This window comes from Alnus glutinosa, chromosome 5 (genome assembly GCF_958979055.1).
Source record: "Alnus glutinosa chromosome 5, dhAlnGlut1.1, whole genome shotgun sequence".
NCBI classification, from domain to species: domain Eukaryota; kingdom Viridiplantae; phylum Streptophyta; class Magnoliopsida; order Fagales; family Betulaceae; genus Alnus; species Alnus glutinosa.
In genome coordinates, this window is record NC_084890.1 from 13,596,979 (window position 1) to 13,668,884 (window position 71,906).

The 71,906-nt window shown below is 34.9% G+C and overlaps 6 protein-coding genes across 15 annotated transcripts; 5 read left to right on the plus strand and 1 right to left on the minus strand.

Annotated features, from left to right (window-relative positions):
- Positions 1-11,906: 11,906 nt before the first annotated feature.
- LOC133868492 (cysteine-rich repeat secretory protein 38-like) lies at positions 11,907-12,897 on the plus strand. Its single transcript, XM_062305395.1, has one exon. The coding sequence runs from the start codon at positions 11,952-11,954 to the stop codon at positions 12,684-12,686; it is 735 nt and encodes a 244-aa protein (XP_062161379.1). The 5' UTR covers positions 11,907-11,951; the 3' UTR covers positions 12,687-12,897.
- A 5,525-nt stretch (positions 12,898-18,422) lies between these two features.
- Positions 18,423-19,142, plus strand: LOC133868994 (cysteine-rich repeat secretory protein 38-like). The gene has a single exon (XM_062305983.1). The coding sequence runs from the start codon at positions 18,423-18,425 to the stop codon at positions 19,140-19,142; it is 720 nt and encodes a 239-aa protein (XP_062161967.1).
- Positions 19,143-29,350: 10,208 nt separating this feature from the next.
- LOC133867977 (UDP-N-acetylglucosamine diphosphorylase 2-like) lies at positions 29,351-40,626 on the plus strand. 2 transcript variants are annotated; one of them, XM_062304757.1, is made up of 15 exons: positions 29,351-29,692; positions 30,107-30,161; positions 30,322-30,473; positions 32,426-32,465; positions 33,572-33,664; positions 33,797-33,894; positions 33,997-34,071; positions 36,422-36,461; positions 36,584-36,666; positions 36,757-36,834; positions 37,764-37,907; positions 38,665-38,732; positions 39,471-39,585; positions 39,704-39,860; positions 40,305-40,626. In XM_062304757.1, exons 1-15 carry the CDS (start codon positions 29,531-29,533, stop codon positions 40,400-40,402), a joined length of 1,458 nt encoding a protein of 485 aa, XP_062160741.1. In that variant the 5' UTR covers positions 29,351-29,530; the 3' UTR covers positions 40,403-40,626. The 2 variants fall into 2 exon arrangements, with proteins under 2 accessions (XP_062160741.1, XP_062160740.1); XM_062304756.1 differs by having other exon boundaries at positions 29,353-29,692; positions 33,782-33,894.
- Positions 40,627-41,125: 499 nt separating this feature from the next.
- On the minus strand, positions 41,126-48,357 carry LOC133867978 (urease accessory protein D). 9 transcript variants are annotated; one of them, XR_009900255.1, is made up of 10 exons: positions 48,187-48,357; positions 47,996-48,061; positions 47,817-47,891; positions 47,575-47,619; positions 46,687-46,920; positions 44,955-45,037; positions 44,627-44,795; positions 43,463-43,620; positions 42,350-42,391; positions 41,126-41,947 (listed from the first exon to the last, which is right to left on the minus strand). XR_009900255.1 is itself a non-coding variant. In XM_062304758.1 (9 exons), exons 1-8 carry the CDS (start codon positions 48,286-48,288, stop codon positions 43,507-43,509), a joined length of 888 nt encoding a protein of 295 aa, XP_062160742.1. In that variant the 5' UTR covers positions 48,289-48,357; the 3' UTR covers positions 42,184-42,391; positions 43,464-43,506. The 9 variants fall into 9 exon arrangements, 5 of the variants coding, with proteins under 5 accessions (XP_062160742.1, XP_062160745.1, XP_062160743.1 ...); XR_009900256.1 differs by lacking the exon at positions 41,126-41,947 and having other exon boundaries at positions 42,184-42,391; positions 43,464-43,620; positions 44,728-44,795; XM_062304758.1 differs by lacking the exon at positions 41,126-41,947 and having other exon boundaries at positions 42,184-42,391; positions 43,464-43,620.
- Positions 48,358-48,534: 177 nt separating this feature from the next.
- On the plus strand, positions 48,535-51,558 carry LOC133868507 (uncharacterized). Its single transcript, XM_062305418.1, has 2 exons — positions 48,535-48,686; positions 50,637-51,558. The coding sequence occupies exon 2, from the start codon at positions 50,708-50,710 to the stop codon at positions 51,335-51,337; it is 630 nt and encodes a 209-aa protein (XP_062161402.1). The 5' UTR covers positions 48,535-48,686; positions 50,637-50,707; the 3' UTR covers positions 51,338-51,558.
- An 18,581-nt stretch (positions 51,559-70,139) lies between these two features.
- On the plus strand, positions 70,140-71,178 carry LOC133868606 (germin-like protein subfamily 1 member 17). The gene is made up of 2 exons (XM_062305539.1): positions 70,140-70,281; positions 70,492-71,178. Exons 1-2 carry the CDS (start codon positions 70,152-70,154, stop codon positions 71,025-71,027), a joined length of 666 nt encoding a protein of 221 aa, XP_062161523.1. The 5' UTR covers positions 70,140-70,151; the 3' UTR covers positions 71,028-71,178.
- The last annotated feature ends 728 nt before the right edge of the window (positions 71,179-71,906 follow it).

The window sequence follows — 71,906 nt, forward strand, 5'->3', positions numbered from 1 at the left end:
TGCATGGGGAATCACTTGTCCCTTCCATTGATAACGAGACAACATATGAAGCTCCCAGGACGGTTCAAGTGGATAGCATTCCACTACATGGGGGGTCCAGTGGGATGCAAGACATGCTTAATGACATTTTCGTGATGCACGTTGTTTGTGTAGAAGCCAGTGGCTCTCAAGTGGGAGTTGAAGCCAAAGCCGAATTTGTGGATGTTGAAATTGAAGACTCTAACAGGGGGGTGAATAAGTTTGAAGAATCGCTAAAGGATGCCGATACGCCACTCCTTGAAAATACAAAACATAGCAAATTAGGAGCTATTGTGCATTTATATAGTATTAAGTGTATGGGCGGTTGGAGCAATACATCATTCTCCATGTTGCTTGAATTCATCAATGAGCTGATGCATCAGGATGCAAGTAAAGACACATACGAGGCCAAAAAGTACTTGAGGGATTTGGGCCTTGAGTATGAGAAGATATCGGCTTGTCGCAACAGTTGTATGTTGTTTTGGAGAGAAAATGAAAAGTTGGACAAATGTACATTCTGCAATGAGTCTAGGTGGAAGGATGACTTAACTAATGAAGATGGGACGACAAAAAGTTCGAAAAAAAAAAGTCAGTCAAAGTGTTGCGCTGGTTTCCTCTTATAGCAAGGCTGCAGAGGTTGTTTATGTCACATCATACATTGCCACATATGAAGTGGCACGCTCAAGGCTGTACAAGAGACGATGTGTTGAGGCATCCGACCGATGGGGAAGCATGGACGTTACCCAGATTTCGCATCAGACCCGCAAAATGTGAGGTTAGGTTTAGGGTCAAATGGCTTCAATCCTTTTGGGAACATGTCCTCTAGTCACAGTACTTGGCCAGTAATATTAGTACCCTACAATTTACCTCCTTGGTTGTGCATGAAACAACCGTATTTTATGTTAAGCTTGATTATCCCTGGTCCGAGTGCACCCAGACAGAATATAGATGTGTACCTAACGCCACTTGTAAGTGAGTTGAAGGAACTACAGGAAATAGAGGTACAAACTTTTGATGTAACCTCAAAAAAAAATTTCAGAATGCGTTCGGCCTTGATGTGGACGATAAATGACTTTCCTGCATATGGTGATTTGTCAGGTTGGAGTACACATGGACGAAAAGCATGTCCTTGTTGTAGGCATGAAACGCAATCAACGTGGCTAGCATATGGTAGAAAATTGTGCTTTATGGGGCATAGGCGATGGTTGCTTCCAAATCATCCATGGAGAAGAAACAAGAGATGATTCAACGATGCGCAGGGTGGTCCTCCCGAAGTGCCGAATGGCGATGAGATCATGAGACAATTAGACGGTGTTATGAATCGGGCAAAGACCAGACAGAAGCTGCCCCATGGGGAAGTTGATTGGAAGAGGCGAAGTGTATTATACGATTTGCCTTATTGGAAAGATCAATTGCTACGCCATAACATTGATGTGATACACACAGAAAAAAATGTCGTTGATAACATACTTGGCATGCTATTGAACATGAATGGTAAAACCAAAGACAACCTCGAAGCACGTCAAGACTTGCGTAAGATGAATTTGAGACCAGAACCTCATCCATTTACCGCGGAAAACGGCAAAACACTTTTGCCAGCAGCTTGTTTCACAATGACGAAAAAAGAGAATACTGACTTCCTGCAAGTGTTACATGATGTTAGAGTGCCAGATGAATATTCTTCAAATGTGTCACGTTGTGTCAAGCTCAAGGAATGTACTATTGAGGGTTTGAAAAGTCATGGCAATCACATAATCATGCAACAACTTAAGCCAACTGCACTTCGAGGAACCTTATCGGATGATATTGTGAGGCCTTTAATCGAGCTATGTGGGTTCTTTAGAGACATTTGTTCAAAAACACTACGGGTGGAAGATCTGGATTGTCTAGAGAATCAGATACCCATAATCTTGTGCAAATTGGAACGAATATTCCTTTCGGGTTTTTTTACATCCATGGTGCACATTATCATACATTTAGTATGTGAATGTAAATTGGGCGGACCGGTACACTATAGGTGGATGTATCCCGTTGAGAGGTAATGTTAAAATTATGTTCACTTATTATATATTCAATCGAATGACCTATTACTATATATCAAATCTATGTTACGGTCTCATGATTTAGCTTTAATGTAGGTGCCTTGGTAGATATAAACGTACCATTCGTGATAAGGTTGCACCAGAAAGGTCTATTGCAGAGGGTAACTTTGCGGATGAATTGATGACGTTTTGCTCGCGCTATTTAGTCAACGCGCCAACAGTCCACAATAAGGCTCCAAGACACCAAGATGAATTGAGAGGGGCGAGGAATTGGATAAAACTTGATAAGATCATGTTTGAGCAAGCACACCGATATATTTTATTCAACTCTGACGATTTCCTCCAATTTCCCACGTGAGTTACATTATTAAATGCGTATTGTACGCATCTAAATACATTCGAAAGTAACCGAATACATGTTCTGTTTACATATAGGATGCACATGGAGTCGCTAATGGAATCAAACAACAGGGAACGTACATCGTATCAACAATTGGTGAAGCAACACAGGGACCAATTCTGTAGTTGGTACAAGTCACACGTAAGAAAAATGTTGGTTTGAACTTTTATTTGCCTATAAAAGACACATGGAATTATTTTTTAAAATAAGGTGTCCAAATCATAGGTTGATAAGTTGGACAAGGCAGATAGAGTGGAATTGGGAGAGAAACTTGTAAGTCATGCCAAAGGCCCAATGTTCGATGCTGTAGAATATAAGTGATATGTGGTTAATGGCGTTTTGTACAGCACCTTGGATGTTGACGAAGAAAAAAAAAGTCAAAACAGTGGAGTGTGTGTCACCACTGAAAATGGTCCCACCTACTACGGTAAGCTAACTCGAATAATCGAGGTTACATACTACGACTTGACGTGGTATGTGCTTTTCCAGTGCGATTGGGCCGACATTCAACTGAATAAGGGATACAAAAAGGACGAATATGGATTCGATCTTGTAAATTTCAAGAACCTAATACACACGGGTGCGCGAATCACCGATGATCCGTTCATACTACCAAATCAAGTATCGCAGGTGTATTATGTCGAGGATCCCAAAAATCCAAATTGGGCTGTTGCTGTAAGGACAAAACCAAGAAATGTGTACAATGTTGGCAGTGGTGAAAGTGAGGATTATGCCGACGCTAACAGTTATCATGAGCACGAGCCTTTCAACATCAACGTGACGGGAGACGTCAGTTTTGACATTGATTATGCACGTACTAATGTACCGACCACCATAGCAACATAATAATTGTATGTAGAAACATGGTTAAACTATTAAAGACTATCCAAATATATGGTGTTTAGAATGATTTACTTATAGTCGTCCCACTTTGTATTTTTTAAAAATGTCATTTCTGTAAATGCATATTGTATATTTAATTTACAATTAAATCTAAACGAAAGACGTCGCAACTGATAAAGGATTTTTGGACGCCTGTAGACTGCACACTGGTTGAGTGACCAGTTGGAGGGTCAGACGATACGACACAGGACCCTAATGAGACACAAGGGGGCGTAGATTCTCAGCATGTACTACATGAGCCACCGGTTGTGGTCAGATGATACGACACAGGACCCTAACGAGACACAAGGGGGCGTAGATCCTCAGCATGTACTACATGAGCCACTAGTTGTAGGGTCAGACGATATGACATAAGACCCTAACGAGACACAAGATGGTGTAGATTCTTAGCAATGTGTAGGCCCTGATATGGAGTTTGGATCATCAGTACAATCAGGGCCTAAGACTTCATATCATAGCGGTACTTCCTGGGTGCCGCGTATGTTACAGGGTGGAAAAGATCACACAATAGGTATGAATTATTTTATACTTGATGATAGTCAGTTACTTTGATAATCATCTACTAATTTAGTAACAATCAACTGTAACGTAATCCATTCTTGAGTTGCAGATGAGCAAGGTAGAAGGAATGTTAGGACTATTGGTAGTCCTAAGGACATATGGCACATACCTGATGGGGAAAGGATAGTGATCCAATTCAATGCCGCATACCAACCAACCGGTGCGGGTAGCGAGAAATTTAGAAGAATCTGTAGGAAGATCATAAGAAATGGTCGTTTTATCAAGTTGCATGGTAACTGGAGGAAGTTACCACCAAAAGGGAAGGAGGACATGTGGCTCGCCCTAACGGTAAGAAAAAATTCTATGAGATTTATTTTGGATTGCGAAAAAATATATGGAACTCTCAACCATACCAAAACAATATTTCTGTCATCATCAACCATATTTATTACAATTCAAAATTAGCCAATGTATTTATAGTTTTGTAGTCTTACATTTCCAATTAAGTTATACCCTCTCATTTTTGTGTTTAGAAAAAATTCTATATGGAGCCTGTTCACAACATTGCGAACATAAAAAGGCTAACGTTGATGAACCTCGCAAGCAAAAGAAGGCAGTTCAGGCACGAGGTCAAAAAGAGTATGAATTTGAAAGAAACAGATACCGTAGAATCTATGGTCAGTAGGGCGGTGACAGCGCAAATTTTTGATTCAGAAGACTTTGAAATGGAAGTTGATAGGTGGTTGTCTTCGGCTGATAAGGTATTTTTATATATTGCCTTATTTATTTTTGTTAAGAATCCCCATATTAACATTACAATTTTTATAGGCGAATTCATTGAAGGCCAAGATGAGTCATAGCTACAATGCATTTCTTCACACTCTGGGATCGAAGAGCATTGCACTGGTTGCACGAGAAATGGTACGTACAAATTTAAAATGCTCACGGCTCGTAAGCACTATAATAAGATAATAAGCTTATAATTGATAATATTAATGATATTGCAGGAGGAAGACACAGGTGAAACCCCGAACCGAGACGATATGTTCATTGTCTCGCATACCAAGAAAGATGGGAACCCTGTGAATGCAACGGCTGGGGAAGCTATGGAAAGTACGTGATAAATACGTAAAAATTATTTGTAGGTTCAAGGTTTTTTTTTTTATGATTTTTTTTTTTTTTTTTAACCTTTTGTCCACTTGAGAAAAGATTCAAGTTTTCATTTGTATGTTTTGTGCAGGCGAAGATAAGGGCAATTATCAAACATCAGTCGCCTTCAAAACGAGAAAGTTCACAGGGGTCGGTATATTGGTCGCACAACGATGCGTGCGCACAAGTACTAGGGAGGGAACATTTTGGCTGTGTACATGGGGTGGGGCTAGGGCCGACTCCCGGTAAATCCTCCTCTTATTCATTCGAACAAGGAACAATATCTAGTGCACCTACTCCCAGGGAAATAGAGATGGCTGCTGAGGTGGACTATTTGAGGAATTTGTGCGAAGAGCAAAACACCAAATATGTAGCGCAACAGGAAGAGTTGGAAAGTGTCAAACGTATGGTAGCCATGATTATGGCGGTAAAACTACCATCAATGGAAAACAACCAAGAAGGTGATGTCTAGTTGTCATTGTCAGATTTTAGGTATCAAATATTTTGGGTTTTAATTGGGCATTTGGACTTGAATTCTGTTGTCCTTGTAATTGAATTTAATTTATGATATGTAAGCTAGTACATAGACTGTTGTTGTGAAAATTTGAATTTGGATTTGCACGATTTGTTGTTGGTACCATTTAATTTGGATTTGGATGTTGGATTTGGATATGGATGATGCTGGATTTTGGTTTTGGATGATGTTGGATGTTTGATTTAACTTTGGAAATGAATTTGGATTTAGATGATGTTGTAGGATTTTGTATTAATTAAATTCATATTTTGAAAAAAAAATAAAAATTCTGCCCAAACCGTCCAGAAAATTTTATTTTTTTTTCCAGATAATTTCTAGACGGTTTGGGCTCAAACCATCCAAAACCAGTTGCAGATGGTTTGGGTCCAAATCGTCTGGAATTTATTACTGATGGTTTAACCAAACCGTCAAGAAACGGTTCTGGATAGTTTGGGCCAAACCGTCCCAAACCCTACTTAGCGACGTATTTTCCTGGACGATTTTAAACCGTCCAGAAAAAACCGTCTGGAATTGATTCCAGATGGTTTTTCTATTGTCCAGAATTTGTGTTTTTTTTGTAGTGCTAACTTAACAAAACACAACATCCAACTTATAATAACCAACACAAAAGCTTAAACTATTAACATAAACACAAAATAAGGCTGCAAAGCCAATAACAGAAGGCAAACACAAGGAAACATGCTAGGGCAGTAGAGGCAAGATTATGGTAAGGTATTACCTCTCTTGAGAGGAACCTCATGATTTCCCTTTCTCTCTCTCTCTCTCTCTCTCCCCTAGGGTATCTGGACTGGAAGGAGTGAAAATGGTGGCTGATCGATGTAATGCCCTTCTTACAGGCAGGCCAAATTGATTAGAAAGTGTTGAGGTGTCTCACATGCTTAAAAAAAATCTCTTGGCAACTTCGAATCCGACTTCGATTGTTCCCCCTCGATCGTTCAAATCCAACTTCAATCGTTCACCAACAATCATTCGAGTCGTTCGAGGGAAACATCAAAATGTTCACTCTGCAAGAAATTCCAATTGTACATCTAAAAGGTAATTTATGTTCAATGTGAACTTTAGTTGCTAGGGTTCAACACATATACTTCCGGTATTCATATTTTAATTGAAAGTAAATCATATTTTACTCAAAAAGAGCGTGGAAATACTTGTATGATATTGGAGTTTAATGGAAAACTTGGCATTGGAAATTATATAATTAAAGCCAACTTTTTAATTTTTTTTTAAAACATTATTAGTGTCGACTTATAGTCGCCTCTAATAAAGTTTTTCTTTCTTTCTTTTTTTTTTTAAAAAAAAAAAAAAAACAAAAACAAAATAATTGAGGCATCAGTGTCAACTCTAAGTCAACGCTAATGACCAGTTATTAGAGCGTGTTGACCTATTAGAGTTGACACTGATAATATGGAATCTGGGTCGACCCTTAGTTGATGGTGATATTTATCGACAATGATTTTGTTATTTTGTTAAAAAAAATATATATTAAGCAAGTCATGAGCTAATGACCTATTACCAGCGTCGAATTTGGTAACACGTCATTTTTGGGTTCTAAACCCATTAGCTTTGACTATAAATATTCTTAGTCGCTGATATGTAATTATTAGCTTCAACCCAAATGTCAACACAATTGATCATCCTTAGCGTCGACGCGTTACCTCTAAAGACCAATAGCGACAACATTTGAAATTTTAGCGTCAACTTTTTGTCAATACTAATAATCAAATTTTTTGTAGTTTTCCAGTCTGAAACTTGAAGGTCATAGTAGTAATGGGACTGCTTTGGTTGGGCAAGTTTGGTAACCATTTCTTCATTTTTTTTTTTCTAAAAATGTCAACCTTATTTCTTCAGTTTTCTCTCACAAAAATTACAAAACTCTTTTTTACTTTATATCACATCAAAGAATGCATTCCTTCTTTGTCCTCTCAAATTTTTTTGTCAAACAAATCCAAGCAACTTTTACAGTTATACACCAAAAAGCCTAAGAATTAACCATTCTTTCTTTTTTTTACCTCTTTTTGTTTCTTTGAATAAGTAATAATGAAATAAAGAAAATAAACTTTCTTCACATTACTATTAAAAGAAAAGAGCATAAATTACGTATAGACGATTAGAAGGTTAATTTTTTTAGTTTATTTAATCAGAAGACAACTTTCTTGTTTGGTATCACTATGAAGATTACCATCGGGCCGGGTAATTCATATCAATTTTTTGTCAACAAAAAATAGAGTATCAATGCTAGATACTATACTTTTGTCTTGCAATTGTTCAACAACGTTGACATGTCACTCTCAACTAATATTTGGATTAGTCTTTGTTAAATAATAATCAAAAAAAAAAAGATTCAATGGTTTATTAGGAGTGCCACGTCAACATTGTTAGTCAATTTTTGGATTAAAATATGGGCCCTGCTATTTAGTATACTTGAGGTCCTTCTTCCATTCTCTCATTTTGAAAATCAACCATTGAATCAAAAGAACCCATGCAGGACCCACGTTTAGGTCCTACAGATCCAATGGTTGATTTTTAAAATAGGAGGATAGCGAATGGATGTGTGAATACAAGAAAGCATTTCTCTAAAAATCTATATAAGAGAAATACTATTTTGCATTCTCCAAGCATACGCAACTGAAGCGGCATCCACAATCTACCTTTAGATCAATCTTAATTAAAAACAAAAAAATAAAAAGTAAATAAATTAAGGGTAGATTATGATGCATGCCACATTAGCTAAGTATGCTGGGAAAATGCAAAATAACATTTCTCAAAATATAATATCTAACATTACTCTCTCTTTTTTATTAATTTTTTAATCTTAGTTGGAACAATAATTTTCTCTTAATTACTTGCACATGCCTAACTGGGAAGTTGTACTCAAATTAATTGGCATCACATGATAATTACAATTATATCTATTAATGGATCTCTTAACGAGTGACTGACTAATCATTAGTATACATTCTCTAAAACGATTTGATGAAATATTTGACTTGAATGACTCCAAACGCTCAAATCGGTCTTCCAAAACAGCATACAACCATTGTGACATGTCGGGATCTTCTTGTATCTCAACCCCGGCCATCTCCCTCATGTATTTTTTAGCCTGATATGTGTCTTTAGGCAGCTTCGCATCTTTTGGAACAATACCTTTAAGAAACCCGAGCAATTTTGAGAACAATGTGTTACTGCATCCACTTTCATTCTTCAAATTGAATAGCCCAACATTAACACAAAATATACTGTGGTCAGTGCATCCTGACCACAGTGGCTCCTTTGATTCTTTCAACAAATTGAATAACTTTTTAGCTTCATTAGTTCACTCTTCATCATGTTGGTATACATTATCGGCTTCCACACCCATTTGAGACACACCTTCATCTACCCAAATATCGTGCATGGGGAAAATATCTTGCAACAAGGATTGCATGCCACTGTTGCCTTCACGAATTTGGTCCATATTGACAGGAGCGTTAGTCACCTAATCAGTAACGGTTGATAGTTGATGCATGAACCATGTTGTGTAACTCTGCATAAATTCTCCTTTTTCCAATATCAAACTGTTGTATACATCACTAGAAGGTAGTGTCTTCTGAAGATAACACTTATTGCATGGGCAAATTAATCTCCCAGGTGTTTTTTGTGTTTTCATGTGCAAACTCGATCAATAAAGCCTAAACATCATTCCTATACTTGGGATCGAACCTAAGCATTGTGATCTAACTCTTGTTCATCACTTGACTACATTAGAAATGACAAAAAAAAAGAAAAAAGAAAAAAGAAAAAGAAAGTATGAATTTTCAATAATGATTAAATATAGATGTCAAATTATAACAAAAGGATGACTAATTTCATACATTCGGTTAACATGCAATTGCTTAGGAAAATGGCATTGTGTTACCAAACCCAATATTAGAGGTATTTTTAATAACTGTTATGACTTACAATATAGACAGATCTTTGTGCGTAAAAATATATAAAGAAAGGCTAATTAGAACTACTGAGTGTTTTGGAAGTAATGTCTCCAATAATGTTATATTTTTCTAAAAAAGGCCTGACAAACAATGACTATGCTACAACACATGATAAAACTTTCCATAAAGTTAACAACTTGGTGTATTACCAACCGAACAGTATAATTATTGAAGGAAATGAACGCACATATATCAACATCACATAGGCCAAGCATTATTTTTCAGAATTATTTTTTTTGACCTCGAGCATTGTCTATTAGGATAGTGCAGTTATTAAGATTGCAACTTGCTTAATTTGTAGCATGACATTTGTTCTACTCCTTAGTCCTCTTATGAGGAAATATATTGTATATATTTATATACAAATAAAAAATAAATTATTTCTACTTTATTTCTCTAGAGCCTCGCTTTCTTAATCTTTTCTTGTCAATTCGCATCCATATATGATGCCTTTCGCCAGAGTGTGAGATGTAATACCCGGAAAATATCATACTTAGGTCAATAATGCTTAGGATAATAATATTTACATGTGTGTACATAGGTATAAGATCCAATTAATGTTAGTTAAAGATTAAATAGAATTGTGTATATGTACATGTATAGAAATCGGATAAGGAAAGATATTATTAATCAAAGTCGATCGAGTGACTTTGGAAGCACTGACGATCGATCGAATATTAAATCGATCGAGCGACTTTATAGTTGATCGAGTGATTTTGGGTCGAAGTCGATTAAGCGACTGAATAAAAATTTGCATTCTCCCCGCATACACAACTGATGTGGCATCCTCAATCCACCCTTAGATCAATCTTAATTAAAAAGGAAAAAAAAAAAAATAAATAAATAAGGATAGATTATGCATGCCACGTTAGCTGAGTATGCTAGCAGAATGCGAAATAACATTTTTCAAAATATAATATCTAGCATTACACTTTTTTTTTTATTAATTTTTTAATCTAAGTTGGAACAACTATTAATATTCTCTTAGTTGCACATGCCTAACTGGGAACTTGTAATCAAATTAAGTGACATCACATGATAATTACAATTATTTAAAGAGATAAAATATATATTGCTCTGACTTTGAATTATATCTATTGGATCTCTTAAAAGCAACTGACTAATAATTGGTATACATTATCTAAAACGATCGATTCCATGAAATATTTGACTTGAATGATCATTCCAAACACTCAGATCGGTCTTTTAGAAATAACAATTTATTAACTCATTTCCCTATTTTTTGTTCGCACTTTGAAGTGCGCCTCCAAGCTAGGCACGTGCAGCCGGCTGATATGTTTCTTCTAGATGCATGTTCATCAATTTCTACGCCTGTGCTTGGAGAGAAAAAGTAAACGCGAAACCCTATTAACAAAACCGGGCTGAGGTAGTTGGATTGTAGAGCTTTCAGCCAACAATATTTTATATATTTTCAATATTCCGTAGTATTTTTCTGGTAAAAGAAGAGAACCTCTCTATTTTTCTCCAGAAATATTTACTTATGCTCCATTTGTTTGGGCGTTTTATATATTTTTCGGTATTTGAAACAATCGAAAATGATGATCAATGAAAATTATTTTCAGTTTGACCGTAAAAGCCTCTTTAATTTTTGTAAAACGATTCATGATTTTAAAAACCGCAAATCGTTTTATGAATTTAAATTCTTCATTTTTGGCCAAGCCAAATTATGGTAAAACTGGCATAAATCTCGTAAAAGTGGCCGGAATCTTGTTGTCCGGTAATGAAATTTCGTCACCGATAATTTTTTATCGTTGGCAATTTTTTCTTACGAGCCAAAGACCAAAAAAAATTTTTTAAAAAAAAAATTTATAAAAAAAAAATTTAAAAATAAAAAATATTTTAGATCGAAAAAAACAAAACATCATAAGATATATCATGAGGCCGCCACCCACTGATCGATACTTAATAAACAAAACAAAAAAAGATCATCTATTTTTCTTATCTAGAACATGCGCGCATGTAACCTAAAGAGTCAATTAAGTTGGCGATTGTGATTATTCATAAATAGGTCGGCTATGCAGAATCGCCAAAAACTTTGCTGCACAGCACTACAAAAGATAATACGGCGACAAACCCTTTGGTCAACCGTCAGCCCTTTCTATATTTTCGGCTTAATTGACTGGCCGCTTTTCCGTTGAACTAATCATCAGAAAATCCTCTCTTTTTTTTTTTGTTTTTTTTTTTTGTTTAGGATGAGTTGTTGAAGTGCATTTTTAGCTTACCCATTTTTGACTTTTCCAAAGAACGCAGCTTATGTTGACAATTTCTTGTCAACTTGAATAGTATGTAAGGGAACAGCCAAATTCTTCAACTCTTCCGCTAATTAATTAGTGCTGTAGCGTGAAGCTGAGGTCTACTATAAATAAGTGCTGCGTAGTACTTCACCATAGCTTCATCCGAAGAACATTATTCTCATGCATTTCCTACCAAAAATGTCTTCCTTCTCGATCTATATGCTAACATTTGCTCTCCTTCTCCAAACCATTTATGGAGCCAGCCCTCTCTTCCATTTCTGTTCAAGCTCTGAGAACTTCACCACCAATGACCCTTATGATTCAAACCTCAGAAAGCTCTTGGGCAATCTTTACTACCAAACCCCTCCCCAGGGCTTTGCTCTTGGTTCAGTCGGTCAGGATCCCTACAAAACTTACGGGCTTGCTCTTTGTCGTGGTGACGTTGAAGCCACAGACTGCAGGACTTGCGTTAATGAGGCCACCGCCGAGATTCACAAACGCTGCCCGTATAATAAAGGTGCGATTATATGGTACGATAATTGTCTTTTGAAGTACGTCAACACTGATTTCCTTGGCAAAATTGATAACAAGAACAAGTTCTATATGTGGAACTTGAGAAATGTTAGCGAGCCCACAAGCTTTAACCAAAAGACAAGGGAGTTGTTGAGCCTACTAGCCAAAGATGCATCTGCGACTCCAAAACTGTATGCAGTTGGAGAGCTAGAGCTCGAAGAATCAAAGAAGCTCTATGGTTTGGCCCAATGCACAAGGGACCTTTCTACAAGTGACTGTTTCAAGTGTCTTGATGGTATAATTGGTGAACTTCCTCGTTGCTGTGATGGGAAAGAAGGAGGAAGAGTTGTTGGTGGGAGTTGCAACATAAGATATGAGATTTACCCCTTCGTCACTGCTTAGATTCTAAATGTTCTGCAGTTTCGTCTTTTGATGAATAAGTGTTCTAGAGTTTAGAATCGTCTATACATTATAAACAAATATAAAGTCTTTGTAAGAACACGTCTATAATCATTCTCACTTTTGGAAGGATGCAGTATATCTTCCTTTCTATATGTTGCATGTTTTCATCATCAACATCTGTTGTGGAATAAAATTTTCTTTCGTTTCTTAATAGGATTTACTATACTGGGAATACATTCCTTAGTTTTGGGTTCTTAATAGAATTTACTGTTATGATACGAATTGAAAATAAATATAGATTTCTAAGTAACTTCAACCAAACAGTTAACCAAATATGTAAAGCAGTTAAAGTAAATAGTACAGATATTTGCTTACGAAGTGGAAACTCTTTACACCAAAGAAAAAAATTGCTCCGGGACACCCAAACCCAAGAAATCAATTATCAAAAGAAATAGCTAATTACAAAAAGTTCGTACTCACAACCCTTTGCAGTAGTCACTCTCTTCAATTCTATTAAGCGCCTACTTATCTGCCTCTGTCCCTGACCCGTCTGGAGAGTTCTTCTATTGATCCCTTAACTGGGGCTCCTTTCTAGCTAAACTTCAATGATTGAACGGTTAAACAACAAAATACATGAAACACTGTAATAGAGATACATATAAATGTTTATGTCTAATAAACCTTATCTTAGCACAATGGAATTCTCCACAAAAATTCTTAAAGAACATTGTCTAGAAGCTCATTTTAATAAGCTCTGGAAACCCTAAAACAAATTAGGAACGGATTTCTAGGCTGTGGTATCCAAAAATGTGAGAGAACATAAACTTGCTGTCAATCGTGTCCGGCGTCTGGATGTCTAGACATCTTGAACGAAAGAGCTGAATAAGAAGATATTGTAGAATATCTATCAAGAAAAGGAAAGAGCTGCGATTTAGATTTTGCATAATTATTTGTTCCTAAATTTTTGGATTTTCTTTAAGATGTCCGGACATCCAGACGTCGTGTCCGGACACGATTGATAGTAAGTTTATGTTCTCTCACCTATCCAAACACGCAATGGCTTGTTCGGACACCGCCCCCTAGAGACCGTTCCTGACTTGTTTTAAGGTTTTCAAAGTCTATTTAAAGAAGCTTCTAGGCAGTTTTTTTTTTTTTTTTTTTTTTTTTTTTTTTTTTTTTTTCCAGAATTCCTGTAGAAAATTCCATTGTGGTAAGAGAAAGTTTATTAGGCATAAACGTTTATATGTATCTCTCTTAGAGTATTTCATGTATTTTGTTGTTCAACCATTGAAGTCTAACTAGAGAGGAGATCCACTTATTGGATCAATAGAAGAACTCTCCAGACGGGTCTGGGAAAGAAGCAGGCAAGTAGGCACTTGTTAGAATTCAAAAGAGTGACTACTGCAAAGGGTTGTGAGTACAAACTTCTTATAATTAGCTATTTCTTTTGATAATTGATTTTCTAGGTTTGGTTGCTCCGAAGTGATTTTTCTCTTTGATGCAAAAAGTTCCCACTTCGTTACCAAATATCTGTATTATTTACTTTAACTACTTTACATATTTGGTTAACTGTTTAATTGAAGTTACTTTAGGAGTCCAAATATATTTTCAATTACTTTAACCCATTATTGAGAGATTATGTTTAGGCCTTTATTCTTGTCACATCATATATATGTATATATATATATATATACACACACACAAAGTGGATAATACACCCACACTACAAAAAAAATTGTTTTTTGCCACTTCCAGTTCGCCACGTGTACGGTCACTGTACACGTGGCGAACTGTTGGCCACGTGCAAGTGGCCACGTAAATACACGTGGTGGATCCGGGTGACACTAATTGCACAGTTGGCCGCGTGTATTAAAATACACGTGGCTAACAATTGGCCGCGTGTATTTTAATACACGCGGCTACTTGGCCACGTGTATTAAAATACACATGGCTAACAATTGGCCACGTGTATTTTAATACACGCGGCTACTTGGCCACGTGTATTAAAATACACATGGCTAAATGTATTTTTTTTTTTTTTTTTTTAAAAAAAATTATATTTTTTTTGGACACGTATACTTAATTAATGCACGTTGCCAACAATTATATTATCTTTTTTTTTTTCTTTTTTTTTTTTCCTTCCTAATATATTGGAGTGTACGTATACGTTAACGTACACTCCGTCCAACTCTCCTCTATACGCCACTAGCCGGCCATACCGGTAGAGAAACAGAGAGTGAGATAGACAGAGAGAGAGGTATTAGAGAAAGAGAGTGAGAGGGTACTGACGGAGAGAGAGAGAGAGACGTCGACGTCGGGAAGGCCAGCCACGCGGTGGACGGGGAGCTGGCCGGTGGTGCACGTCTGACGGAGAGAGAGAGAGAGAGAGAGAGAGGGAGAGAGAGAGAACACTGAGAGAGAGAGAGAGAGCAAGAGAGAGCGAGAGAGAGCGAGAGAGAGCGAGCGAGAGGGAGAGAGAGAGAACACTGAGAGAGAGAGAGAGAGAGAGAGAACACTGAGAGCCTAATTTATATATGTATAAATTATATATACATATATATTCAAAAAAAAATTATAAAAAAATAAATAAATATTTTAGCCACGCGTATTTATTACACGTGGCTAATTGGCTACGTGTAATTAATATATGTGGCCAATTGCAAATATAAATATAAAAAATTATAAAAAAAATATAAATATTTTAGCCACGCGTATTTATTACACGTGGCCAATTAGCCACGTGTATTAATTACACGTGGCCAATTAGCCACGTGTAATAAATACACGTGGCTACTTGGCCACGCATATTAATACACGTGGCTAATTGGCCACGTGTAATTAATACATGTGGCCAATTACAAATATAAATATAAAAAAATATAAATATTTTAGCCACCCGTATTAATTACACGTGGCCAATTAGCCACATGTAATGGCTAATTGGCCACGTGTAATTAATACGCGTTGCTAATTGGCCACGTGGCTACAATAACGGTTATTGTAGCCACGTGGCTAATTGCATATTTTTTTGTAGTGCCACCTCGGCCACTAAACTTACACATAATTCACTCAGACTCCCAAATTACCATTTGTCATATTTGACCTCCTAATTAAACTATCATTTTGTTTCAAAATGGCTCGTCCACTAGTTGTTAACATTAAATTGAACAAAGATAGCGCACCTGTCATACATATATATGGACTTGAAATGTTGAGATTTTCATAACCTATCATTTTCAAATTCAATAAACAAAGAGAGTCATTGCACATTATTCAATTGTACATTCTGGTTCATCCTGTTTGCAAATCTACCGTTGGATTTATGACGTACACTTACATGTGAGTCCTACAATTTCAATTATAAATTTGTACATCCATTATACAGAATATTTTCTATCGTTTTTCATTTATAAATATGCATTTGCGACTTCCACCTATACATAGAGAAGGGCCATTTCCATACTTTTTTTCTTTTCTTTTCTTTTCTTTTCTTTTCTTTTTGTATAATTCTTTTATGTTAAATGTGATCTTTATCTATAATACCTCATCTAGTTACCCATATATATGGAGTTTAATTTAGAACTAGAGATGCATACTCCGAAAACATGTAAATCATATTGAGAAATACTTAACATCCCAACATTTTTTTTCCAAATTTGGTTCCAACCTGATGTGTCACAATCTTATGAGATTGTGGTACATTTTTCAAAATGATAGATCTTATTGGATTGTAACACATCAGATTGAAACCAAATTCTAGAAAAAAAAAATGTTTGGATGTTTAGCATTCCTCAATCATATTTTTCTATAAAAAATGATGGATCATCTAAAAACAACAATTAAAGTATAGGCAAATGTATGTGACCCTTCTTTATGTATTCGCCGATGTAAGAGCCATAGAAATAAGCGCCAAATGGGATTGATCCAGCCAAATCTATAGGATTTCGTGGGTTCTCAATTTCAACATTTCCTCTAAAAATTTAGCTTCTCAAGAGCATGCGGTGTTTTATGCATCATTTTATTGGTGATGTAGAGACTAAATTGTTATTTTGGCACACCCCAAGAACTTTTAAATTATTTTTAGGGTTAAATACCTTTTTAGTCCTTGAGTTTTCACAATTTTATTTTTTAGTCCCTGAGTTTCAATTTACATCATAGATAATACCTCAATTTTGGAAAAATATCAAATTGGTACATCGGTTAAGTTTTTCGTCCAAAAACTATCGGTTCGCACGTGGCACTATATAAAAAATTAAAAATTAAAAATCTTTAAAAATTAATAAAAAATTAAAAAAAATTAAAAAAAATTAAAAAAAAAAAAAAAGTGAAAAAAAAAGGGTGGCTCCTTGGTCACCATGGGGGTGGCCGGTCTTGGGTAGCCGAACCACTCCCGTGGCCTATGGGGGTGGTTATGCCACCCCCAATGGCAAAACGGAAAAAACAAAATTTGGAGGTTTTGACCCTTAGGGGTGGTTCGGCCACCCCCAAGGGCAAAACCGATCTCGCCATTTTTTTTTTTTTTTTTTTTCTGTTCAGGTGGAGGCTGAACCACCCAATGGGGGTGGTTCGGCCATCCCAGACCGGACAAGGGGGTGGCCAAGGAGCCACCTCCTTTTTTTTTCAAATTTTTATTTTATTTTATTTATTTTTTAATTAATTTTTTAGATAGTACCACGTGTCAACATCAGAGGTTGACACGTGGCGAACTATTAGTTTTTGGACGGAAAACTTAACCGAGATACCAATTCGGTCTTTTTCCAAAATTTAGGTATCATCTGTGATGCAAATTGAAACTCAGTGACTAAAAAATAAAGTTGTGAAAAATCAGGGACCATATAAGTATTTAACCCTTATTTTTAAACTGCAACGAGGGATTTGTAATTTAGGTCAACTACATAGACTGATTTTGTATTTATCCTTATAATTTTTTTTATAAAAATAAAAAATTGTTTTTCGTCTTTTTTTTTTTTTTTAAAAAAAATAGTAATTTTCTACTAACTAATAAATAAAAAGGGTTCTTTTGGTTTTCTAATGGTCAAAACAAGGGTATTTTTGAAAGATTTTGGTTAAATTGGATTTTCCGTCTAACATAACGGTCAAATCTGACAGATGGGGCTAAGGTGCAACAAAATAGTAATTTGATAGACGTAAGTGTCATACTTGTTAATTAGTTCATGTGCGTGTGGTTAAATAAATAAAAAACTGTTGTTAATTAAGGGGTTAAAGTATATTTATCCCTTAAAATCATCAAAATTCTCCGTTAGGAACTTCATACTTCATAAATAAATATAATATTATTCCATCATAATGTCTTAATTAGAACATTCTCATCTTCCAAGTTTTGGTAAACTCAGATACTAGGGTTGACAATGCACAACTTTTCTTTTCTCGGTTTTTTTTTTTTTTTCTTTCTTTCTTTTTTTGGATGAATGTTGACTTTTCCAAGTTAAGAACGTAGAAGAAACAGACAACCTCTTTAGACCTACGGCTTAGGGCTGAGGATGAGAAATTACTATAAATAAATGAGAAATGCTTGGTTATCATCTTCTGCTCATTTTTTGTCCATCTCTATACAAGAAATTGAAAAATTTACCATTAAAAATATGGAAACAAACGTGTGGTCTCATAAATTCAATAATGAATTTACAAAAAAATGTGGATAAAAAATAAGCAAGAGATAGATGGATGTGTATAAATAAATCAGTCAACGTCTCCTATCATCATTTCCTACCAAAAATGTCTTCGTCACGGTTCACCTTCTCTGTCACCCTACTAACATCTTCTCTCCTTCTCCATACCACTTTTGGATCAGGCCCTCTCTTCCATTTTTGTTCAAGCTCTGGGAACTTCACCGCCAACGACCCTTATGAATCAAACCTAAGAAAGCTCATGGGCAATCTTTATACCCAAACACCTCCCCATGGTTTTGGCCTTGAGTCAGTGGGTCAGGATCCGTACAGAACTTATGGGCTTGCTCTTTGTCGTGGTGACGTTGAAGGCAGAGACTGCAGGAACTGCTTTCATGACGCAAGCAACGAAATTCTAAAAAGCTGCCCAAACAGTAAGGGTGCAATAATATGGTATGATAATTGTCTTCTCAAGTACAACAATAGAGATTTCCATGGCCAAATTGATAATCAAAACAAGTTCTACATGTGGAACACGCGAAATGTTAGAGATCCCACAAACTTCAACCAAAAAACAAAGGAGTTGTTGAGCCTACTCGCCAAAAAGGCATCTGCGACTCCGAAACTGTATGCAGTTGGACAGCTAGAGCTCGGAAAATCGAGGAAGCTCTATGGCTTGGCCCAATGCACAAGGGACCTTTCTGGAAGTGACTGTTTCAAGTGTCTTGATGGTATAACTGGTGAACTTCCTCGCTGCTGTGATGGGAAGGAAGGTGGAAGAGTTGTCGGAGGGAGTTGCAACATAAGATATGAGATTTATCCGCTGTAAATACAGTATCACTTCTTAATTTTGTACTTGGTGCATATTTCGACAACATACGTTAATTGTTGATCATAAAAATTCCTTTTTTTTTTAGAGAGAATATATAAACATTCGTTTTGTTTGTTCATAGGATGTTATGTACGTGGGAATACATTCATTCTAGCTCTAGGGAGCATACCCCTTTTTCTTGAATTCGTGAAATTCTGATTTTGAGGGTCTTCTTTAAACACGTTTGTATGATTAAATATGGGATTTAGTTGAAAAGGGGAATATCATCAACTTAATTGTCGCCGCTCAAGTAAGTAAACACGCTGTCTAAAAACACCTGATACAGATGGAAAATACATTTTCTAAATTACTTGCTTTGAGATAAGGTTGGGGAATCTTATAACTTGTTTATATTTTCATGTTTAAAACATTATATATGCTTACTCCTTCCTTCCATATTTGCCTTCATGCATGTTCTTTTTAAAGACACATGCTACGATTATTGAAGGAATGCCGTCAAAATGATTTCCATTATCCATGAAATTGCACATGCCATGATTATGAACTCAATAAATGCTCAAATTTATGGTATGTTAGGAAATTTGCATGTGCACGTACCATTATTAATAAGTTTAACCCCACGTACGGCACCATTATGACATGACATGGTCGGTATCGGATCACATGACATATGATTTACAAATAGAATAGCAAACCACACATCACAGTGTAGGCTAGGCTATCGATCGGATGGCCTCCTCCTAGGGCAGATCCCACTACAGGCAGCTCTCATGAGACCATATGATTGAGCCCACGAGGTTCTTCAGGGCATGCCAACTTGTCCCGCTCAAGGTTCAAGAAATACAGAAAATGATTTTAAGCCTTTAAGGGGTAAAATAAATCATTAACATATTATTTTGAAAAATGGAATGAAGTTTCAAAATCATTTATATATGCTCTGATTATTCTCAATGTTCTTGCTTTATGATTTGATTTCTACCCATGTTATTATCTTACAAATTGTTCAAGATTGCTTTTGAAGAGATACTTATGACATGAGTATTTGTGACACAGATTTTCCTTCGGTCTAATATTTTATCATGTGATTTTGCCTTATGCCTTGTGTTTACTAACTGAATTGTGAAGCTCACCTTTTCATCTGTAAACCAGCTTGTATACAGACACTGACTGACTCTCTATACATCATTCTCATCATGACTACCGTTCCCTTGATGCCTTGGTGGCCGTTCTTGTTGACAAATTAGTTATTCAATGATGATGCCTAGGCATATTGTTGCCTAGCGCTACAAAAAAATAAAAAAATAATAATTTAAATAAAAAATAAATAAATAAATAAAAAAAAAAACACTTTTCTTGGTGTTTATTTTGTGTCAATAAGTTGGTATTTAATAAAAGTCAAGATCAACCCTTCCTGACCATTAATTCTTTACCTAAGACTTAAATCGCAGCACTCTTAATCGAAAAAAAATGTGTTTTCAAGCACATAACTTAAGTGCCAGAAAACTTTCCTGACACATAAGTTATGTGTTAGGAAATTTTGTTTTCTAACACTTAAGTTATGTGCCAGAAACCTTGGTTTTCATTGGTTTTTTGGCACATAATTTGCCAGGAAACCCATTTTCCAATTTAAAAAATTTGATTATATTGGAATTATTATAGTATAATCAAATTGTTTAAAACCTGGCCTGTTAATATATACATAATTGAAATTGACAAATAACCAGGAGAAAACATATTATATGTTTAATAAATATAACAAAATAAAACATCAAACAATCCCAACTATTAATTAAAAAAATTCAAGTATTATACTAGCTGTTACAAAAAATTAATATGATCAATCTCATAGTCAGCAACAAGCTACAAAAGTATAATCCCAAAGAAGAAAAAAAATGTATTTAGTTAGATTTTTGATCAATTTAGACTGTGTCTCCCCATTCTTGAAGGTGTATATACCAACTTCCTGCATTTTGTCTGCAAAATATTCCCCAGCCCGTGTCCCCATTCCTGCATTTTCATATGAAGCACATTAGCACATTAATGTGAGAAAGTGTAAAATACATTTATACAGGTGAACTCAGCCTCAACATGTAAAATACATTTATGTAGTTCCAGGGCTGTGAAGAGTAACCCAGAATGGTATTTGGGTCTTCTTGAGTTGATTGGAAGCTATTTGATCACTGACCGTTTTGGGTTTCATGCAGTACAATGGATTATAGAAAAGGAATCAAAGCAAAAACAGGTCTGATAATTTACGAAAAAATTGCTGGAAGTTAAAAGAAAAAGGAAGAAGAAGAAAATATTCTCTAAACCTTGCACATAAAGATCCAAAGCATCACACTTCAAAGTTTCTTCGACATCACACCTTAGAAAAGGATTGCATCACACAAACCTCAAGAGCATAATTGCTACAAAAATTTTGTAATCTCTCTGTCTCTCTCTCTATTATTCTTTTGCTAGAACTAATAAGCCCATACTAATTAATAACTAATAAAAACCAGGAACAAAATCCCAAAATGAGACTTAATAGACCAAAAAGTACAGCCCATGTCTAACAATATATATATATATTAAAAAAAAAAAAAAAAAAAAACCCTCGACCCTTAAAAGTAAATTATAATAAAAACCAGCTTCCCGTTGCCTGCATCACAAGAACTTCACATCTTTTAAGGCGAGAATTAATAAGAAAAAAATGCCAAGAAAGGCACTTTTTTTTTCTTTTTTTTTTTTTTTAGGTCTTGTAGGCTAGAATAGAGTAGTGGCTGGGAATCCTTTTTGAGACATGTAAAATTATTTATAGCAATTGTAAAGCAGGGACCGAGAATCGGAATGGCAACAACCTCCCTTGTGGAGAAGCATTGTTCCTTTGCATAAGGCCCCAATATGCATGTATGTTTTTGCTACTTTTATTATAAGAATTAGAACGGCCTTTATGACCCTAATTCGGAAAGCTATTTTCGGCATGCATGTCGACGTTGCCACCAGCTATGCTCAGTGAGCACCGTTTTCAGGCCCAAAAATTCACCTTTCTTTAATTTCCTCCGATCACTATTTTAAGTTATTTTCTTGTCATTTTAGAAAATATTTATTTTCTTGATTTAGTAGCGATTCTAATATATGTCGGACTTCACTAGGTTTTTGGCGGAATCTTGATCTAGATCTATTTCATTACGCAGTTTGATTCCATTATGCAATATTTGCACTTTTTGTTATTTTGACAATTTCAATAACATTTTCAGTAATATTCAAATTATTCTCTGGTTTCTTTGACATGGCTAGGGTTTTTTCTTCCCCACTCGTGACTATTTCTCCCCTGCTATTTTTTTTTTCTTACCTTAAATGATCATAAGTTCCTACCTATTATCATTATGCTGTCAAACCATCTCTAGTTCTACATGGCATCAAAATACATACTTCTTTTATTATTTTATTTCATTATCTTAAAATTATTAATTTTTTTAGTCTTTAATGTCCCGAGTGTTACACTACCAATTTTTTCCTACATTATTGATCACAATTGAATGTAATTAACGAATTTAAGTAAAACTGGTTGTAATATATATAAAAAATTGAAAATATCGTAGAGTAATTAATTACTTTTGAAAAATGGAAGTGGAGCACAAAAATTGAGTCATTTGGACCTGAAATCGAGACAGGAGTAGTGGCCCAAAAGCTATGAGGTTAAGCCCATAATGGTTTTCCATCACCCAAATGCGTTCTCATTATGTGGCCTCCAACACACAACAAACTGGCTATTAGCGTACGTAGATAGTTGTAGTGATCAACGCCAAGGATCATTAAACAAATGAATTAATACTTAAAAGGTCATGAAATATTTATATGTATAGGCTCCTTATAATTATTTTAAAATTTGAATGGCCTAATATTCATGTAAATTTTCTACTTTATAACTAAACAAATAGAGAAATGTTATTTTGTATTTAAAAAATCTTACAGCACGCAATAGCTTTAAATGAACTACACATATTAAAGGGGAAACTTCATTTAACCCCCTTAAACTTTTATTACATTTACAATTACCTACTTAAACTTAAAAAAAAACTCTCAATTTGATGTATCCATCTTTTAATTTTCTTTAATTTCACTAATTCATTAGGATTTTTCGTTAAATCCTAAAAGATTGGTGTTAAAATTCTCAAAATAACTATTTATTTTTTTAGGGAAACAAAAAAATTGCAAGGATTTAGGCATTGCTCAAGATTTAACAAAATTAGCAAAAATACCCACTCTTGAATCATTGAATTTTTTTTATTAAAAAAAATATGAGTATTTTGAACATTTTGACATGATTTAATAGAAAATTCTAACATATGGATGAAATTGAAAAAAATCGAAAAATTGATACAATAAATTGAGAATTTCTTAAGTTTAGGGAGTAATTGTAAAAGCGACGACAATTCGGATTAAGTGAAGTTTCTCCAATATTAAAATAGATCGAGCACCATTAATATAAAAACTATATATCCATGACGTACTCCAACCTCTTTGGAGGTTTGCTGAGAGTTAAAGTAATGATTGATCTTGTGAATTCATGGTAAACTGAATAAATTGTTTGGATAGTACGTAGTATAAACGTTAAATTGTTTGTATAAGATTCGATTGCATATATATCTGTCAAATTAATAACCTAATTAACAGCAACGAAATTTCAAAACAATTAAACTACAATGCTTATAAAACTTCAATTGATATGTGTTCTCCTCAACTTGAGTTTTGTTACAAGATTATGAATATAGATTGTTTATAATATATATATTCTCATTGATTCTTATTCAAATTAACTATAATTTATAGATGAAAAAAAAAAAAAAAAAAAACCAACAAGTTAAGTGCAACACTAATTTCTTCTTCTTCTTTTTCTTGCATTAATTACCACTCAAGGGAACAAATGTACGTTAATTGGAAAAGTTTATGATTCTATGCTGTCATTACTAATCCAATTCAATTAATAAAAAAGATTTATATCATGATTCTCCCAAACGAACTTTCTTCCCTAGAGTCCAAGTGGAGAGAATCATTTTCTATTGAGAATAATGTCTTTTCAAATTAAGCGAAGAAAGATTATTTCATGATCCGGATTAAATTTTATAAACCTAATGGTTAGCATGTTGTCTTAAGTGATGGGGCACAATGTCGTTAGATGCAACAAAACAAAATTTTAACCGTAAAATAGATTTTTTCTATTTCATATTCATTCCATATGACGAGGATCATGATGCATGGATTAACCCATCTAGGGGTGGAACCAAGAATTTTGGTTTTTTTTTGGGGGGGGGGGGGGAGGGAAAGTTAATAAAAAACAATTTTAGGGTTACCTGAAAAAAAAAATTTAGAGATTTTTTTTTTTTTTTTTTTTTTTTTTAAAGAAAACTAGCTTAATTATGGCTTGGGGTCCCTGAACCCATCCAATACATCCTACATGTGGATTATAAAAAGAATGTATCACATGATGACATGAAGCCTTTGTAAGGAGTTGAATCTCTCTTTTAGGTTGATCATCAAATTGTCTTCACATGTACGCTGCTTTAGGAGCACGCAGGAAAAGATGCTCACGCAGGGTATAGTGGAGTCATATGAACATATTCCTTGTCTTTGCTTCAAACACAAAAAACCCTAAAAGGTAAACATTAAGCAAAAACAAAGAAAGGTGGCATATCCCCTAATATGCAATTAATCATCATCATGGGTACCAAATGCTAGCTAGTGCAGTTTTTTGTATTCGAGAATCCAGTGCAATTGCATGCGCATAATGCAGTAGGGTACGGGGATAAGGATTTACGGTAATTATTTGCCTAAATTGTGTGAAATAGTCTATATGAGATCTAACTGTTTAAGTAGGTAGTGAGATAGCTCAAAATTTATTTAGATTGGTGAGTCCTATATAAGTTCTCTCATATTAATTACTTGCTTAAATTATTAAAATTCGAGCAAATAATTGTTGTATGTCTCAATCCGTAGCAGTAATGATATGGTTTGTGGGGCTCCATGTTCGACAATTTACGTTCACATATCCATTTAAAACCCATATTTAATATAGGGTTTTGATATAGGATTATCTAGATTAATTTATGCAATTCTTTTTTTCAATAAACATGCTTCGCATATAGTGCTAGAGTAATGTTTCTTACACAACTCTTACACAATTCTAACAACTTTTTTTAAGATTAACCATTGAATATTTAAGGCCCACATGTAGGAAAACAAATCCAATGGTTGATCATAAAAATAAAAAAAAATAAAAAAAATAAAAAAAGTAGTTAGAATTGTGCTAGAAACATTACTCATAGCGCTAACAATTTTTGACGCGACCCACAAACTTGAGACAAACCCAACCCCAAATTAAAGAACTAGAGTTGAAAATTTTGACCATGTTTAATTAAATGGGTCGGATTAGGGTTAATCTATATAGTTTTATATATATGCTTCGACACAACCTGAACCTGTTACGCAATATAATATCATACAATTTTTGACATGACCTGCAAACCCGATACAAACCCAATACAAAATAGAAAGTTAGAATTTAGGGGTTTGATCTGTTTAATTATATGGGTCGGATTATGATTGACATATATATATATATATATAGTCTTACATTTATGCCTTGACACGATTCCAATCCAACATACGAATACGAACTGCCACCCTACTCCCATACCCATGTTGCATTATATCTTTACTTTCATCTTCCGGTCCTCTTGTTTGAAAGGAGAGAAGAAAATATCATTCGAGTGAAAATAAGCGTTTATGTAATTTCTTTTTTACTAATTCCGGTGATATTATTAGTCAAATTTCTTATCCTCCCATATGCTGTTGTCATGTTCGATTAGTATGGTCGGAGGGGCCCCATATTATTTTCTTTCTGTTTTTGTTAAGATTAATAATAAAAAAAGAAAGAAAAAAAAGAAAGAGAGAGTTATGGGGCTGTGTATTGTTGATATATTATATATTGGTTTATATATTATTATGCTTTATCTTCAACTAACAATTGGCTGATTAAGGGAATCCAATCTTCAAATAAGTTGTCATATATATTGGGTATTATTTAAAAAGTTGCAAATAATGTTTTTGGAATCAGGGTCGTTGCTCATCATAATGGGTGTAGTAGCTGTGGTGGTCACAATTTAATGCAGTACATTAATTGCTTGATTACTTCAACAAAAAGGTTTAGCCGATCCAAAAAAAAAAAAAAAAACTGTATCAACAACAATAATAATAAGCAAGAAGTAAAGCATTAAGTATGATTAGTTGATGAATCTAATCACCTAGCTGTCACCTTGATTAGTAGATGATTGTCCATTGCCTGCCCTAGTGGCCCTTTAAGATCCCTCTTGCTACTTTGGTTTCATGTCTCAATCCACATCGATCTGCCGGGTGGGAGGCATGCACTAGGGACCCTCATCCTACCAGAAACCTTTTTTTTTTTCTTCCTTATTTATTCTTTTATTTTGAAGTCTAATAATACACCTTTTCTTATTTATTAAAATATAATTAAGTTACATTAAATTTTATTCATTTGTATATTCTCACAAACAAGTCAAGAAGTTGCCAAAAGATGAAGACAGTAAAGGATAAAATGATCATTAATGCATTGAAAGGAAAGGAAAGGAAAAGACATGATTTTTGTGGAGTATAATTGCTACATTTCTTGCCTCAGGAAGGGGAACGAAAAGAAAAGAAAAGAAAGAAAGAAACAGGGAAAGGAAAATTCACCTTACCCGGATGTAAAATTGTAAATTAATCATAACTTTTTTGTTGTGGCATTGGTCCTATACCTTGTAAAGGTTCTCTGTAAGAGCAGATTTATTCCAAATATGCTTTACACTTTACAGTTTACAGTATAACTCTTATTAATTACCCAAGAATACAAGTTCATGATTGCTACCTTCTTTAGTTGATGAAAAAGAATCTCAGTTCAAATTTGATGAAAGGTAAAAACTTTAGGGCGGATTTTGATCAATTTTTCTTCAAGTTATAATAGAGGATGGTGATATATACGAAAGACTATATGATTGTCTTATCCAGATTAGGATTCCTTACAATTTCTTTAAAATTGTAGATTATAAAATTATATGAATTTAGGTCGTTTCTTACATTAAATGACATGAAAAATGCTACATATTAAAAATGTGACTTGTAATTAACAATAAGAATTGAGTATATTTTTATCAGGCTTTTACACTTTATGTCGTATAAAAGTTTTGAGCAAAAAACTATATTTTGGTTTAGTAAAAAAGAAGTGTCTATTCAAAAGTGAAGAAAAAAACCTTTTGGAATGACTTTTTTTTTTTTTTTTGGTCTTGATAACATGTCATATCTTTAATATGTAGCATTTTTCACGCTTTTCGTTGCTAAAAACGGCCTGAATTCAAAAAATTTAATAATCTAAAATTTCTTTGAAATTGTAGAAGATCCTAATCTCTCTTATCCACCCCATATTCTTTTTGGGTCAATTAGCTAATTAAGGTTGAAGGGTCTGATTCGTTTAATTAAATGAATCGAATTAAGACTGATTTATATGATTTTATAATTATGCCTCGACACAATATAAACCTGACAAATAGTGGCAAAGATAAAGGGGGGTGGGTAGGGGCGTCTACCTCCCCTAAATGTTTGAAAAAAAAAAAAAACATATAATTTTTTAACCTAAACTCTATTCTGCCCCTGCAATAATGCCCCCTACAAGGTTACAAGCCCCTATAAATTAAATCAAAACATTCACTCCCCTGTATTTGCTCAAAAAAAAAAAAGAAAAAAGAAAGAAAGAAAGAAAGACATCTTAGTCCAACCTCAGCACAGTGACAGCAGCACCCTTAAAAAATGAAAGTTACCCTCAAATTTGGGCTGATATTGAACTAAGAAAATCCAACCTAAAACAAAAATTAAACACCATGAATGATAAAAATATAGTATATAAAAAGAACAAAAAAAAATTGTCATTATACTTTATTATTTTACTTTCGCCCCTATTAAGACAGATTTCTAATTCCGCCATTGTCGACAAGCAACCCAAATTGCTATCATATTTTAATAAAAGTGCAAGTTTCTCAAAAAAATAAAATAAATAAATAAAGAGTTTTTTTTTTAAAAAATAAATATTTGTAATGGATAAAAAAATAAGAGTTATACATGGTTAGATCTGATTTGGCTATGTGGGGCCTTCTATTGACGGTCACGACCTGCCCAAATAGATCCGTTCGTAGCAAAGGAAATATGTCTTCCAGGGGCAGTTTATAATTAGGATATTCCGAAATCCTAAGATAGCTCAGTGTCGGCTCGGAAAAATGCTTCCTTGTAAGTTTTACGCTGTCTGGCTGAGCCAATCAAAATTGAGGCTTGATTCGTAAATACGAAATAAGTCAGTCTTAATTAAATAGTTAAATATAGTAACATATTTATAAATAGATAAGAGACTCGGGTACTTATAATTATTTAATAAGAATAGACTATTTGTCCAATTTGTTTTGGCATGAAATACTTTTTATCCGAAAATATTTTCATTTGAATTTATTTTCTGAAAAATTGGTTATTTTTCGTTGTTTGTTTGTAATTTTGAAAAGGGTTCGAAAAATATTTTTTTATCATTTTAACTTGTATGAAAAACCGTCAGATTTTTTTTATATGTTCATATAATACGAGAAAGGAAGAGAGAGACATCAAACATGAGCTGTGAGGGAAGATAGTGTATAAGAATAAAAGGCTTTTCGTGGGGTGGAATTGAATTCTAATGCAATTGTTTATTCATATATTACTTTTAATTTGGATAATTAATTGTAAAAGAGCACTTATTGAACTTACTTGTTCAGGTAAATGTTTGGGCAACTCGAGACTTACTCAAGCAGGTAGGATTCATATCACAATTGTTTACCTGAGAGTGTGGAAGAACGACGAAAAATAGTTTACGTAGATCAGATGCCTAAACTGTTTTACTTCTTATTAATTAAGCTTATTTTTTTTTGTCAACTGAAAGTAGGTCGCCCAGTACTTCACGTAGCACAAAACACTTAAAAATAGAAAAGAAAATCAAAGATAGAAAATTTTAGTCATATGTCTTCTATAAAGAGAAATAAAAAATAAAAAATTAAACAGTTGTTACCAAAATCTTCAACTTTTAATATTCCACTTAAATTAGATGGTTTGGTCCTAAATCACAAAATAGGAAGTGGCATGCTCCAGGAATTAAAACTCAGGCGAAGGCCATTTCCGTGATTTAGATGATAGTTGGCGGTTACACTGTTCTACTCTCCCTATTCTCTCTATAAGCTCAACCACCAACGTTACCAATACAAACTGAAGAAGAAGAAAAAGAACAAAAACTGTGTGAGAGAGAGAGAGAGTGAGAGAGATCTGGGAAGGAGAAGAGAATGAGGGAACCACAGGGTGCGGTGGCGGTGGAGAGCAACAACGCAACGATGCCGCCCCAGGCTTTGCTGGAGAGGCTCAAGGACTACGGCCAGGAAGACGCTTTTGCCCTCTGGGACGAGCTCTCTCCCGAGGAGCGTGACCTTCTCGTCAAGGACATGGAGGTCATTTCAACCTCCTCTGGATCTCTCACTTTCTTTGTTTTTCTAATGACTTGATTTGTTCGCATTAGAATTGTGCTTTTCCTTTCTCTTCTGCTGCTCGTCCCTGTTTGGTTCCCGAGAGAGCTGAGAAACGATTGGAAAATGAATGGCTCGTCAAACAATTGAGCGTAATGGCTGAGTCCGGGCTTTGCTTTTCTCTGGCGCCAAACGATGGGAATTTATTGACTCGTAAATTGCGGCTTTTGTTTGTTTGGTTGTCTGTATTTTCTCTGCAACCAAACGGGGGGTTGGTGATGAGTCTTTGGTGAATTTGGTTGATCTGTGATCAAATCAGTGTCCTTCACTGCGAAAACAAATTTTTATATCCTTGCCTTTAAAATATGAATTTGTTGTGATTGATGATGCTTTCTTCAGAATTTGGATCTTCCAAGGATCGATCGGATCATTCGCTGTTCACTTCGATCTCAAGGTCCGAATCTCTCTCTCTCTCTCTCTCTCTCTCTCTCTCTCTCTCTCTCTCTTTCTCTCTAACTATCTGTACATTATACATGCATGCGCCCATATATAATTATAGTCCAATTCTGGTAGGTTTTGATGTGTGGATTACTTGATTTTAATTGAGATTTCAGGGCTACCAGCAGCGGCTATAGAGCCAGTGCCGGAGAGCAGTGTGTCTACGGTGGAGGAGCGATCACTTGAACAGAGAGAGCGATGGTGGAAGATGGGTTTGAAGGCCATTTCGGAGGGAAAACTGGCTGTGTTGCTTTTATCTGGTGGCCAGGTATTACTCTTATTATTCTCTTCTTTTTTCGTATGTTTAACCATAAGAAATAGTTGATGCGCCATACTTTTGTGAGAGTTGCTTTTACTTTTGTGTGAATTGCTTTAACTTTGCGTTTAACTTTATCCTGCAGCTAAAAAGAATCGACTATTTAATAATTCTGTTTACGTGGGTATTCATGAAAATCTCTCTCTAACCATAATTCTTGTATGATATTGCTTTTTGGGGTTTTTGCTACTAATAACAATTTGATGATTGTTATGCTTAACTTAATTGTGTAAAAGTAGTCACTTTTAATTTTTATGTGATACTCTCACTTTCTGGTCGGTAATACATTCTTTTCTTCTGGAAGTCCACTTATGAGAATTGCTGATTAATAAGTCCACTAATGATAGTAAAGCAATGATTGTAGCTTTTTCTGTGGATAATCATTATTAGTAACAAAGTTGCTTTTTAGAATTCCACATTTTTTCGTAGTTGGAAGCAATTATAGAAAATGAAATTCTCTTGAAGATCGTCAAATGTGAAAGCTGGAATGCTTAGGCCCCAATCTGTTAAAAGAGAACACTTTTGGGAATATTTATAGTAGTCTATATTTTTTGTTTAAGAACTTAGGTCTGAGGAGGTTTAATTTATTTATGTATTTTTATCCCTTTTCAATAACTAAAATTACAAGATAGGATACCTTCCACTCTGACACAATAAAAAAAGATTATTATTCAATTAAATCTAGCTAGAAAGGCAGTATTTTCTGTGGAACTTTAAGATTATAATCACTAAGACATTTCTAGACCAATCTTGAGCCCCCATTATCTCCACCTTCCCGAGTCATCCAGTTACATTGTACAGCAATTTTCATAAATCATTAGCTTTAATATTTCTAGTTTAATCTTGATATATTTTTTCCTTATTGCTTTCTAGGTCGGAACAGGAATCTTTTAACAGAAAACTTGTCCTCCTTCTTAAATTTAATCCTTAATATGTTATCGTAAGCAATTAATTTTGATGGTTAGAGTTAGTATATGTTGTATCTGCAATTAGCTTTACCAAGACATATTTGTAACTAAATTTTACCCCATTTTTTTTCTGAAAAAATTTCTGTTGAATCAAAAGAGCATATGGATTAAATTTTTTTTTATAAACATAGCTCTTAAAGAAAGTCGCCAATCACCCAATGGAAAAGGCCAAGTATGCTATGGTATAAACATTGTGTTACAAAGGAACTAGGAAGATCTGTTGAGGAATTATACTATGGTGTAGTTGAACTGCTGTAAAAAGTCAATTATGAATTGATTCTGAATAAAACTTGTGCGCGAGGAGTAGGGCATAGAATATATTATGGGAAAATCACTAAATCTAATAGACAAAGAAGACACATATGCCGCCGTCCAAAGATACAAAATTTCAAACAAAGAAATAATATCATTCATTTCCTTCCATAAACACCAAAAGAAGAACGTAGACACTATTTTTCACACTGCACCGCTCCTTGGCCTACCAGAGGACCACTAACAATCATACAAATTAATAACGCGTCTAGGCATAACCCAGGACGTCCCAAAGCGAGTGAAAAGAATGCTCAAAATAACAGAAGCTACATCACAATGAAGAAGAAGGTGGTCCACAGATTCTCCATTCCTCTTGCACATGCAGCATCCGTCCATCACGATGACGTGCCCCCCTCCCCATCTCTTTGATAATGGACATTTTTTAGTATATTGCTGGTTCAAGGTTACATAGATTGGTTGATTGGTCGATCAATGTAAATCTTTTTAGGAAAAGGTGTGTAGCTAATCTTTTAGACCTTATCAGGATGCATGTCTACTTGTTTGTTCTTACATATGTTTCTCTCTCTCCCTCTCTTCTTTTTCATGTTATTTTTTTCTCTCCCTTTTTCATTGTGTTAATCTAATTATTAGTTGCATTTTCTCTTGATATAAATATAAATGCAGGGAACTCGGCTCGGAAGTTCAGATCCAAAAGGGTGTTTCAGTGAGTAAATATCAAGTTAACTTCATTTTGGAACAATTTCTGTTGTGCCTGATATGTCTAATCTAAAGGGTTGGTGTTGAACTGGAAACAGAAGAGGGATCAATACCCTGCATCTCCATTTTCTATCTTAACAATCAAAAGAGTTGCTAAATAAGAACTACAAATGCTTAGAGAACGCTAGATGTGCATATTAAGATAGTTATAAAATTCTTTAATGTTTTTTCCTCTCTTCCTGTATGTCAAACTATTAGGAAAGTTCAATACTCCTTCCTCCCATACTATTTGTCTGAATGTCCGGTATTTCATTTTCGGATGTCTCGATATGTGTCCAGTTTGAAAATCATTCAGCATAAATTGAATAACTTTCTGAATATGGCCTTGCTTTATTGTAAAGTCAATGGTTTTGCTTATTCTGTTTCCAAGACTACCTCCCCTAAAAGGAGGTAGTCTTGGAAACATATTTCATTTTATTTGAAAGACAATGCATTAAATGATGTCCCTTTAAAGAGGTGGATTTCCTTAGGTAGACAAACAATATGGGGCAGAGGGAGTAAATTTTGTTACTACACAAAGAGTACTTCACAAAGTATAAATTCATTGCTCTCTGCTTGTCGGCTAAAATAGTTGCCTTTTTCTAGCGTGGGTCATATCTCTAGTTCAAGCACAGACTTCATGTTTTCCCTGGTGGCCTTTGCTAATGCTGTCTTCCACCTTCTGTTGTTCAAGGTCATATCTTTAGTTGAAAATTTACAATGAAAGGAAATCTGGATGATTGCTTCTATTACTTACTAGTAAAAAAATCTAAAATGTCAATATAAAAAATTGGAAAAATTCATTAGAATTGCAAGACCAGAATATATAATAATTGATTTCCTCATTTTTTTGGTTAATATTATCTATTTTATTATTTTATGTTAATTACTTTTCCTAAATAGTATAAATAAGCCTTTTCATTGTTTTTCATTGAGAATTTTATGGCAGTTCATAATTTTGCGGATATATTTGATCCTTGAGAATTTTCTCAATTTGGTATTTCCCTCTGAATAGTTTTGAAATAAATGGCTCTGTTATTTTTACCTTTTCTCTTTATTTTTACTTTCATTTAGATATTGGGCTTCCATCTGGCAAGTCACTTTTTCAACTGCAAGCTGAGCGAATTTTATGTGTTCAAAGACTAGCTGCTCAGGCTACAAATGAGGGTAAATCTCTCTCTCTCTCTTCTTTGAAGTCCTAGCTAAACAACAGAAAACCCTCGCCATATGGTAGCCGACAAGTTCAATGTTCATTCATCTATCCTATTATAATAATACCTGCAGTTTCTGCTGGATCAGTGCAAATACATTGGTACATAATGACCAGTCCATTCACTGATGATGCCACACGCAAATTTTTTGAAAGTCATAAATTCTTTGGTCTGGAAGCTGACCAAGTAAGAATTCTTTTATTTTCTATTAGTATCCTCTTCCCCCCCCCCCCCCCCCCCCCCCTCTGCGAATATTTTTCTGCTTACAGGATACACTTCTTGATGCAGGTTACCTTCTTTCAGCAAGGCACCATACCTTGTGTTTCAAAAGATGGCAGATTTATTATGGAGACTCCATACAGGGTATGATTTCCTTTTTGTAGACAAACTGAATTGGATTTTTTTAAGTTTCGTTGGTCTTCTGCAAATAAGCTGGTTTTGGGTCATCAAAATTTTTGCTGGAATCCTATCTTTGGTCTCCTCTTGAAAGCTATCGAGCCCTTTGTTGCATTAATTATGGATGTATTGAGGGTAAACTGAACAAAAAACAAACTACTATAGTGTAATTCGTTATTATATAAAGTATAAGTATGAAGTGCTCAGAGAGCTGAAGAATTCAATAAAGCTAATTTTACGTAGTTATAGATAAAGTTATGTTATTACATGATTTAAATATGTTGGAGGTGCTTTGTATAGGTAGTCTTTATACACTTGATAATTTCAGTGCTTCATAATTAAGAATGCAACAGTTAGATGAAAAGAGAACCAATAAAAAGTGTGGACTGATAGGGAACACATATAACTAAATTGCAGTGGAACATACTAATACAAAAAGTCCTACAGGCTTTGATTTGCTGATCTAATAGACTGCTACAGATTCAAGTCTACTATGAGAACTGAAAATTATATCTCCAATGCATTATAGAAGTAGGAGAGTCACAGCAACCAAAACATTTCTACGTGTTTACCTCTTGAGAAATTTTAAACTCATTGAATGTTTACCTATAAAATCAGATAAAAGAAATTAGTAAAGAACAAAGGAGCTGGTAAGAAAAATCTCACATTAGGAAAAAGAATTAGCATTTAACTTATAGTCTGAATTTAGTATTGCTCATATTCATAACATTGCAACCTCGAGCTGCCTAATATTTCTGATGAATGGCATTGTTCAAGGTTTCCGGTAATTTCATTGGTTGGATCTCAGCAAATGGTGGATCGATTGACCTCTCCATAAAAGATTAGAAGTACTATGAATTGAAGTGCCAGCAGGCCCTGCCTGTTAGGGCTCTAATACCATCTTGGACACCAAGGAGAACATAATGTATTATTCATTAATTAGGGAAACGGTTTAGTGAAAAGAAAATGGGCAATCTGGCTTGTAAGAATATAGTATCCTAATATTGTAATGATGATAAACGTTTTTACATACTAATCTATTAGAGTACGGTAACACAAACTTTGAAATTTATTGAGAATTCACCTATTCCCAACTGTGCTGTCAAACATATTCATTTGGCAGTCCTATGAAGTTGAAGAGCAATCAGCCTCCTTTGCCATCTGAATCAGAGGTCTGTACCGGGTTGCCGGATCTGGGTTCTGTTTGGAAGCTTGGCCAGTTTGCCTCGCCGGAGCTGGCTCCGTCTCCAACTCTCATTGGGAGTGGTCCAGCGTTCCTGGATGTTTCCGGTGACTGCTCTTCAGGTGTGGATGCGTTAGGTGAAAGGCTGTGTTGTTCTCTCCCTGTGATATCGGAGTCTGGGGCGCCTATTTATCCATCGGAATCCAACTCAGTGTTTAGATACTCCTAGAAGCCTAAGGTTGGTAGATTGGATGAGCATTTGCTTGCTGAGGCTTTGGCGGCAACCAATGCTCCCCTAGCTCCTTCTATGTTGTTGATTGGGGCCATTGCCAAGCCCTTGTTGGCACCTGCGCCTTTTCGAGATGAGGTCAGTCAGCCTCTTCTTCGGAGTGGCTTTCTTCTCCCAAGCAACGTGGTCCTTCCTCCGTCAGAAGTGATTGGGTCTCCTCTCTCTGTAGTCCAGTCTGTGTTTGGGTGCCTTCCTCTGTTTTCAAACTCTGGGGTCTCCCACGAGGGGAATGTAAAGGACTTTTTGGAATTAATGGTTCAAGTTGATGAGGAGCAGCGTCTAGAGGCTTTAGTCTTCACTTCTAAATTTAAAGGGAGTCCTGAGGTGAAGAACCTACAAATTATGATGCCAGGGGTTTTGGTTATAGTCGGAGTAAGGCAAAAGGGCCCTTGCTGTAATGTAATGGTCTCTGGGTTTTGTAGGTTGGTTATGTTGGGGTGTTTGGATTTCCTTCTGTTTTTGGGTTTTGTGGGTGTTTTTCCTTCGTTCTCTATTTTTTCCTGTTTTGGTGTCATTTTTATATATTTCCTGTATGCTTAAGGGCGCGCCTTTACACTTTTTAATAACTTCTTTGCTTACCTATTACAAAACTTTTTGGAGAGAATATAATTGATATATATATATATATATATATATATATATATATATATATATATATATTTTTGGTGCATAAAAAAAAGTCCTTCATGCCATATTGCTCCTCAATATGTTTCATCATTGAAGCTTTTTGATAATTGTTGACCGTTACTAGGATTATTTCAATTCATTTTGTTTTATTCTGTTAATAAGTTACTTATCCATTCTGTCAATGTGGTCACTATATGAGTTTAATTTCTTGAAGCCAGGTATCTAAGGCTCCAGATGGGAATGGTGGAGTATATTCAGGTATCTTTTCTAAAACTTCCACTTTACATTTTGATTACAACTGCTGAACTTGACTATCTTTTTATCTCTTATTCTTTGGACAACACTCATTGGTTTAATTGAAGCCCTAATATGTTGATCAGCTCTAAAATCTTCAAGATTGTTAGAAGATATGGCCACGAGAGGGATTAAATATGTGGATTGCTACGGCGTAGACAATGCACTGGTCAATTTTATTTTCCTTAACTTGTCTTCTGTTGGTTAAAGTTCCCTAGTTTTTTATTTTATTTTGTGTTAATCAGCATCTTGAACGCAGGTCCGAGTAGCTGATCCAACTTTCTTGGGCTATTTCATCGATAAAGGCGTAGCTGCTGCTGCAAAAGTTGTTCGTAAGGTAACTATTCCTTAGAAAAGACACATGGGAGCTTCAATTGTTTTAACTATCTCTATTATTTAAAATTATGGATTTTTGAGAGAGCTTTTGAATTTGGATTGTGCTATAGCTTCCTGCTGCTTTTGTTGTGCTGCTTGAAGTCATCATTTCCCTAATATGAACTTTGACTTTGTTCTGAATATTTACTGGATATTGTATTTGAGTGGTTCGATCTGTCAGGAAAAAGAGAATGTGTAATTGATCTGATTTGTGAATGAAGTTTTCATCATTGTGTGATTTTCCTTAAAGACACTAAAAAAGTAATTAGGAAACCATGAAAATAATATGAATGCTTAGAGTTGCAGTTCTCAATTCATGTAGGAGTAGGATATGTTTATATTCTATAGTTGCCATTTTCTTCGTGCATGTTTGAATTATTTGGCATCACTATCTTCAACGTCTGTATTCAACTTTTCTGGAGGTGTGTCCTACATGTGTTGTCTTCATCAGGGTGAGACATGGGGACACTCTATCCCCAAGGCATGTTTGTACTTCCTAGCCTTTGATAAACTATTATAGGCTGAGGCCTTGTTTTAATTATTATAAATCGTATGTTAACATTACTGTGCTAAATGCTAATTGTTAATAATTTGTAAGTGAGCTCATATAGAGTTTCATACTTTTTAACAGATCATAGGTTGGAATGGATCTGGCGTAGAATCTACATATCAATATAAATAAATACAGCAACAAATTAAGCACAGTTTTGATAATAAGTAGAAGCTCTAAATGAATATATAGTGCATGTATTTGACTGCAATTCAATTTGTGTTTCTTGAACAATGTCATTATGCTCTGTAGTAGCTAAATTTTTCATAATTGTTCTGTTATTTGTATAAACTTGTAGGATGTGGTATTACATCTTAATTTCTGGTGTTATTTGGTTACAGGCTTATCCACAAGAAAAGGTCGGCGTGTTTGTAAGGCGAGGTAAAGGCGGACCTCTCACTGTAGTTGAGTACAGTGAGTTGGACCAATCACTGGCTTCTGCAATCAATCAGCAGACTGGACGTCTTCGTTTTTGTTGGAGTAACGTAATGTCTGTTTCCATATTGTTTGATCTTGTGGATTTACATTTTTCTTTTTATTGTCTTTGAATCCTGGACTCTTAGAAGTTTGTGTGAAAATTGTGATTCATGTAACTAGGGCAATATGACCCTCCCCTCCTTACATTGGTTGGTGGCATATAATGACTTAGGGAAAAGCGCTAGCCACATCTGCACTATCATCCCAAAATGACTAGTTAATTTTGAGCTTCCTAGAATCACTTATAAAGCCCGGCTTCACCTAGTAACTAACCAATGCGGGACTTAGCACTCATAACTATTTTTATAAATCACCTACTCTATGTGTGCTACTTCTCATCTTTCTAATGTCGGACAGGGGTATTACATGACACGTGCTAATCTTATATTATTGAAAATACCTTTCTTCTCTTTAATGACGACACTTAATTGTTGTGAGATGTTGCTCTATTTGGTTGACCAAGAACTCATCCCCAAAGTATGATGCTCTAAATCTGTGAATTTTGAACTGTTTATGTAGATCTGCCAGATATAAAAGCAGATACATTTTGTTTGTTGAAGTATATTGAATACTAAAAACAGTATGCATGGCTTGCTTCTCAATGTTTTTAGTGAAATTTGATATTGGTACCATAGAGCACCATATTTTGCTGAGCATTTTGGTTTGTCATGTGCTATATTGGAGATATAGTTGCATCGTTAATGGTTTTGCATTCTTTCCAAAGTTCATGTCATTCTAGAGTTCTTGTTAATTCCTGCTTTTCAGGTGTGCTTACACATGTTTAGCTTGGATTTTCTAAACCAAGTGGCAAGTGGCCTCGAGAAAGACAGCATGTTAGTGATGCTCTTCTCTCTCTCTTGTTTCTTTGATTTCCATCCAGCATGGCTATGTTAACCGTCATCCCTGTAATCACTATTTTTTTTTTAATGCAAAACAGATGCAAAGTTTTAGTTGCACTCTACCTAGCCAGGAATTATCAATTAGTGCCATGTACCAGTAGTCTGGGAGTTAGAGTAGTTTATACATGGAGCTAGATGATGCATTTGTCTTTCCATTAGCATAAAATGCATAATTTTTCTTCTAGAACAGTTTTGAGCTCTATGCATGTCTAACTTTATTAAGTAATGCTGATTGAACCTGTCATCGTGATTATGCCTAGCTTAATAGGGAAAAGGTAATTAGATTTGGTTCCTCGTCCCTGTAATATAGTCCAGTTCGTTTGGAATCTTGATGATAAAGAAGATCCATCAACATTAAACTTATAGGTCCTGGAAGGCTGGGGGTCCTTGGAGGCATATAATATAAGTAGAGTGCAAGTAGAGGAAGAACCCGAGCTAGCTTTCATGTCTTCAAACATCCATTTTGATATATATCAGTGAACTCTAGTATATTTGATATGTCTGCATAGACAAAAGTAATTGGTAGAATGTATTGCATTTCACATTAGTGTTAACTCACCAGTTCTCAATCTGAATTTTGTTTTGCGGTTCAGCACTTAAATCTGTAGGTCTGCACCCAGAGTTTCTAAACTATTACAAGGATATTAATGTGCACATGCTTTGTGAGTGCAGTTACCATCTTGCTGAGAAGAAAATTCCTTCTATACATGGACAGACAGTGGGATTAAAATTAGAGCAGTTTATTTTTGATGCATTTCCATATGCTCCTTCAACTGCACTTTTTGAGGTTACTTTGTTCTTCTGGTTCTCACTGTAATTCCAGAAATTTACTTTATTATATTTCTGCTGCTTATCGAGAATCCTACCTTTGTACTTGGAAAAAAAATGTTTGTCCCAATATCCAGGTATTACGTGAAGAAGAGTTTGCACCAGTTAAAAATGCCAATGGGTCAAATTTTGACACCCCGGACAGCGCTAGGCTTCTTGTTCTCCGACTCCACAGTCGTTGGGTAGTTGCTGCAGGTGGCTTCTTAACACATTCAGTTCCCCTATACTTAACCGGTAATTCCATACTTTATATTATGCATTCTTATAGTTCAATTGAAGCATATAAAGGGCATTCATATGCCAAAAGGGGGGAAATAAGGGAGTAAAAAAGAGAAGGGAGGGGGTTACTTGAACCTAGACAGGCAGTTGACTTGGATGAGGTTAGCCTTTAAGAGAATAGCTTAGAATTGTGACAAGTGGTAGTCTAAAATACTGACAAGCGTCCTTTTAATATAACCCAAGCAAGTCTACATGTAGTAGCAATGAGATTCTTCCCCTTCCAATTCTTCAATCCCAACCTAACACTAGAAGATATAAGTTTTGACTCTTGAAAGAGAGAAAGAACAGGGGGGGGTTTGTCAAACTGTTTTTTTTCTGCAACAGCTGTAGGAAATGTATTTTTTTCTGGGCTCTTAAAGTCAATTCTTAGTTCTCCGCCATAATTGATATTGTTTCTAGGTGTGGAGGTATCACCACTATGTTCTTATGCTGGAGAAAACCTTGACGCTATATGCCGTGGAAGAACGTTCCATGCGCCCTGCGAGATTACATTTTAGTTGAGTTTGATCCATATATCCTCAATGTTTGCGGCTCTACTTCAACTGAAGTTAGAATGAGAGAGGTTGGTCTTTCTCATGCATGTATCAGATCGAAGAGTGGGTTGAAGGATGGTATATTGATTAAAAGGTTTTGGGATATTTTAAGCATGTCAGGATTTATTCAACTATATCAATATCTTTTGTGCATTTTATTCTTGAGTTGGGATGCCCCTTGATATTCATTTATTTGCCCCATTTATGGTCACTTCTTTGCGAGTTAAAACCTTTTTGATATTCAGTATATGCCCCATTGATGTCTTCATTTACCATGAAATGAGCCTACGCAAAAGGAGAAATGTAAGTCGGTTTTTATTGCAGGCCTGGCGGAAGTAAGATTCTACAACTTGCGTCAGATACTTGTTAGTGCAATCCCTTTCAAAAAAAAAAAAAAACTTATTAGTGCAATCAATAGCCATGTGAGCGATTTGGAAGTGATTATCAGTCTACAATTATGTTAGCGGAGCTTTGGCAAGAATGATCTGTTGTACGGGCTGAATATATATACTCAAAAGTCATGCAATTTAATAAATTGCTATATGACTATCATACAACTGGTATTACGTGATAGTAAGTAAAATTATTTGTTTTTTTCTTCTTATACAAGTATATAATAAATGATTGATTTTTACTACCACATCATCTAAGTTCTTTGGAAATCGTAAAACAATATACTAAATAACATTAATCTACATTCAATCCACGTGATTTTAAAATAAGTATATTAGGTTGTTTACAGATTATGTCCGATGAATGAGCGCGGCTGTATTCAACCTGGCAATAAGGTGATTAACAGGTTATTATTTCCCAAGTCTGATGCACATGGAAGAGTACCAGCAGATTCAAGTTAGGTTAGATTCCTCTCCATAAAAGAGAGTTTATAGTATCAAACAAGCCATCGATGATGGTGCTAATGCTTCCACAAGGCTCTAATAATTTGATCGATCAACCTAGCACCAAGAACCTGTGCATCATGACCGGTAAGCTAAATGCCCAGTATAGACTTTAGATGCAGGATATTATATCCAAATCCAACTTCTGCTCATCCTACTGGAGCAGGCATTCAAGCCAAAGCTTTCTCATAATGTGGCTGGAGAAGGCAGGCGACTACCTTATAGTGCAGAATGATGTTACTAACCAAGCCTTTTGAATCAGAAAGTCCACCTTCTCTTCTGGAAAGGATCAAGCCCCTTTGCAAGAACACTCTAATTTCTAGTTTCTTACTTAAGAGTGGTGGAAAAACCTTTGTCCTTAAACCCCATTGTTCGAGTCTAACCTGTTTCAAATCCCATGCTGATACAGCATTATTCTGTATAACTGTAAAAATGACCCTTTGCTTCGTAGTTTAACTACAGTAATCCGCTTTCTTTGAACTGTTATTTCAAACATCTCCAAGGTAGCTAGGTAAAACATGCTCCACAAACTAAACTCCACCAAAAGTTTGGACAATGACTTGGGTGAGAAGAAATAGCGAAGCTGGTCGTGAATGCTCTACTATACTTTAGCCTGTACATATTCATTTACGTACAACATAACAAAAAAATTGAAAAATGCCATCAGCCATAATTAAATCAACTGAACTTCTTTGAGAAAGATTAGAACCTAAGAGCTGTGGTTGATGCTTTGATATGATAATATGTCCCATTTATGACAGTTACCAAGTATATCATAATGAGAGCCTATAAATTGGTGTAAAAGAAAAAACAAAGTAACATATGAAAATTATCTTCAAAAAAACCCTATTCCAGCCAATAAAGATAGGTTTTCCCTGATCCATTCTTCCATGAATTGCAAATAAGAAATGAGTTCGTCAAGATTTGGCAAATCCAATAATTCAAAGTTACTTGTCAAATAAATGAGCTTACAATAATGCATTTATTTTTTCAACATCCAGATAATCAGGATTACCTGGGCCGGGGTTTGGAGCAGATTGTGACTGATCAAAAAACCCTGTCAGACATCACAGTAAGACAAGTGTTGCATTATGTACAACTCTCCACAAGTGAATTTTCAGTGTGACATTCCTCTAATTAGAAGATCACAAGAAAATAAGCAGCATAAGCAACAGCATGGGCAATTAATAATTATGATTTCAAATGTCCATATCTATTAAAGAAAAATTAGTCTCAACAAGATGTATCTGAGCACAAGTACCGCAGGAAAAAAACTTGGGTAAAAGAAATAAGAATCGGGACAAGATTGTGACAGCCTTCGCAAGGTGGGACTGGAATGATAAGGATGTCTGTAAATATTTCTTCAAAAGGCACTTCCCAGTGCTCACATTTGAATAATAGATCTGATCAAACTGGCTTTTTTTTTTCTTTCTTTCTGTGGACAACAATACTCTAAAACATATTAACTGCTTACACATTATTCATGGTAGTTGGATCACTTTGAACGCCTAAAGACTCAGCTACTCACTTTTTCTTTTCGTTTCTTTGAAAATCATCGACCCATTCACTTATCGATTCCTCCTCCTCGTCAGAGGTGTGAAGTCTGATACTTCCATTTATGCTGTTCGTTTTATATTTCATGAAACTGGTGAATGAAAAAATGGAGACTTGAAGAGAGAGGTGACATTTGAAAAAAAAGAACCATTTTTTTTCTTTTCATAACACATCCGCAGAGACGGTATTTACAAGTCCACATTTATTCCAAATTTAGTCATCAGCCCTCCTAGAAAAAAAATAAAAAATAAAAACTTAGAAGATGGTTAAAAAACATCATCCTGGAAATTTGATAAAGGAGCCTAAATCTGAATTGATTGTCCCTTTCCTTGCACAGCCTCTATATGACAATTGCCTGCATTATTTTCCCACACACTGGAACCTTAAACATCTAAATATCTAATAGATAATAAAATACAATTCGTAAAGGAATAGGGAAAGAATAGCTTTGATAGAGCCTTTGCTTAGAAGAAACCATTTAGTTTAGAATTAGGAGCGCATACATCCTGTTGTCAGTACAAAAAATGGTATAAGTACAAAACCATAGAAACATAACGGAAATATGGCATACTTACAATGGAGCCAAGGATTTCATAAAAACATTCTCCCTTCATGATTTTAACGATAGGGTGATACCCCGAGCATTGGCTCCAAGCAAGCCAATTGATGCTGCAGAAATCTATAAACAGATTCAGTCGTCATGGCAGCTACACGAACAACAAGACCTATCCCCTGCACAGACAGTGAACGAGTGGCCAACATTTAACTCAGATAGCCAGCACTATGACATTTATACAATATTTATGTTAAATGCTCAGGAAAATGTAAGCAACTTTTCATTTGTATTTTCAAATAAATAAGCCTAAGCTAAGTTTAAGGGGATAAAGGGAGTAAAAGTATAATTGCATTGAGATCTCGATTAACATAACCATTGAGATCTAGCTCATATGACACCTCCTCCCATTTAAGAATAGAGTGGAGTGTGAAGTCCTTAGGTCAAAATCCCAGGGTGTGTAGATTAATAATTAGAGAGAGTGAGATCAGTTAACATACACTTTACCCCTTATTTTTGAGCTACATAACAAAGACACTCCTGTTTTGTGATTTCAGACGTTGCAAATAGCCGAATTGTATTTGTACCTATCGGCATAGCATAAGCAGTTTTATAAAGGTCACTGAGTCAAAGGCCTCGCAATTGATGCACACAAGTACACCAATCTCTGCATCCTTGTGACATAAATTCAAAGTAGAAACATGAAAAGTGAACTAAACTTGGTTCTATTATATACATATGTTCTTTGGTTTTATATATGTTGAAGGCAAAAAATAATGTTCTGTTAATATTTCATGAATCCTTCACATGAAAAGTTGCATTCAACTTAAAACTAAGAATGCGAAACCCATAAAAGTACATTGAGCATTCACAAAATGAAACATTTACACTATATTTGAATTAAGTGCAATAAAATTTACTGAATTAAAAATCACTTGATTAAGCTTTTGAGATAAGTCAAGAAGTCACTATTCTACACTACAAGAATTTGAGGGTTTACTCGAACTGAAGTCAATGAAGTGAACACTTTTCATATAGGCAGGTTATGAAAAACAATTACTTTTTACAAGTTAGCTCAGTAAGCAAGCTGCAAGCTCTCATTCAAGGTTAAAGAAAACAGGAGAAGCACAGTTGTAGCATAAAATTCATTCACCACCTTGTGATAGCAAATTCTGACCAAACTACCTTAGGACCAAAGACACTAGCAGAAGCAATAAAGCTTGGTTTCATCAAGCAATGATCAGATTTCGTTATTATTTGGCGGCCCAAGGAAGTGGAAGGCATACGTAATTGCTCAGACATTATCCTCTTCACATCTTCTTGAACTTGGCTCTGAATGTGATTCATCTTTGGCCTACAACAAACCAATCACAAGGTCTAACATTAATTTTACTTATACAAATTCCTTTCATCCCTTTTGAACATAAATAAACTAAACAAAATCATTGCCAAATTATACAATAATATACAGGATAACTAAGCCGGGCACGAGTTATAAATCATTTTTACTCACCCCATGAGAATAACCATTGCAATGACTTGATAGTCCTGCATGCGTTCTGTAATAGAGGTAATACTTCCTCGCTCTAGAAGCACCTGTTTTAGAATGTTAAACCATGTGAAATGAAGTGTTAAGAAAATAATCTACAACCTCCAGGTGCCTCCCAAAACTTTGTTATTACAAGACAACATACTTTGCTAAATCTTTGATTCTTCCAAACCAAAGAATCAACTGAAAAAGAAAAATAATAAAATAAAGTAAAAATAAAAATAAAAATTCTTTTTTTATAGGTATAAATAAAAATTAATTTAAATTATAAATAAATAAATAAATCTAACCAAAATAAAACCATAAAAAAATGCCAAAAAGGCGACCCTACTAGCTTGTTATGAGCTAGAGCAAGTTGAAGACTTCAAAAGGGGGAGGAAAGACACGGAAAAATTGTAGGGAAAAGATAAAATAATGTAAGATTACATTATCATTATGTAAGTGGGGGGGGTGGTGTTCTATTGAGGTGTCGGGTTCCTATGGAGTGGGGGTTTGGAAATATATCAGGAAAGGATGGGAGAAGTTTTGCAATTATGTTCGGTTTGTGGTAGGGGATGGGTCACATATCAGTTTCTGGCATGATTGGTGGTGTGGGGAGAGATCTTTGAAGCATTGTTATCCAGTTCTGTATAGTAATGTGAGAAATAAAGCTGCAATGGTGGTGGATAATTTGGCTGTTCATAATGGAAATATTCATTGGAATGTTCTCTTTACGCGGCAATTCCAGGACTGGGAGATGGAGATGGTGCTTTCTTTCTTCGAACGGTTGTACTCCACTTCGATTCGACAAGGAGAGGGTGACAAGTTAGTTTGGAACCTTTCTACAAGGGGTTATTTTGAAGTAAGGCCATATTATGAAATGCTTAGTAGGAAAGAAGGCCCATCATTCCCGTAGAAGAATATATGGTGTGCTAAGGCTCCGACAAGGGTGGCGTTCTTTGTATGGTCTGCAGCTTTAGGAAAAATATTGACCCATGACAATCTGCGAAAGAGGAATATTGTGGTTATTGAGTGGTGTTGTATGTGTAAAAAGAAGGGGGAGTTTATTGATCATCTGTTACTTCATTGCGACGCCGCCCGTGAGCTTTGGAGTTTTATGTTTTCTTTATTTGGAGTTGAGTGGGTCATGCCACAAACGGTGCTGGATTTGTTGACTACATGGGGTGCGTTTTTTGGGCATGGCCTAGCTAAAAAAGTTTGGCGGTTAGTTCCTCATTGTGTTTTGTGGAGCATTTGGTGGGAGCGGAATGCGAGGCTTTTTGAAGATGTCGAGACTGTAATGGTAGTGTTAAGGAAGCGTGTGCTTAACATGCTATATCTTTGGATAGCGTCCCGTCTTTGCCACCTAGGTGTTTCTACTTTTGTAGACTTTCTAAATTTATTAGTTGTTCCTCCTGTTTAGGGGCACTCTTGTATACTTCCCGTGTATTAGGGTTGCGCCCCTCAACGCTTTTTTATTGAATTTGAAATTACTTATAAAAAAAAAAAATCATTATGTAAGTAGCAGAGGTAAGTTGATTAAGTTACCATACTATGGCTTCTTCATAACATTGTCCTCAAAACAGATAACCAATAAAAAGGAATTTTGAGAGCTTTCCAGAATCACCCATTAGTAAAAAATTTGTTCCTAGCATTATCTTAAATAAGCAACAGCATGTTACTAATGCAACAAATACAGAAAAAAAAATAGCATTACCGTATCAAGAAACAAAGGCTGATCGTCTTCTAAGAAGATGTGGTTGGTGCTCTTATAAAGATCGAAATCCCATTTTTCTCCGCTTTCATGGCGCCCACTGGTAATCCAATCAACAATGACCAAATTTGAGTCTGGAACCACCCTGAAGACTTGTTTCTGAGAGTACCTTGCTGTGGAGAAACATGTCACAGGGTCTGGAACGACAGCCAATACAGCACCACTCCCAACTCTTGTCTACAGCACCACATTAATTCACCAATATCACTTTGAAACCATTCTTCACACCAAAAATCAAAAAGGAAAATTTCTTGAAGCATTCTCTATGTATTTCAATAAATGTCCTCTCGTGATTTCAACAGGAAAACCTCCTAGACCCTAACTTCTTACAAAAGAAACGACAGTTATATGCACCATAACCATATACAAAAGTGTAAAGAGCTGTAGAAAAATAAAAAGAGAAACATTTTAAAAATATTAAATCACCACTTATCCTAAAAATGTGATTTGGGATAACTAGTGAACTTAATCATTAATTGATATTCTAAAACTCTCTCTGATGTGTGGGATCAAATAACACATGGAATATTTTAATTGAAATAAAGGTAAACTATGGAGCTAAGATTTGAACTTAGAACCTCTGCTCTAATACATGTTAAATCACCACGTATAAGTGGAAATTTAACAAAAAAACAGCTCAAACACATTTATTCTTTGTATTTCTTGAACTCCAATAACAAGTTAACTTAATACAGCCAACTCAAATGCAAATAGTCAACAAAAAAGTGTCAAGAGTACATCAGCATGTTAACATAAAATTTGCTAATTCATGAAGATTTAAGATGGGGCATATAGTTTTCACATGTAATTTCGTTAAGGCAAGACTGTTACCTCCATGACTTGTTGAGAACACTTGGATCCCATGGACTTGTATACCTATGGTAGGATAAAGTGAGAAACCATGCTGAGTGATCCGTGTATAACAAGAAGCAAATGAAATACAGGCTACAGCAAAATCAGGCACAAACATTGTTAAAGGTACTTAACCCGGAACTTAATACAATTCAAAACCCACAAACAGACTCAAAAATAAGCAATGCAAAACAAGTTGAGAGAAAGCAAAAGAAATCAACCTTTGTTGAAGCTTGGGTTGTAAGGACAGCGGTGCAACCATCTCCAACGGTTAATTCACATGAAATAGAATCTCCCTGCACCCAATAAAAAGAATATTATAACCCACAAAACCAAAAAATCTTATTATTATGTGATACAAAAAGAGAAAGAACAAAAGAGTAAGATAGATGGAACATACAGAGACAATGCCACCACCATAGGTGAGGCTATAAATCCAAACAGCATCAATACTAGAGGGACCCACCTAAAGAAAAAAGCAAAAAAAGAAACATGTCTAACAGCCTCAGCTTCACTTTCAGATTGCTTGTGATGAAAAATCAATGCCCACATATAATACATGATTGAACAGATGAAGAACAAAAAGCCAACCTTATTGGGAACTATGAATTTGAGGGGGTATTTTGAGAAGCACCTTGTCACTGTAGATCTCCCTCCCACCATCTCCACCACCACCTTACCTTCACTTTCCATTCTCTCTCTCTCTCTCACTGTGAATGTCGCACTGTAAAATGCGGCAAAATGGAGAGCGCGTGAGAGCCACGTTCTTTCTTTCTTAACTGGGTCGACCCGAAAGTGCAGCTTATTTTATTTTATATAATCCAACCGGGCCAGCGAAATGTTGGAAGCAATTCAAAATGGGCTTCGCGGCCCACGCAATTAGATTGAGAGGTTTTTCATCTATTGCGACACTGCATGACTGGACGACGTCGTTTAGAAAGAAAATTAAACCCCGGAACTGGAGCTTGATAATCAGTTGCTTCGCGCACACACTGAAGCCACCACGCTCTGACGAAACATTACGGCGAAGCCTCCGATCGCCGATCACAGCCTACCGTCCTAGAAGTCGTCGTCTTCGGTGTTCCCTTCAGGTAATTCTAATATTTTTATTTCTTTTTGTAGTTTCTGGATAGATTTGTAGGTGCGTGTTTGGTTTCAGAAATTGGAATGTGAGGTTTTTTCCCATTGAGAGAGAGAGGTTGCAAACGGTGAAAAACTGTGTCCAAAAAAGTTTGAATCTTTTTCCCCATTTCCTTCATCTTCTCATTAACAAAAAAAAAAAAAATTCGTTTGGCTTTTTTCTAAATAAGTTAGTAATTTTTTTTGGGTATCCTTGATAAGCACTGGGAATTCTTTGGATAACTCAATCGTAGTAGCTAATCTTGAATCTGTTGGGCAAATTTGCATTAGGAAAGACTAGAAGCTCTAGTTTATAAGGGAAGGAAGTGGCATTGGGGAGAGTTCGTTGGCAGTAAGATATATACCATCTTGATGTTAGGTTTTGGTGAAAGGCACAGCACCTTAGTCCTTGGCAGTCATGTCCTTGACTGGGTAGGGGACGCGGAAAAATCTAGCTGATATGGAAGTGAGCAAATGAACCTTAGACTCTTTGAGGGAAATTTACCAACAGAAAAGTTTCACAGAGGAAGTGTGCATTATGTAGAAGTAAAGAAAAAGAAATAAACCATTTGTAGAAAGGAATGACTTGTTGCTGTTTAACCTTAGTTGTTAGCCGTATTTTCAATTATAAACAGGAATGAGTTTTGTGAATGAGAAATTGCGTCCAGAAAACATATGATCAATAGCATCAAGATTCCAAAAAGAAATTATTATGGGTTTTCCTTTAGTTAATCCAAAGTTAGGACTTTAGGCTAAAAGAAATGTGCAGAGTATACAAGCAGTGGGTAGGATAGAGGATGAGTAGACTTGGGTTTGACAACTTTCTGCAGCATTACTTTGCAATCAAGGCTATCAAACCATTTCACTTATTTCTGAGCATGGAGTAGCATTTCATATCCTTGAGTATATATCAAATCTAATATTTTCAAGCATTTAAACTTTGGAATGTCAATGAATACAGTGTATGATCTTAAGACAAGTAGAGAAATCATCAAATCTGCTTGATATCTTTCTTTCACCTCAAAATCTTTCTTGTTCCAAATGCGCCGCCAACTTTTTCAAGGTCTTTAGGCTGATAAAGCTGGAGTTCACGCAGGCTTGCAACAAAAAATGATGTAAACTGTTGTCAATAACCCTTCATCAACCAAAATGTCTGTGATATAAATCACAGTAACATCTCATTGTCTCTAAGAAGATTAAACTACATCTACCTTTTGCTGCACTTGAGCTGGTTAACCATCAACTCAGTCTTTTAGATGGATAACGCATTAATTAAAATATATCCGCCTCTGTTCTTTGATTTTGAATATTCAATCAACATTATTATATTCCTTTTATTTCATTAAAATACTTGTTAGTTACAAATATATACTTTCATCTCTAGTACGGATGGACATTCATTTGAATTTTCTGTTCCAATTTTACCAAATATACATGTTTTGAACACCTCTTCGTGAGTTGTGGACTATAGACGATGTGATAGTAGTATACAAGTTGATGCTATTTCTGGTTGACTTTTCGATGAAACAATATGTTTCATGCGATCTTTTATTGTCATGTTTCTTTTGATGCCTAGAGATTATTTTTACCCCAATTTCAACGATTCTAACATGGAACACACTTTGATGTATTACTGTATTTCCCTTCGCCAACATTCTGCATTTTAGTCAAACTTTTTATGTGTTTTCTCTTCTTGAGGTTAAGAGCTATTATATCTTCTTCTTCTTCTTTTCGTTTTTTTTTTTTCTTCTTCTTTTTGAAGCTTTATTTTATGTCCAGTTTAGCTTTGTAAATATCTTATTTACTATTATATTAAGCTAGATTAAAGCAAATGTTTATGATTTTTTTTTTTTTTTTTGGATGAATTTTTATGATTTAACATTCTCGTGTTCCTTTATTTATTTATTTCTTTTGGATTCCAGGCCATATTGTTGCCGGGTGAGAACTCAAAGCTTATAGGTTGATTTTCCATTAGTAGAATATAGACTTGAAAATGAGCTTCCTTTTGAGATTGAGGCATAATTTACCTATTGGGTTATCCAGAAAATCTGTGGTAGCACTAAATCCAATTAACTTAAATGGGTTCACTCGAAGTTTTGGTCAACCTGCAAAGGAGGAGGAAGAGGAAGAAGTTGAGATTGATCAGAGAAGGCTCCCAACTGATTATGATCCAGCTACTTTTGATCCTACAGAGCATCGTAGTCCTCCAACTGACCGTGTCTTCAGGCTTGTAGAAGAAGTTTCAGGACTCACATTGGCTGAAGCTTGCGAGTTGGGAGTCATTATGATGAGAAAAATAGGAATGAAGGAACCACCAACAGTGGGAGTCATGAAACCAGGAGCTGTTGGAGTGGCTGGAATTGCAGTGAAGGCAGCAACAGCAGCCAAGGAGGACAAGAAACCAGAAAAGACTGTTTTTGAATTGAAACTGGAGTCGTATGAAGCAGCTGCAAAGATCAAGGTAATCAAGGAGGTTAGGAGTTTTACGGATTTGGGTCTCAAGGAAGCCAAAGACTTGGTGGAGAAGACACCTTCGATTTTGAAAAAGGGAGTATCAAAAGAAGAAGGTGAACAAATAATTGAGAAGATGAAAGCTCTTGGAGCTAAGGTTGTCATGGAATGAATGGAAGCTGATTCGAAATGTACGACTCCCTGTTAAAATTTTCTGAATCTAGTCTCTTCCGCTTTAGACACTATAGTTATAATTTTCTCGTGCAATCATTGAGTTTGAAGGGTGGGTGATCCCTGTTGTATGGATTAAAGGGTTTTGGTATTTTGGGCATGTCAGGATCGATTCAGTCATATGAAGAAATTATTAGAGCCATGGCAAACAGTTCTTTTATTTATTTATTTTTTTTTTTTTCTAGTCATAGCCATGGCAAAGAGTTCATCAGTCAGGTGCAATTTATAGAACACTGAGAAGGCGAATATTAGTCAGGAACTTTGATATATATGGATGACGAATTGAATCGGCTAAACTAATTTGCATGTATACCACTTGATCTGCCCCTGTATTGAAACAATCATATTAGGTTTGTCCACAGAGCATTTCAGTTGACTCGAGTCCAGCCTTGTAGATTGTTACTGTGTAAGTGTTTTTTTCAGTTGAATTGTGCAGCTTTCATCTCTCAATCGAAACATTATTTAAGCTAATAAATGCTTGAAATGGGTGTGTTCGGAATGGGTTAATTATGTTTGTTGATCAAAATCAAAATCAAAGAGATTGAAGTTGTTATAGTTGTCAGGAGGCAGCAGTCAGGAGGCAGCAACAAGTACCCAACTATCGATCAGGTACAACTGTTTTATCTGTGTTTTGTTCCCCACCGAGTCTTTAGTGCATGGGATATTACTTCGCATATGGTGGAGCTCATAGGATGAAATAAATCTACTTGCAAAAGGGTATCACGTCTAGACTGCACCTACTAGCCATGGAGTATTCCTATAAAGAGGACTCAAGTGCTTCTTGTGTCTTTTTAAATGTCATTTGCCTTCTAAAATTGTCATTCAATTTAAGGTAATTTTAAAGTTATATAACATTTAGGAGGATACCAGAAGAACTCTAGTCCTCCTTATAGCATTACTTCTGGTCATAAACAACTCTCGTCTCCCTCGAAAAAAAAAAAATCAACAATTATCATATCTATATTTTGGTACAATTGCTTGTTTTCATTTTTTTTTTTTTTTTTTTTCTCTCTTTTTCTTTTTCTTTTTCTTTTTCTCACGGGTATATTAGACGTCCCTTAGAGTCATCTCATGTAATGAACTTTCTATTTTCTGGTTGTATTTCTATATTGTAAAGGATAAATGAGCAAAAGGAAGAATTAAATGATGAAGATAGAATTAATTGATACTTAGATATTTCGAGGAACCTGAAACTCCTATTGACTGATTCGAGCTCAGCCCAACTCTAGAAGATTAATCCGATTCTCGATCCCTAGACCGTTTCCCCCCTTGGGCTTTATAACCCCTTGACTTCCTAACTAATTTCACAACTTGGCGGCTTAGCCCAACAACAACATGACGTACTATAAGAAAAGTCTATCAATTGGATTAAGCTGATTAAAGGCTCACTAATCTAATAGACCCATTACAACTAAAGGATCCACTAACCTAATAGGCTTACACTTTACAAAGGGAGGCTTACAATTTGACGTGGCATTTATACAAAGATGAAAATACCCTTCCCTTCACCAGCCCAAAATCTCCCTCTGGCACTCACCCCTCTCGTCGGCCTTTCTCCCCTCACTGAAGTCTCCCCTCTCGCCGACCGTTTTCCCATGTCCCCGGCTGTTCTCCCCTCACTAAAGAAGCATGGCCAAACTGCAAAGAATCACATTTCCGAACCCATGTAAGGATGACCGGCCGTTCTCCCCTCAAGCGCTGCCCGTACTCTCGAGTGGCGTCATCTAGTCGTTCCCGACCAGAACGGCCGGATCCCAGCCTTCTGTCCTGGATCTAGCCCATCCCCGGTCGGCTGGCTGGGATCTGGCCCTTCCCCGACCAGAAGTGTGTTCGATGTCGTGGTCGAGCCCGAATTGTCTGGGGTGCTAGGTTTCCGGTGGTCGTAGTCGGAGTCAGAGTCGTGGTAGCCAGTGTGCTGAGTTTCCGGTGGTGTGATGGTTTCCGGCGAGGTGGGTTCAACAGAGATGAAAGGGTATTTTTGTCCATGTACTAAAATTTATTTTAACTTATTTTAATAATAAGCTGATGTGGAGCCTCTCATGTCAATTTGTAAGCTTCCTTTTGTAAAGGTTTATGTACCCCTAACATTTCTCTATTCCTTATATTCATCACCCCTTAAAAGCACTTTCCCCACACGGTACAGTTTGAATGAAATTACTAAACCAACCCAATGAATATCGGGTCTAGAATTCATTCGCAATAGCTGATTTCCCACGCAGTTAATACTCCGTCAAATATATGTAACGAAATTTGCATAATTTCCATGCACACCTACTGTAGCAACTAGAGTAGTAGTGGCTATTTTAACTACTCAAAATATACAATTTTTCATTTTAGCTACTATCTTTGTAATATAAATTATAACAGATTATTTATTCCATTATTTACTTTCTTTAAATTTTATTTTCCAATCTTTCTTTATTCATTTTTTCCACTTCTCTATCTCTATCACTCTCCCTCACTATTGCGTCCGAATCCAAATAAAAAATTGCAACCAAAAGCCCTTCCAAAATAGCTACTCCCAGCAAACCCAAATCAAAATTAAAACCAAAAACTTAATCATCAAACACTCAAATCAACTATCATCAACAATTACTGGTTCACTCTCCTTAGAGGCTCTATCCGCCTCTTTTGAGGCCTTACACATCGTTGTAGCGATTTATTTCTATTCATCAGCTCTGCTAGCCCCTCCTTCACTGCAAACCAGTCAAATTTAGCCTTCTCCAACCGTTCCCACCTCGAATCCGCTCCTTTTTTTGAAGCTTTTGGATTTTTGGGTTTCAAACTCAAATTTGTCCACTTCAGGAAGCCCCACCCTCAGATGTGCCACTCCACCTTGCTCATCGGCCTCTTTACTTCTATCCGCCACTATTCCCGACACACGCTTGCAAATAGATCTCACTCGCTGGTGCGTGTCTCACACACGCTGATGCATGGACAGTCCTCTGCCGCGCGTCACACCTCCAATCGTCTTATCCGCTATCTTTTGCCACTGCTGTCGATCTCATGGGGTGGTATCCACACTCCTAGCCACCTTCATCCGAAGCGTGGGACCAAAGGCAACGGCCTTACGTTGGTCCCCTGTGCTGGTCTTATTGTGTTGCTTTTGTTTTTTCTAGGATTTTTTTTCTGCAAATTTGTTGTTTTTAAATTTCTGTCTTTGCCATTGTTTATGCGTGCTTGCTGTTTTTGTTTCCCTTCAGGCGTTTGGATAGGTTTGAAGGGTATCACGAGAGTCATGCCTCTACCTGAACCCTTAGTGCTGAGTCTCTTGCACTAAGGATTTAGGTAGAGTTGAAGGGTCTTGCGACATTCATGCCCCGATCCACGCCCTGTCTTACCGTTTTAATTTACAGTCATTCATTTATTGCATTCCTTTTTAATTTCTGTTTTCTCTGGTTTTTTTTATGCCTCTTGTTGAATTGCCTAGCCTTGATTTGTTGTTCTTGATTGTAATTCTTCTTTGTGTACTCATATATAAACTATCAACAACAATTCATAAAATCTCTTCAAGAACACTCATCCGGCCATCACCCAATTTAAGAGCCAATCCTCACAAAACTAAGAGGAGGGTTTGATTTCAAAGGAAGAGCAAAAGACTCAACCACGAGAAAGAAATGCCCCTCTTGAATTGTTAAACGAAGATTACTTGATGCCACATTGCTGAAATTGTGGTAACCATGTAAACCAAACCAAACACACCTTGCAAGAAGACCCAGCACTGGAGTCAAGTAAGTGTAACCAGGTAATGCGTTGTACTCCACGGACCGATTGACCAAGTTTTGGTAGACCAAAACAAGCATTGCACATACAGGCTCTCAGTAACTCCGCTAGGAATCTTGAACTCTTTGTACATGGTAACACCTCTTCTAGAAAATCTCTCTCTCTCTCTCTAGCACAGACTCATGGATTCTCTTCGATTTGGTGTTAGGAAAGAAGGGGAGTGCAAGAGAGAGAGAGAAAGTGGTTGGAGAAAATGTTAAAATAAAAGATCTAGAATAAATAAGCTTATACATCCACTAAAAAGGAAAATTTATATTTTTCCCTATTCTGCTGCATAGGAAATGAAAATTATTGAACTTCTAATTTATCAAGTGTGTGCAATAATGTGCAACAAAATATCACAATGCGGAAAATAAAGAGACAGATATTTTGTTGACGAATTGGAAACTCAATTAAGAGAAAAACAACTCCAAGGCAGCCAAGCATAGGATATCCACTATTCAAAAGACAAAGTTAGTTACAAAGCAGTAGCACTCACATACCCTTATACAGTGGTCGTACCTAGAACTCTAATGTGTAACCCAACACGAATGCCTCCCAACCAAGTCACCTACTTGAAGGGGTCTTCAATGGAATTATTTACCTTAGGGTCAACCCCTAAAATAGACTTCAATTTTAGCACAGCAACAACACTTGGCAACGACTTGAGAGAGATCAACTCAGCACAGCAACTCTAAAATATAACTCTGTAACCTCTACGGAATTCAATACCAAATTCTTGTAGTTCTCAAGCCTAGGGACCTCTATTTATAGGCTGTAGGTTTAAATGAGCGTTTGGCTTGAAATACCTAAGCGCAGTCTGGACAGTAGACAAGAGGCGTCCGAACGGACAACTGTGCGATCGGCTTTCCAAAATTCGCATGAAATTCTTTTCCGATTTGAGCAGCGTACGGACGGTGTTGCCTAGTCGTCCGGACAGTCGCACCTTTGCTGCAACCAATTTCCATATCAAGGCTTCGCGCGTCCGGACCATAGGATATGTCGTTCGGATGGTTGATCTGATGCACACAATTTTCATATATGAAGCTCGCGTGTCCAAACCACCGGACCATGAAGACCGTCCTCCGGACGTTTGAATTTTGAATGCGGGACTTGCCTTATGGATGAGCGCGTCCGGACGGGATTCCACATCGTCTGAACAGTTGCAGCTGTCTTCCCATATCTGTGTTTTGGAAAGAAATCCCATAGCTTGATCGAACACTGAATGGCGTCCGGACGTGCAGCTGAAACGTCTGGACGGAATCAAGCTGGTGCAGTTCAAAGCTTCTTGACACAGAGGAAGGTCCAAACGGTAAGTTCTTGTCGTCCAGACGGATGATGCTTGGACAGATGAACGTCTGGACGGATGCAAGGGATCCGATTTCTTTAACTTGGAATCTGTGCAGAATCTTCTAGAAACATATCCCTGAAGAAGACTTATGAAAACTAACTGAACCCCTGATTAAAAGCATCATTGTTTATGTTACTGACTGATAAGTGTCTAGGCGTTTCACTAGGCCGTTCGGACGATAAGCTCGGGATCCGTCTTTTGCTGAGCTGTAGACTTTGCAAAGTCTTCTTGGAGTCCATGCATTCCTTCTTGACGCTTGTGACACTGATCTTGTCATAATAAGGCCCTTTCCATATCAGAAAAATAAATTTTGAATATTTGAAGACTCTGAATTGATACGGCATCCCTGTGAAATTAGCAACATTACATAGATGTGATTTTGTCCAATAGAATGTAGCCAGCACAAAAACTAACAAGAAAAATGGCTCATAATAACCAAATTAGCCATTAGTTTCTACCTGACTTCCACCATTGTTAAGCCCACCATTGGTTAGCCTCCAAAATGGCAGTTCCATTGGGTGTGCCTTCTTACTTTTGCTAATCATGATCGCCAAAATCAAATAATGTTGTAGCCTCAAGACTTCGGTCTCCAGTTTCACCTCCCTAGCCTTGGTCTCTACATTCTCAGGAACCAGTTGTGGCTTCTCGAGCTGTAATGTCCAAGAAATTGTTTAATGGGTTTATTATGATTAAATAAAAATAGGTTGGGTTAGTGTGGTAAAATAATATAAGATATTTTTTATTTTATTGTAAAAATTTTACTTATAACCCCTGATTTTTCATCACTTTTTTTTACAATTAAGTACTCAAATTTTAAAAAGTGTCACTTTAGGGTATCCATTTTTCAATTTGTTTTAATTTCATCCCTTCATTAGAATTTTCCGGTAAACTCTGTCAAAATTTTCAAAATGCCCCTCATTCTTTTGTTGAAAAAAAAAATAAGAAAAATTGTAAGGATTTAGGTGTTGGTCAGAATTTAACGAAATTTGCAAAAAATACTCATGCTTGAATCTTTGAAATTTTTTATAATTTTTAAAAAACAGGGGTATTTTGAAAATTTTGACAGGATTTAACGGAAAATTTTAACTGAGGGGTGAAATTGAAAAAATTAAAAGATGGATACCATAAATTGATACTTTTTAAAGTTTAAGTACTTAATTGCAAAAGTGATAAAAAAAATCAGGGGTTATAAGTGAAGTTTTTCCTATTTTATTTTATGAGCTTGTATAGCTTATAAATGGTAGCCCAAAAGAAAATTAAAGTGTTGTTTGGCCCAAACATAAATTACCATTGTAACCCACTCTACTCTTACATTCACTTAAGATAGAGGGGTATTTTTGTCTTTCCTCACTAAATCACAAGATATATGTAGTTCGGCCTTTCTTTTCCCATTTCTCATGCCCAACACTCTCTTTTCCTCTCAACTCTCTCATTTTTTCTCTTCCTCCTCACATGGAGCAAGCAATGGCGGAGCCGGGATTTGAGTTTAGGGGGGACGAAATTAAAAAAAAAACTCCTCCCCTTAACATAAAATTTCAAATTAATCAACAATTGACTTTTTTTTTTTTTTTTTCTTTTTTAATTTTATAAAAATAATTCTAAAGATTAGTTGAGAATACTACATCTTTCTTGTTAGATGAATGGTAGATAAAAACTATATTATGCAGCATTTTTCATTTTTTTTATGCCTTAAAATAATTCTCTCTCTTTTTTTTTTTTTTTTTATAAAGAAAATAATAGTTTACTCATAGAGAATAATAGTATAAATAAATGGGGTGACAAGTATTTATTATTTCTCAAAAAAGAAAAAAACTTGTGATTTGACGACACAGTAATAAATCCTCTATATATACTTACTACAATAATTCCCTTTATGAATCCTCTATAGACACAGTAGTGTGATTTGACGACACATTTACTTTTTCATCCAGAGATGACCATTAATCCCTTTTTTTTTTTCTTTTTTTTTTCGCCAAGCTCTAAATTTCAAACAACCCTTCTGCTTGGCCAAAACAGGAAAAAAGTTTTCAACTTGTTCACTCTATTTCAGTGTTTCACTCTCTCTCTCTCTCTCTACATTTTCCATGTACATGAATACTTTATAACTAGAAGAGTTGTTGAAGATGAGGGGGGGCACAAGCACTTGCGGAAAAATTAATTTTGCAAGGGATAAGGAAAACTTTTAGAAGGTGAGGGGGAACTTGTGAGTTGAGGGGAGGTGAGTGCCCCCTCTCGCCCCCCCCTTGGCTCTGCCTCTGGGAGCAAGGTTTGGGCAAGAGTCTTGATCCAAATTGAAGTTTCCATCAATTCTAAGCTTCGGGTACCGATTATCGACGTTAGTACTTCCAATCTGCTGATTGTTTAGAAGTAATTTTGTAATCCTAACTTTTCTCTAAGTTAGGTCAATTTTTTGGTGTTATACTAAATTCCTAAAATTAGCTTTGGGCTTTTTGTCTATAGTGAATTCTACATACTATTTAAGCCATGGGTTGTTCAACTAAATGATTAAAACTTCAATTTTGTAAATTGTTGAAAAAGCATTAACCCTAAATTTTATAGTTTGAGTTAAATTTTGAGCTTTTAGGTGTTTAAACACTATGTTATTAATTCGTGAGGTTAATTTCATTTAGAGTGTTAATGAAATTTATAGGTTCCATGGATAATGGATATTTATGGGATTTTGGTCATAATGATAATGAGTAGTATAAATTGGAGATTTTTAGTTGTAAATCTATGAGTTTTTCTATATGTTGGTTTAATTAATTAATGCGTGGTAAAAGTAAACCTTAGGAATTATATGGATTGCTATGGTTGGTTAACACTTGAGACAAATGAAGAACCTATGTAGTGTTTAAAGTTAGGAGTGTTTCGATTTAGTATTATTATGTCATTGCATTTTGAAATGCAGTAGTGCATTGCAAGCCTTTACCGTCACAAGCTCTTCCTAAAGCAGATGAGGTGTGTAACACGCCTGTTATTCTCCTAAGACTTTAATACAGAAAATAACGAAAAATAGAAGAAACTAAGGAAGAAAGAAAGAACTTCAAGAACTTGTATTAATTCAGCCACATTAGAGAGGGCCAATCTCCTAGCACATTCGAGAGTGCAATTCTCCTTTTGTTCCAAGAACAATACAATGATCAAAGATACTTTCCTCAGCCTTCTCTTCTCTATTTATACAACTCAAGATTCAACTAACATAACAGCTAACTACATTCTAATCACTACCATTTAACTAATCAACCGACTAACTAACGATCCAACTATCCCACTTATTACAATCCAGCCCTTCTAGCTACTATGGACCTATTACATTACCCACCCCTTATAAGCACCTTGCCCTCAAGGTGCTAGTTGAATGAGAAAGTAACCCAGTATTTGCCAAACAATCCATGGACTTCTGGCCCACTCCCAGCATCAGACGGCAGCTACGGTGCAGGAAATGAAATCTGCCATGGGCTTCTTGGTCCAATTGAAGCAAGATTGTAAAAAAAAAAAAATAAATAAAAATCCAACGGCTCAAATTCTTTAAAGGCATATGTCTGCAACTGTTTCTGCTCAAAAATGTAACAGTCGTCAAATGCCTTATCCTTGGACACGTAGCAAGAAAATATTTCAACTTGTTAAAGTTCATGAACCCAATTCACTCTTAAAAGACGCCTTGAAAGAGGAGGAGACACCATGGCTTATAAAGAGGCCAGATAAATGTAAACTAACCAATATGAGACACTTTAAGATGCCCCCTCACGTGTGGCATTATTGGCCAAACACACGTGGACAGAACGGGGGAAAGCCCAACAATTGGAAGGAATTGGCTCTGATACCATGTTAAAGTCCATGGACCCAATTCACTCTAAAAAGACGCCTTGAAAGAGGAAGAGACACCATGGCTTATAAAGAGGCCAGGTAAATGTAAAGTAACCAATATGGGACACTTTAAGACAACAGACCCATTTGTAAAAGTTTCTATGAGGTGCAGTATACCTGCAACTGCCACATAGCAGCTTCTAGGTTCTTCTCGTCACTTCATGATGACACATAGCCACTTAGCTATACACTTACCCACTTATGTGCTCTCTTCATCAAACGTGGCTCTGCCTCTTGACTGTGTTGTGCTCCGGCGATGACCTCCACGTACTCCACCAACGCCGGCCCTCCAAAGGCTATAAAAGGAAGCACCTCTGAACAGAGCTTGCGGCACTTCCTCCACAGCCTCCGCATCCTATTCGTCAGCCACTCGTTTCCAACGCCATCGGTGCTTGAGGACCTCAAAATCCACCCTATTCTCATTCAAATACTGAGACAGAAATGGATTCACAGTGTGAATTGAGGCCTCCAGAATGTTCTTCCTAGGTACTGCATAGCCTCCATGTTGTTGCGGTGCTACCCAGTCCAAAATCTCATCCCGGCGCGGATTGTGCTTTCCATTCCTAGAATTCACAGAATTTTCATCAAAAAAAAAAAAAAAAAAAAAAAAAAAGAAAAAGAAAAAAGAAAGAACTTCAAGAACTTGTATTAATTCAGCCACATTAGAGAGGGCCAATCTCCTAGCACATTCGAGAGTGCAATTCTCCTTTTGTTCCAAGAACAATACAATGATCAAAGATATTTTCATCAGCCTTCTCTTCTCTATTTATACAACTCAAGATTCAACTAACATAACAGCTAACTACATTCTAATCACTACCATTTAACTAATCAACCGACTAACTAACGATTCAACTATCCCACTTATTACAATCCAGCCCTTCTAGCTACTATGGACCTATTACAAGGTGAGTATTTAACTCACTGAGAAAGGATACTATGTTTTGTGGTTTTAAGTAATATTACAAGAATGCTATAATGTTTAACTTTGAGCTGATAAAATTTTATGATACTATATGATTTAAGATTGCTTTGATACCTTGAATTATGTTGAGATATGATTTTGATGATGACTTATGAGCTTTAAAGTATGTTTTATGAAATTGAGAATTGATTTATGTTGTTGGTGTAGTTTTATGATGAGATAAGGTATGCATGTCATGTTTCAAATAGTATGAAAAATATATGATGCTAAATGATGCATGAGTATGTGTGTGAAAGCATGGACATGATGATTATATGGCATAAATGCATAAAGCATGATGTGAAACGAAAACAAAAACGAGAACATGAAACGTTGAACTAAAACCGTTTGGGTAAGAGTCCTATCGGCATTATGATATGATGAAAACTTATGAGAAGCCAGTGTTTACCTTATCAGCTACGAAATCTATTTAAAAAATAAATATTTTCCTATAAAGTAGCTGTTATTGTAAACACATTGTGAAACAAAAGAAAGGTCGGCTCATTGCAAACCCTAGTGATTTCTGTACCCGTTGAAACTGTGGGTTCATTAATCCTCCTATGTAAACGTGATACTACTATGATCACATAGATCATGTTGTTGATGCAGGTGTTAAGGACTTAGATGAAGACCCTGTAGCCTCGTACTTGGGCTACCGTGATTGAGAGTATTTGGTTGCCAGAGCTTAATATCGGGCAATAGTTTTAGCCATTTCATGTATTGGCTAAATATTGCTTGAACATCTCAACATAAGAATTTTGTGAAAATTTACTCTCACCTTTTGTAGTATTGACAAAATTTGGTGATTCAGATCCAAATTTTTGCTGTAACGTTCTGCAAAAGCCTCCCAATTCGTGGAATATCCTACTTCTTCCTCTCGGAGCCAAATTTGTGCATCTGCTTCCATGTAGCATGAGGTCATATAGGTCTTGTAATAATGGGGACTTTGGTGGACTTCGAAGAACTCGTTCACCATGACAACTCAGTTAAAAGGATTTTTGCTTGTAAATCTTGGAAATTCCATGAATTTTTCTCTCCTTTCTTTCTTTTCTTGCTGTCTTCAGATTTGTTTTTTTTTTATTCTTTTGTACTTGCATCATCTTCAAGAAAATTTGTGTTCCTTCTATCATGGATCGTAATGGCTTTGATACTACTTGTATTGAAATTTCTATTTTCTTATTGTATTTCTATATTGTAAAGGATAAATGGAAGTTAATGGAAGAATTGAATGATAAAGATAGATCGAATGAAAAACTAAATGAATTGATACTTAGGTATTTCAAGAAACCTGAACCTCCAATTGGCTGATTCGAGCTTAGCCCAGCTCCAAGAAATGAAAAGACAAAATGGTTACTATGATTCTCGAACCCTACACCATTTCCCCCCTTGCCTTTCTAACCCCTTAGATTCCTGACTAATTTTACCACTTGGAAACTTGGCCTAACAACAGAATGACCTATTATAAGAAAAGTCTATTAATCCTATTAAGCTGATTCAAGGCCCACTGATCTAATAAACCATTAACAATTAAAGGGTCCACTAACCTAATAGACTCATTATATTTCTCTAATCTAAACCCACTATTATTATATCCCTTATAGCACTAGCAATATACTCCTTCAATCTAATTTTCTTTCTTTAATGTAGGAAAACGCTTAAAAAACCTCCTACAAAATACTCCCCTATTGTTTCCTAAATCAAGGGAAACCCAAGGGAACCAAAAATTTCACTTCCTTGATTTAGAGTAGCACTTTTGCTTCTCATACCATTATTTCAACCAAATAATATAGGGTAACAATTTTGCTTCCTTTATCCTTATTGCAATAATTATCAAAAGAAAAAAACTTTCTTTTTCCTCTGACATTTATTTGAAATAAAATTTAAATAGCTTTATCTTTTCTCTCTTTCTTCTTTTTCTATTAGTATTTATTTGAATGAATATTTAAATGGAATAGGAAAAAAATCATAAATAGTGGTGGTTTAGTGGTCTCAAGGAAATTTTTAAGTGGTTGGGCGTGTGCTAATTAAGGTTAGAGTTCGACTCCCGCAATGAGAATCGTCAATCCTATTAGTAATTAGCCTTATTGAGTCCCAATGATGGCTTGATAGGGCTGGATCAGACTATTGCTTAGTTGGACTTGAGGGAGTGCTGGCGGTTCCCATCATCTAGGCCCTTCCTTTGTACAGTTTCCAACGGGCAGGTGCTACTATGGTCACGTCCAAGTAGAATAGCTACAAATTAGTTTCCCCCGCTTGCATTTTTTAGTTAGAAAAAAAATGGTATAGCTGTGAAAAGTATTATTGTAAAATTTATTTGAATAGAAGTAAAAAGTAGCTTGATTCCCTAAATTTTAAAAAAACAATCTAAAAACAATTGCTACTATAGTGCACTTCCATCTCAATTGGCAATTGGATAAGTTTTTTACATTGTTGGCCGAGATGCGGATCCTCTGACGACTAACCTAATGCTTGGACAAGGGACAGTTAAACTGCTAAAAAATTTTCAATACCTCGTGTGGTTAGTTGTCCATACGAAGTTTCTTAGAATTAAAAGATAGCAAAAACAAAAGACTCGAAAGGGAATAGCCCATGCATCAAGATTTATGTACGTGTTGTTCAGTGATATGGTGGAGAATCATGTTGGTCAACGGTCTAATATGATTAATTAAGACAAATGATTGTACAACTCTTGTCCAATTAAGTTTGCCTACGTAGCAGGGTTTTTTTTTTTTTTTTTTTTTTTTTCCCAAAAAAATGATCTAACATTTCTCCTAAATTGGTTTCATCATTTTTTTTTTAAAAAAAAATAAATTGTCGCAGGGGCAAAGTTGGACAAAAATTATGTTAAGAGTCATAGAATCATCATTTTTGTCTGATTAATCAACTCAAGAAAGGCAAAATTTCTGAAGAAAGTTGCATTGCACAAGTTATCTGTGCAATTTCAACCAAAGAAAAGGAAAAAAAGAGGCTTCTTACTAGAAAAATTTCTACATACAAAACGTAAACGATATCTATAAGAATCCACAAATCCGTTTGATTTCAAATTCTTAAAAGACAGACTGTTCAGATACAATGAATCTGGGCGTATTTTGTTTGGATAAGAAGGAAATTTTCATTAGTTTCCGCTAGTATTCTAAAAGTCTTTATATTACTTCCATTGGTCCATGCCTTAATTATGTAACGACAGAAATATACTAGGCTCCATCTCAAGGCTTTGTTAGAGTAACGTACAAGTGATTCAGAAATAATACACATACATCTTATATATACTAGCTCGTAACCCGTGCTATGCACGGGATTCTTCTTTATAATTTAGTTTCATAATAATAATAAAAAAAAAAAATGGAAGAAGAGAAGCATAGAAAATATAGATAAAAAATAAAAACTGAAAAACACTAATATAATATAATAGGGATAAAAATTTCTTATAAGCTGGTTTATAGGAAATTTTCTACAACTCACATTTAAAAAAGACATGTATCCTTTAAACATGTGAGAAACACATTTTTTTTTTTTTATTAATGCAATAACATATGCTTCTCACATGTCAAATGACACATGTCAATCTTATATGTGGATTGTAAGAAATTTCATACAAACCGGTTTGTAGGAAATTTCTGTCCATATAATAGTGTTATCTTTTTTGTATTACACAAAGTAATAAAAAAACTACTCAATAAACATAATACGCTAAAAAATCATCATACCCCGTACAAAAAACAACCATAGGAAACTCTCTCTCACCATCATTTTCTTGAATTTAGTGTAAAATTTACAAAATATAAAATAAGTAATTTGAATGAAAAATAATATATTAATTACATAAAAAATAAAGAAAAATAAAGAAAAAAAGAAGAAGAGAGGAAATGAAATAAGAGAACCATAGAAAATATAGACAAAAAGTAAAAAATAAAAAATACTAATAGAATGAATTAGAGTTTTCTTTTCCATATATTTTTCCGGTTCATATGAAATCTTGAAAATCAATATTGTCTATTAGAGCACGTTAACAATGTGCATTATACAGGGAAAAAAAAAATCAATGAACAATATAAATTAAAAAATCGTCATACCTCGTACTCAAACGACAATTAATGTAAACTCTCTCTCTCCATAGTTTCCTTGAATTCAATGTAAAATTTAGAAAAGGAAAAAGAAAAAAAGAAAAACAATTTGAACAAAAAAATAATATAAATTAGGAAATAGGGACAAAAAAAAAATGTAAAGAAAGAACAAAATCATAGAAAATAAAGTAAAAAAAAAAAATGTAAAATGATGTCAGATAGATATTTTTTAATTCGACTATCATTCTTATATATAGCGTAAAAGAAACTACTTTTTCAACAAAAAAAAAAAAAAAAATATATATATATATATATATATATATATATATATATATATATATATATATTATCAATGCAAAAATAAGGATAGAAAATCAAATTAGAAAAACAGAAACACATAAAATAAATACAAATATATTATTTACAATTCTATTGAACACAGCCCCGACAAACTTGAAAGACAAACTAAAAAAAAAAGGGCTATAGCAGTATTACAAACAAAAAGGTTCCAACAATAGAAAAAACTTCGCTCTCTTTACTTTGAGCACCACTCTCCGGTAATGTAAACATTGCAGTTTTGCATAGCCACAACCCATTACTTCTCCATATATTTATTTGAGAAAGCGAGAGATATTGGAGTGACTTTTAACATTTCCTAAAGAAAAAAAAAAATTGACATTTGACTCTTTGAGGTTTAGTTTGTAACGGACATTTAGTGGGAATGGAAGCAGTGTTAGAGTAAAAGATTTTACTTAAAGGAAGAGAGAGAGAGGTAGAAATTAGTGAGAATTTAACAACAAAAAAATTAAATGTTTCTATTCATTTTCTAATCAATGGAAGAGATTCGATTAGGAATATTAAACGCACCGTTTATTTCACTTGAAATACATGGAGCAGTTCAATTTACCCTTTTTTTTTTTTTTTTTTTTTTTTTTTTTTTTTTTTTCTTCAGTTTTACTTAAAGGAAGAGAAAGAGGTAGAAATTAATGAGGATTTAGTGACAAAAAAAAAAAAAAAAAAAAATTGACGTTTCTATTCATTTTTTATTCAATATAAGATAGTTAGTTAGTCATATTAAATGCACCATTTATTTTACTTGAAAAGCAAACTAAAAAAAAAAAAAAAAGGCTATAGCAATATTACAAACAAAAAAGTTCCAACAATAGCAAAAGCTTCGCTCTCTTTGCTTTGAGCACTACTCTCCGGTAATGTAAACAACATTGCAGTTTTGCATAGTCACAACCCATTACTTCTCCATATATTTATTTGAGGAAGCGAGAGATATTGGAGTGACTTTTGACATTTCCCAAAGAAAAAAAAAACTGACATTTGACTTTTTGAGGTTTAGTTTGTAACGGACATTTAATGGGAGGGGTGGCGGTGTTAGAGTAAAAAATTTTACTTAAAAGGAAGAGAGAGAGATGTAGAAATTAGTGAGAATTTAATGACAACAAAATTAAATGTTTCTATTCATTTTCTATTCAATGGAAGAGATTTGATTAGGAATATTAAACGCACCGTTTATTTCACTTGAAATACATAGAGCAGTTCAATTTTACTTCTTTTTTTTTTTTTTTTTTCCAGTTTTACTTAAAGGAAGAGAAAGAGGTAGAAATTTGTGAGGATTTAACAACAACAAAAATTTGACGTTTCTATTCATTTTTTATTCAATATAAGATAGTTAATTAGTCATATTGAATGCATCATTTATTTTACTTGAAATACACAGACCTGTTTAGTTTTACTTAAATTACCAGTTTTTTACTCAAATGGCCGGTTCAATATTTAAAAGTATGGATTCATGCCACGTGTCCTAATTCTAGGCCAACTCTAAGTTAGAACTCTTTCAATAAAAATAAAATCCATATAATTTTGAACATTAAAAAAAAAAAAAAAACATTTCAAATTTAATGCTTAATTAACTCTTTAGTGTTTTAAAAGCATTTATATTCCTTTTGTGCACAATAATCAAATAAAATTTTGCATTTTTTACTTTCAAAAGCAGAATAATACTTACAAAAAATAAGTGAAAATCGTAAAAATCACATAAAAGAAAAACAAATATCCCATAAAACATTTAAATCAATTAATACATAAAACTCTTATTTTTAGTTTAATTCATATAAATTAAAACAATTTAAAATATTTGTTCAGATAGGTGTAGTTTATAATGAAAATAAGTATTAAGAAGAAAAATAGCAAGAAGAAAACCACGATTTTGATTATCAAAATATAAAATAGAAAATTAGTAGGAATTTTTTTTAATGTTGGTGTGATATCTATTATATTTCAATTCTATATAATTCTGAACATTCGAAAAAGCAAATGAACAAAAAAAAATCTCATAAACATTCAAATGAAGAATTGTTCAATCACAAATTTCACAAACAAAATGGAAACATATTTAGATTTCAACCAAAAATATAAAAATACCAAAGAATCATACTTATATCATTAATTGAGAGAGAGAGGCTACTTGTATCATTAATAGAGAGAGAGATTAAATAGACCGGTTATATTTAGATTTCAACCAAAAATATAAAAATACCAAAGAGTCATACTTATATCATTAATTGAGAGAGAGGGGCTACTTGTATCATTAATAGAGAGAGAGAGAGAGAGAGAGATTAAATAGACCGGTTCAATTTTATTTAAAAGACCGGTTCAGTATTTAAATGACCGGTTTAGACACTAAAAAGTATGGGTTCATGCCACGTGTCACTATTCTATGTCATTCTAAGAAAAAACTCGGCTTTTATATATATGATATGATATGATATGATATGATATGTTTCAATAAAAATAAAATCCATATAATTTTGAACATTAAAAAAAAAACATTTCAAATTTAATGCTTAATTAACTCTTTAGTGTTTTAAAAGCATTTATATTCCTTTTGTGCACAATAATCAAATAAAATTTTGCATGTTTTGACTTTCAAAAGCAGAATAACACTTACAAAAAATAAGTGAAAATCGTAAAAATCACATAAAAGAAAAACAAATATCCCATTAAACATTTAAATCAATTAATACATAAGACCCTTATTTTTAGTTTAATTCATATAAATTAAAACATGTTAAAATATTTATTTACATATGTGTAGTTTAGAATGAAAATAAGTATGAAGAAGAAAAATAGCAAGAAGAAAACCACGATTTTGATTATCAAAATATAAAATAGAAAATTAGTAGGAATTTTTTTTGATGTTGGTGTGATACCTATTATATTTCAATCCTATATAATTCTGAACATTCGAAAAAGCAAATGAACAAAAAAAAATCTAATAAACATTCAAATGAAGAATTGTTCAATCACAAATTTCACAAACAAAATGGAAACATATTTAGATTTCAACCAAAAATATAAAAATACCAAAGAATCATACTTATATAATTAATTGAGAGAAAGAGGCTACTTGTATCATTAATAGAGAGAGAGAGAAATTAAATAGACCGGTTATATTTAGATTTCAACAAAAAATATAAAAATACCAAAGAGTCATACTTATATCATTAATTGAGAGAGAGATGGGCTACTTGTATCATTAATAGAGAGAGGGAGAGAGAAGGGGGGAGAGATTAAATAAACTGGTTCAATTTTATTTAAAATACCGGTTCAATATTTAAATGACCGGTTTAGTCACTAAAAAGTATGGGTTCATGCCACGTGTCACTATTCTATGTCATTCTAAGGAAAAACTCGGCTTTTATATATATATATATGATTTCTTACATATTTCTAAATAATCAAGTTTTAAATTTACAAACCATTAAATTTGTAGAACCCAATATGGATTCTATAAATCTAGCAGTGAATTTGAAAATAAGATGTATAAAAAATGTATGAAAGATATATTTATATAATTTCTCCATTTTCAAATATGTATATTTTCTTTTTTCGATTGGGAGACCGAATATTACATCTTAATGCAATAAATTAATACCTAACTAGCATGGCTTTAGACATTGATTTATAATTATATATGTTCTGTTGTTCACTAGTACTCAAACCTATACCTAATAGGTGAAAAAAAAAGAGACCAAAACAAAAAAAACAATACAAAACAAAACAGAAGATCGACGAAGAAAATAAATGATGAAAAGAAAGTTAAAGGAAACAACAATGAAAAAATGATAAAGTGGAGTTCCGGTAACATATCAACTATACACAATTAATGATCTTTTGCTTCTTTTTTTTCGGATTTTTCAAAAATTTATGGAGCTTACTCAAATGCAGACATGCATATGCATATTAATTATTCTGAATTGTTAAATACATGCAACTATGCAAGTGTTATAAAAGCACATAATTATCTCTTAATTTTTATTTTTATGAAAATGCTCTCAATTCTTAAGTACCCTGCTGGCTGCTGGCATGCCAACAACTAGTGTTAATTGTATCAAGTGGGAAATGGCTTTGCATGCTTCCTAACCACCAGCTTGCTCTTAGATTTAAAATAATTTTTCATAAACAAGACCGTGTCAGTTGACATCTTCAGCAATCTAGATTTGAAAAACAAAGCTCATTTACAAATACGTTACGGCATTGAAGTGGTTAGATCGATAACTATCAGAAGAAGAAACCAAAACGGGGTTAAAAGTCTACATTAGTTGTTGAAGAACTTCGATTACCATTGAAGTCTGAAGACTTGCTGTCACAGAACCATGGAACAGTTCAATAGCTATTATCTATAAATAGACATGTTTACCATACAATATTTCTCACCCATCACAAAAGCTTAGCAATGTCGACGAAAGGAGTTCATTTCGTTGCAATTGTTGCTCTCTTGTCTCTAGCATCCTCCCTTGTCTCTGCCTACGATCCCAGCCCTCTTCAGGACATTTGTGTAGCAATTGATGACCCCAAGTCTGCTGGTATTTATTTATTTATTTTTATCAACCTTGTACATATATAATTATGGTTCCCATGCATGTTCAGTATTTAACGTCATTACATTCTGCTTAGAAGATTGTCAAGACAATCGTTATTGCTTTCTTACCCTTGTATGGCATCTTGCAAACTGTTATTGTGAATGTGTCACTTTTTTTGTTCTTCTAACGCTAACAAAGGTTTCTTTCCTGCAGTGTTCGTTAATGGAAAATTCTGCAAGGATTTGGAACAAGCCAAGGCCGAAGATTTCTTCTACTCAGGACTCCAAAATCCTGGAAATACAAACAATCGAGTTGGGTCGAATGTTACTACTGTAAATGTGGAACAAATACCAGGCCTCAACACTCTAGGCATATCTTTAGTTCGTATTGACTATGCACCATATGGCCAAAATCCTCCTCACACTCACCCTCGTGGCACTGAGATTCTGGTAGTCATTGAAGGTTCTCTGTTAGTTGGTTTTGTCACATCCAACCCTGACAACCGTCTTTTCACAAAAGTTCTAAACAAGGGAGATGTCTTTGTGTTTCCAATTGGTCTCATTCACTTCCAGTTTAACGTTGGACGCACCAATGCTGTAGCATTTGCTGCTCTAAGTAGCCAGAATGCAGGTGTTATTACGATAGCTAATGCTGTTTTTGGATCTGATCCTCCCATCAATCCTGATGTTCTCGCCAAGGCCTTCCAACTTGACAAGAATGTTATTGAAGATCTTCAGAAAAAGTTCTGATGGGACAAAAATTAGAGAAATATATGATACTTTTATGAACCCTTTGCTTGTTTTCCTTATTCCATCATAACAACATGAAAATAAAAGTTTGCTTATGTAATTCTCTCTAGGTGGAGTTGGAGTATAAAATAATGTTGACCTTTGTTGAGCATCTCTCTCTCTCTCTTTATATATGTATATATAGTACTGGTCATCCCAAATAAACACGTGATATAACGATATATATAAGGAGCCTATTTCTAATTTTTGTCATGCATACTAACCAGTACTCCACCGTCCTTGATCGACCCTATGAATGTTCATTAAAATTTTTGTTTTCATTCCCTTCTCAATTAAAATTAAAGTATTAACAAATAATTAAACATAAAATCATTTTTAAAAACACACAGAGAAAAGAAAATCACTCTTATATCATATCAAAACATCTTTTCAAACTAAAAAAAATCCCAAATTAAAACACATTAACATAGATCATATCAACTTACCTCAAGGAAAATGATATCATCTTCACGTACACAAGCAACTCGCCTGGACAACATATCTTCCCTCTCCACGTATAAAATTAAGCATATCTTTCCTCTCCACATACAAAAGCAGCTCGCCTGTTTAACATCAACGTGCTATCAAAATATCATAAGTCTTACAATGTGGCATGCACGCATATGCCGATGTGTATAAACATATGTATATTTCCTAGAACATATACATCACAATGCTTTTGCATAGCATGCAGTACTTTTACCTGGCCTCATTAACATTGTCGCAACTTGCAACATCAAACGAGAGATATCTACAGATCAAAGGATTACTTCTGGCAGCTCTAATTAGGCATCAAATTCATCAATCCTTTTAGATATCCACTCTAGATGGAGTTTCTCT

Excerpts from the sequence above, each read along its gene's own strand:
- LOC133868492 (XM_062305395.1), top strand. The coding sequence starts at position 11,952 with ATGCATTTCCTACCAAAAATGTCTTCCTTCTCGATCTATATGCTAACA.
- LOC133868994 (XM_062305983.1), top strand. The coding sequence starts at position 18,423 with ATGTCTTCGTCACGGTTCACCTTCTCTGTCACCCTACTAACATCTTCT.
- LOC133867977 (XM_062304756.1), top strand. The coding sequence starts at position 29,531 with ATGAGGGAACCACAGGGTGCGGTGGCGGTGGAGAGCAACAACGCAACG. Across the intron at positions 30,162-30,321 it reads CTGTTCACTTCGATCTCAAG|GGCTACCAGCAGCGGCTATA; the intron begins GTCCGAATCTCT and ends TTGAGATTTCAG. Across the intron at positions 37,908-38,664 it reads TTCGTTTTTGTTGGAGTAAC|GTGTGCTTACACATGTTTAG; the intron begins GTAATGTCTGTT and ends CCTGCTTTTCAG.
- LOC133867978 (XM_062304758.1), bottom strand. The coding sequence starts at position 48,288 with ATGGAAAGTGAAGGTAAGGTGGTGGTGGAGATGGTGGGAGGGAGATCT. Across the intron at positions 48,062-48,186 it reads AATTCATAGTTCCCAATAAG|GTGGGTCCCTCTAGTATTGA; the intron begins GTTGGCTTTTTG and ends TTTTTTCTTTAG. Across the intron at positions 46,921-47,574 it reads GTTCTCAACAAGTCATGGAG|ACAAGAGTTGGGAGTGGTGC; the intron begins GTAACAGTCTTG and ends GTGGTGCTGTAG.
- LOC133868507 (XM_062305418.1), top strand. The coding sequence starts at position 50,708 with ATGAGCTTCCTTTTGAGATTGAGGCATAATTTACCTATTGGGTTATCC.
- LOC133868606 (XM_062305539.1), top strand. The coding sequence starts at position 70,152 with ATGTCGACGAAAGGAGTTCATTTCGTTGCAATTGTTGCTCTCTTGTCT. Across the intron at positions 70,282-70,491 it reads TGATGACCCCAAGTCTGCTG|TGTTCGTTAATGGAAAATTC; the intron begins GTATTTATTTAT and ends TCTTTCCTGCAG.